Source organism: Taudactylus pleione, unplaced genomic scaffold, assembly GCF_031769625.1.
Source record: "Taudactylus pleione unplaced genomic scaffold, aTauple2 ptg000512l, whole genome shotgun sequence".
Taxonomy (NCBI): Eukaryota; Metazoa; Chordata; class Amphibia; order Anura; family Myobatrachidae; genus Taudactylus; species Taudactylus pleione.
In genome coordinates, this window is record NW_028284914.1 from 3,363,259 (window position 1) to 3,435,347 (window position 72,089).

General features: G+C 47.4%; 1 protein-coding gene across 1 annotated transcript; it reads left to right on the forward strand.

Moving 5' to 3' along the window:
• The first annotated feature begins 24,733 nt into the window (after window positions 1-24,733).
• TRH (thyrotropin releasing hormone) lies at window positions 24,734-60,089 on the forward strand. The gene is made up of 3 exons (XM_088450214.1): window positions 24,734-24,828; window positions 53,265-53,465; window positions 57,195-60,089. The coding sequence occupies exons 2-3, from the start codon at window positions 53,270-53,272 to the stop codon at window positions 57,734-57,736; spliced, it is 738 nt and encodes a 245-aa protein (XP_088306340.1). The 5' UTR covers window positions 24,734-24,828; window positions 53,265-53,269; the 3' UTR covers window positions 57,737-60,089.
• Window positions 60,090-72,089: the final 12,000 nt, after the last annotated feature.

The window sequence follows — 72,089 nt, forward strand, 5'->3', positions numbered from 1 at the left end:
ACTAGGGCACTACTACTGTATGGTGCATAAGATGAACTAGGGCACTATTACTGTATGGCGCATAAGATGAACTAGGACACTGTTACTGTATGGTGCATATGATGAACTAGGGCACTATTACTGTATGGCGCAGAAGATGAACAAGGACACTGTTACTGTATGGCGCATAAGATGAGCTAGGGCACTATTACTGTATGGCGCATAAGATGAACTAGGGCACTGTTACTGTATGGCGCATAAGATGAACTAGGACACTGTTACTGTATGGCGCATAAGATGAACTAGGGCACTATTACTGTATGGCGCTTAAGATGAACTAGGGCACTATTACTGTATGGCGCATAAGATGAACTAGGGCACTGTTACTGTATGGCGCATAAGATGAACTAGGACACTGTTACTGTATGGCGCATAAGATGAACTAGGGCACTGTTACTGTATGGCGCTTAAGATGAACTAGGACACTGTTACTGTATGGCGCATAAGATGAACTAGGGCACTGTTACTGTATGGCGCATAAGATGAACTAGGGCACTATTACTGTATGGCGCATAAGATGAACTAGGGCACTATTACTGTATGGCGCATAAGATGAACTGGGAAACTGTTACTGTATGGTGCATAAGATGAACTAGGGCACTATTACTGTATGGCGCATAAGATGAACTAGGGCACTGTTACTGTATGGCGCATAAGATGAACCAGGGCACTATTACTGTATGGTGCATAAGATGAGCTTGAGCAATGGGCCTGATTCAGAGATGTACAATGAACGTACATCTCCAATTGTTAGGGGTCTGCGCATGTGCAGAAAGGGTCCTGTGATCTCGCTCACAGACCCCACCCCAAGCCGCAGCATGTGACATGCTATGGCGTTTGGGGGATGGAGCGGGTCGCGTCGACCCCATTTTTGGGGAGGGAAGAGGCCAGGACCTGCATCAACAGATGCAGATTCCTGGCATCTTACATGACCAGCACCCAGTCAGGCTGCGGGAAGCTTCAGCGCTCCCAGCCTGACCAAAGGAGCAGCCGGTTGCGATGGTGATCCCAGCCTGTGACGTTGGTCGCAGTGCTGTGATTGCAAACGCAGCAAGGAGGTGTCTGATACTACTGTCAGCCCTTCACTTGGATGGCCTCCTATTGGAGCCTGTGTCCCGGCAAGAGATTGTTACTAAATATGTAATTTTTATCACCCACATTAAAAATGCAGGATATTATAAACCAGCCCATAAATATTTATTTTTCCCCGCAGCTGGCACTCCTGTTATGCCCATTTTCAATACTCTGCAAATGCTATGTACATATTCTGCCCCACAACACCATAAACCCCCCACCCCACGCTGCCTATTTTTTATTATTAATGCAAGGAGGAAAATTAGACATAGATTTGTATTTGACGAATGATTTGAGCAGGCTCTGCAGGGCAGTGGGGTGAGCGGTGCTGCACTCTATACTAAGCAAGCAACGACACAGGGATGGTTACAGTTAAAAGTAAATATCCAGCACTTCTCTCCATTACATCTACTCCCATTGCTGGGCAATTATAGTAATTATTGTGGAATTCTTTGTCTGCTACTAGTTACAGCTCTGCTCTGATGATCCCATTCCTCGCAGCTTCCCCGTCTCAGATTAATATATGTGCATTTTTCTAAGAGAGAACATTGGAAGAACATTGTGTTGAAGAAACAGCTCGAAGCGTAAAGGGTTGAAAGGCACCGTGACCTTCTGATTGGCTGGCTGTACTAATGTCATTATTTCCCGTGCAGACAGCAAGGGCTGCAGACAGTGGGGATTGTAATAGAGTTATTTGCAGGGTGGTGGGAAAGTTCTCCGAGGCTTTTCTGCAAAATACCGTATGATCTGTGGGCCTGATACAGCAAGGAACGCACAGGAGAGAACGCACGCACTTGGCCAATGTTTTCGCACTGCGCATGCGTACGCATCGCAATGCGTGTGCACGAACTAGCCAGTACGATCAGGTTAGGGTACACAGACTAAACACAGTGTGTACGCAGACCCTTCCAAAATTGATTGACAGGAAATTCCGTTTGTGGGTGGTGACGGGGGGTGGTTAGGCGAACGCAGGCGTGCCTGTGTGTTGGGACGCCGTTATAGGGGAGTGCATAATTAAGGCAGTGAGGCATTCACTTTGCAAATAAGACGCATTTTAAGGGAAAAAGTCACATGGAAAGATGCTCGGTGCTACCGAGTCGTGCTACGGCAAGGCGCAACTGAAAGGGCTGTCTAACACTTAAGGAGGCTACATGTATGTGTCTGTAGGGCTGTGGGGGGGGGGGGGTAGTACTGAAAATCAAATTGCACATAAAACATGATCTTCAGACACGACCTTGTTTCTTCTGCTAAAAATTGATTGAAGGTGCGTACACACTCTGAAGATATCGCATCGACGAGTCGGGAACTGAAATAATGGACGAGTGTATAGGTGTGTACCCAGCTCTACGCAATCATGTGTCACCTGCCCGGGCCCAGGGGTTAAAGTGGGCCGGAACGGGGTGGAACTGCGTTTCGTCACTTCTATGTGGAGACGGAACCAATTCCGCCTCCTCCGACCCACATTAGCCCGGCACCGCAGGGAGGCTCCATTTGCCGGGCGCCCGCTGAGATTTAGTTACCAGTGGGTGCCCAGCTCCCTCCCCGCAGTGCCAGCGGCAGCCAGAGGCTGGAGTTCACTCCTGAGCTATGGGCTTCCGGCTCCCACAGTGCACTATGGGAGAGACGTCGGCTTCCACAGTGCACTATGGGAGAGATGTCATGACGTCTCTCCCATAGTTCAGAGGAGCAGCCACGCGGACCAGATGGCAGCGGACGCGGTAGTGGGGCTTAAAGTATTAGTTTTTGGGTTTTTTTTTTATAAAGCGGCTTCACTAGAGGGGGCATTACTACTGGAGGCACTAAGGGGGATTTACTACTGGGGGCATTACTCAGAGGACTTTACTAATGGGGGCACTACTACTGGGGGCATTATTACTCAGGGGGAAGTAGTCAGGGGGCACTACTACTGGGAGCATTACTCAGGTGGCACTACTACTGGGGGTATTACTCAGGTGGGACTACTATTGGGGACATAACTATTGGTGGCATTACTACTAGGGGCACTACTATTGGGGGCACTATTACAGGAGGATTACTAATGGGGGCACTGCATAAGCCACTCCTGGGGGCACTGCATTAGGGGGGCACTGCATAAGGGGCACTACCACTACTGTGGGCTCTGCATAAGGGGCACTACCATTGTGGGCACTGCATAAGGGGCACTTCTAAAGGGGGATTACTAATGGGGGCATTGTATAGGGAACACTACCACTACTGGGGGCGCTGCATTAGGGGCACCACTACAGTGGGCATTGCATAAGGGGCACCACTACAGTGGGTATTATGTGTAAGGGGCACTACTGCTGTGGGCATTGTATAAGGGGAACTACTACTGTGGGTATTGTGTATAAAGGGCACAAATGTGATCATTGTGTAAAAGGGGCACTGCTCTGTGTCATACATGAATAAGGGACACTACTATGTGGTGTAAGGTGAATCAAGATTGTGTGGCGTAATTTGAGTTGGAAATACTATTGTGTGACCACGCCCCTTTCTTTTGAGACCACGCCCTTTTTTCGGCACGCGCCTGCGCCGCTCGCTGGCCCTTTATTGAAAAAGCACCAAAGGGGGGAGGTGGATTCCACTACTTCTCTAGGACCACTTTAAGCACTGCCCGAATCCATATAATGAAGATGTAAAGGGTAAAACATAATGGGGCAGATGTATGAATCTGTGGAAAGTGATAAAGTGCAGAGTGATAAACGACCAACCAATCCGCTCCCACCTGTCATTTTTCAAACACAGCCTGTAACATGACAGTTGTGAGCTGATTGGTTGGTCGTTTATCACTCTGCACTTTATCACTTTCCAGAGCTACATACATCTGCCCCAATATAACTTACAAAGTGCCCATAAAATAAGGCAAAGTCAGTATAAATATTCTTTTTTATTGTTTATTTAAAGTGCGCACAACATGTTTCTTAGTGTAAATCTGACAGTGAGAGTATGTGTGATATGTACAGTATATGGGCACCGGTTGCTATATACAGTATGTGCGTCAGTCACTGTATAGATGTAGGGAAACTGCTCCTTAATCTGCTCTTCTGCTGCTGGTCCAGCCCCAGCATTGTATAGAAAGTGAATCAGTATCAATCTCGCTGGGTAATTCTCTCAGTATCTCCCGTGTTAAGCTTTGCCAATCACTGAATCGGAACTTGAGCCTTTCTCCATTAAGACCAGTTGTCCTCTAATGTGAAGATTGCTGCGTATACAAAGCAATTTGCCTTCGTTCCCTGGGTGGTCTTGGCTCACTGTGCCAATCACATTCACTACACGAACGCGCCAATCTCTTCTTGGACAACAGAATGCACGTGGCATAATAATAAAGTACATGTCTGAGACGCCATTCATACAACATGTCTGCGCTGATTAGGAGAACGGATTCCATTGGCGAGATAAAATAGTGTTGGCTGCCGTGCTGCAAGCTCAGACTCCCCTCTAATGACCCCGCGCCTAGAGCAGTCTTGCCGCTACTTGCGAGACACGGAGGATTATTGACGTCTTCCATTATTAAATGTGACAGCGTATTTATAACCTTCTCAATGGGTTTTGTTAAGTAGGTTTTTCACGACTATGCTCCCAGTCCTGTGTACTTTAAATGATTTTGCAGCTTGCGATCCTCCCCTGTGAAGAGATATAAGTGCGCAGTTTCCATGCTGACACACTAGGCGTACATTTTGTTCTATACCAAGAAGTAGGGACGTAACTACCATAAGTGCAAGGGGAGCAGTTACTATGGGGCCCAGGGCTGAGGGGGCCAGTCTTTCTTGTCAAAAGTTACGTGTTATATACATTTTTCACCATTGGGTGGTACATATGAAATACCGCCGGAAGACCGGCAGCAGTGAAGATCCTGACAGCTAAAAAGGTAAGTATTTACTAACGCTACTCCCCCCCTAACCTTAACCCTCCTTTAGGGGTGCCGAACCCTAACCTCCCCCCCTAATGCCTAACCCCCCCTAAGTGCCTAAACCTACCCCCTGTCCCCGCAGCCTAAACCGAAGTCTCCCGGGGGGGTGCCTAACTCTAACCTCCCCCGGGGGTGCCTAACCCTAACCTCTCCCCCCTAGTGCCTAACCTTAACCAACCCCCCTAGTGCCTAACCTCACCCTAAGTGCCTAAACCTACCCCCTGTCCCCACAGCCTAAACCAAAGTCTCCCGAAGGGGTGCCTAAGCCTAACCTCCCCCCGGGGGTGCCTAACCCTAACCTCCCCCCTAGTGCCTAACCTCACCCTAAGTGCCTAAACCTACCCCCCGTCCCCGCAGCCTAAACCTAAGTCTCCCGGGTGGGTGCCTAACCCTAACCTCCCCCGGGGGTGCCTAACCCGAACCCCCCCTTCCCCTAGCCTAACCCTACCCTACCAGGGGGGTTGCCTAACCCTAAGTCCCCCCCGGGAGCCCCTGACCTAACCCTCCCCCCTACGGCTGTCCGTGCCCAACACCCGCCTTACCTTCATTCGGTATGCCGGGCGTTGGGCTCCCGGCATAGAGATAATGACAGACGTTGGGATTTTGACGCCTGTCATTAGTACCCTGCCGGGATTTGACAGTTGGGAAGCCGGCGGTCGGCATTTCCACCGTCGGCTTCCTGACTGCATCCCGGTACATAGAGGCCCAACCAAACTTTTACTTTTGGGCCTTCAAACACCTAGTTACGTCCCCGCCAACAAGTACATCAACACTGCAACATATTAATGGCACAGGTACCATTAGCTATATGTACACCCTGCCCTTGTATCATCGATGGTTGCTGAATATAACTCCTGACTCAATAAATTGATATACACTGAGGTTGAGGGGACAGTAGAGACCCATTATTATTTGTGGCCAGTGATATTTTGGCTATAGTTATAGGATAACAGTGGAAGAGTCTGTCTGGGTGGTCTGTCCTTCGGGATGTCCAATCTGTGTAGTTTTAAAGGATAACGGGGTGTTTCTCAGGGATTTTGGCCCAAAACAACATAATAACAGTAACATAATTGGGAAAGGGAAAAGTCTTGTTTGAGATACTCGCTAGGAACCTCCAATATGGTCCCGGACCAGAATGCCAAGAACTCTCCCCATCAATCGGAGAAACATTTACCACCCTTGCAATACACATCGTCTCACCCGTCAATCCGTGCGGAGGGTCTGTTAAAACAGGCACAAGTGAGCAAGAATAGAAACATGTTGTCACAGACAAAGAAGAAGCAGCATTTGTAATGGATGCTAGGGACGCCATTGGATGGGCACCATAAAATCAGCCATCGATGGCATGTAGCTAATGCCAGTTAACCATTCAATGCTTTAACCATTGCTGGTATACTATTGCGCACACGCATTGAACAGCAGAGGCGTGGTTATTCGGGGAGCTCTACTACGGACACGGGACCTCATTCAGAGCCGCTCGCAAAATGCGAGCGCTCGCTCTGAATGAGGGTGGCCGCTTCTATGTTCAGAGCCGGCCTCCTGGCCGCTCGCTAGGCTGTGGGTGACCACCCACAGCTTTAGCGAGCGGCCAGGTTGATGGTCGCGATGGTCAAGACCATCGTGACCAACGGGGCTTGCGACGAGACTCTTGTGGTAGGGTCTCGTATACCGCAAGCCCCGGTAAGCTTTCGGCTCTATTAGAGCCAGAATCTCACCACTGACATCACGAGTGATGTCAGTGGGGCCGCCCCCCAAACGGCAGGCGTTCCGTCGGGAACGCCTCCGTTTGGCCAGCCACCCCCCCGCCACGCCTACAAAACGGTGCGAGCTGTCGATCACCATCGACAGCTGCCCCTTTTGTAGTGAGCCCCGGAGCGAGAGAATTTCTCTCTCGCTCCCGGGCTTGTGCACGCGCAGTGCGGCTGCTGCACGTGAGCAGGGCCCCAACATCGACCCGCTTGCGAGCGCATAGGCGCCTGCGAGCGGGTCTGAATGAGACCTCCAGAGTTTCCGCTCCTGGGTGTACGCAGCAGAATGGATGTCGGCAGCCTTCGGAAATAATAATAATAATCCCGGCATTGAATCAGATCGCTAACATTGGTGGTTTCCAAGGCTCGGTTTCCGATGGCTATTCCGAATAGGCGCCCACACGCTCTTACATCTACAAGCTATCTATAGTGACTACACGTCTTCTGAAATCCCTCCACTACCACAACAGGCTCTTGCAGAAAGAATACAATAATTCTGAGAATACCAAGATCTCGGAGGATTCCCCTCCGCTATATAAATATTCAGTGGAATCTCGAAGAGCACTCCAGAAAAATGAGAACACAACGATGCTACGATGGCACAAATTGCAGACTATTGATATTCCGCTCACTCCCCAGCCAGGGGAGAGTCGTGGGCTCATTTACTACCAATAAGAAAGTTAGAAAATACAAAACCGGATTTAGAATATTTATATCTGTCCTGAACATTATTAATGGAATAAAGCACATTGAATTACAGAGCAGATGTGTGCTTTCCTAAATTGACTTGGAAAACTTCTGCCGGCGGGTCCCTCTAGTGTTGCTGCAGTTTATTAAAGCTTAATATTGTCTCAGTATCTCAGGGAGAATTGAGTTTCTACACAGAGCCTTCAGACTATGTCACACTCCTTTGCCTGCTAGAATGGTCAAAATCTATTCTCATTGTGACTGTGTTCTGTATCTTATTTGTATCTGTTAGCTATATAAATATATTTCTACTTAAAGCTTTATTTTAGTGGAGGGGGGTGGATTAAATTATAAAAGGTGGGGAACCCACTGCTGAGACTTCTAGTTCAGCATCAGCAGGGAATGCTCAGGTTCACTGAAACTTTGCCTAGTTACTACAGTGTGCATATGTTGATGTTACTGCAAGTATATACTACAAACTATTATTATTATTATTATCCTTTATTTATATGGCGCCACAAGGGTTCCGCAGCGCCTTACAAAGTACAGAAAGAAATGAGCACACAAGACAACAGTTATTAACAGTACAGACAATACAGGACAAGTACATGATTTATAAACATTGCTGCATAACACCTAAATAAGCAGCAGGGTGTCAGTAAGCAGTTTTAGGTTCCATTGTAAATTAAAGTAAATTTTAAGGCAAGAAGAAGCACGTGAGGAAAGAGGTAGGCCTGATTCAGACACAGTGGCGGACTAGAGCATGAATAGCCCACAGGGGAATGCAGTAACAGAGGCCCACAAAGGGGTGTGGTCAGTCACTGGAGGGGGTGTGGCCAACTATAATGGGAAAAAAAGTATTGATATAATTTATGTCCCTTTTATATACTAAAATCTCTCTCTCTCTCTCTGTAGGCCTGATTCAGAGGCGCTCACAAAAAGCGAGTGCTCGCTCTGAATCAGGGCGGGCGCTTGGTTTTTAAGATGCAGCCTCTTGGCCGCTCGCATAGCTGTGGGTTACCACCCACAGCTTATGCGAGCGGCCATGATGATGGTCGTGATGGTCAAGACCATCTCGACCATCGGGCTTGCGACGAGACTCTTTTGGTAGGGTCTCATGGCCGCAAGCACCAGAGAGCTTTCGGCTCTTACAGAGCCGGAAGCTCTCTCACTGACATCACTAGTGTTGTCAGTGGGGCCGCCCACAAACGGTAGGCGTTCGATTGGGAACGCCTCTGTTTGTGAACCCACCCCCGGCTATAAAAGGGGTCGAGCTGTCGATCAACATCCCCTTTTGCTCGCTGTAGGGCTCGCGCACATGCAATGCGTACGCCGCGCATGTGCACTGGCCCACCATCGATCCGGTTGCGAGCGCACAGCAGGGAGGTAGTGCAGATAGGTACTGGTGAGTATGGAGGGGTCAGGGAGTCAGGGAGGTAGTGCAGATAGGTAGTGGTGAGTATGGAGGGGTCAGGGAGGTAGTGCAGATAGGTAGTGGTGAGTATGGAGAGGTCAGGGAGGTAGTGCAGATAGGTAGTGGTGAGTATGGAGGGGTCAGGGAGGTAGTGCAGATAGGTAGTGGTGAGTATGGAGGGGTCAGGGAGGTAGTGCAGATAGTTAGTGGTGAGTATGGAGGGGTCAGGGAGGTAGTGCAGAGAGGTAGTGGTGAGTATGGAGGGAACAGGGAGGTAGTGCAGATAGGTAGTGGTGAGTAGGGAGAGGTCAGGGAGGTAGTGCAGAGAGATAGTGGTGAGTATGGAGGGGTCAGGGAGGTAGTGCAGATAGGTAGTTGTGAGTATGGAGGGGTCAGGGAGGTAGTGCAGATAGGTAGTGGTGAGTAGGGAGAGGTCAGGGAGGTAGTGCAGAGAGATAGTGGTGAGTATGGAGGGGTCAGGGAGGTAGTGCAGATAGGTAGTTGTGAGTATGGAGGGGTCAGGGAGGTAGTGCAGATAGGTAGAGGTGAGTATGGAGGGGTCAGGGAGGTAGTGCAAATAGGTAGTGGTGAGTATGGAGGGGTCAGGGAGGTAGTGCATATATGTAGTGGTGAGTATGGTGGGGTCAGGGAGGTAGTGCAGATAGGTAGTGGTGAGTATGGAGGGGTCAGGGAGGTAGTGCATATATGTAGTGGTGAGTATGGTGGGGTCAGGGAGGTAGTGCAGATAGGTAGTGATGAGTATGGAGGGGTCAGGGAGGTAGTGCAGATAGGTAGTGGTGAGTATGGAGAGGTCAGGGAGGTAGTGCAGATAGGTAGTGGTGAGTATGGAGGGGTCAGGGAGGTAGTGCAGATAGGTAGTGGTGAGTATGGAGAGGTCAGGGAGGTAGTGCAGATAGGTAGTGGTGAGTATGGAGGGGTCAGGGAGGTAGTGCAGATAGGTAGTGGTGAGTATGGAGGGGTCAGGGAGGTAGTGCAGATAGTTAGTGGTGAGTATGGAGGGGTCAGGGAGGTAGTGCAGAGAGGTAGTGGTGAGTATGGAGGGAACAGGGAGGTAGTGCAGATAGGTAGTGGTGAGTAGGGAGAGGTCAGGGAGGTAGTGCAGAGAGATAGTGGTGAGTATGGTGGGGTTATGGAGGTAGTGCAGATAGTTAGTGTTGAGTATGGAGGGGTCAGGGAGGTAGTGCAAATAGGTAGTGGTGAGTATGGAGGGGTCAGGGAGGTAGTGCAGATAGGTAGTTGTGAGTATGGAGGGGTCAGGGAGGTAGTGCAGATATGTAGTGGTGAGTATGGAGGGGTCAGGGAGGTAGTGCAAATATGTAGTGGTGAGTATGGAGGGGTCAGGGAGGTAGTGCAGATAGGTAGTTGTGAGTATTGAGGGGTCAGGGAGGTAGTGCAGGTAGGTAATGGTGAGTATGGAGGGGTCAGGGAGGTAGTGCAGATAGGTAGTGGTGAGTATGGAGGGGTCAGGGAGGTAGTGCAGATAGGTAGTGGTGAGTATGGAGGGGTCAGGGAGGTAGTGCAGATAGTTAGTGGTGAGTATGGAGGGGTCAGGGAGGTAGTGCAGAGAGGTAGTGGTGAGTATGGAGGGAACAGGGAGGTAGTGCAGATAGGTAGTGGTGAGTAGGGAGAGGTCAGGGAGGTAGTGCAGAGAGATAGTGGTGAGTATGGTGGGGTTATGGAGGTAGTGCAGATAGTTAGTGTTGAGTATGGAGGGGTCAGGGAGGTAGTGGTGAGTATGGAGGGGTCAGGGAGGTAGTGCAGATAGGTAGTTGTGAGTATGGAGGGGTCAGGGAGGTAGTGCAGATATGTAGTGGTGAGTATGGAGGGGTCAGGGAGGTAGTGCAAATATGTAGTGGTGAGTATGGAGGGGTCAGGGAGGTAGTGCAGATAGGTAGTTGTGAGTATTGAGGGGTCAGGGAGGTAGTGCAGGTAGGTAATGGTGAGTATGGAGGGGTCAGGGAGGTAGTGCAGATATGTAGTGGTGAGTATGGAGGGATCAGGGAGGTAGTGCAGATATGTAGTGTTGAGTATGGAGGGGTCAGGGAGGTAGTGCAGATAGGTAGTGGTGAGTATGGAGGGGTTAGGGAGGTAGTGCAGATAGGTATTGGTGAGTATGGAGGGGTCAGGGAGGTAGTGCAGATAGGTAGTGGTGAGTATGGAGGGGTCAGGGAGGTAGTGCAGATAGGTAGTTGTGAGTATGTAGGGGTCAGTGAGGTAGTGCAGATAGGTAGTGGTGAGTATGGAGGGGTCAGGGAGGTAGTGCAGAGAGATAGTGTTTTGGTAAGGAGTAGTCAGGAGGTAGTGCAGATAGGTAGTGGTGAGTATTGAGGGGTCAGAGAGGTAGTGCAGTGAGATAGTGTTTAGCAGAGAGGAGTCAGGAGGTTGTGCAGCTTTAGTGGTGAGTATGGAGGGGTCAGGGAGGCAGTGGTGAGTATGGAGGGGTCAGGGAGGCAGTGGTGAGTATGGAGGGGTCAGGGAGGTAGTGGTGAGTATGGAGGGGTCAGGGAGGTAATGCAGATATGTAGTTGTGAGTATGGAGGGATCAGGGAGGTAATACAGATATGTAGTGGTGAGTATAAAGGTGTCAGGGAGGTAGTGCAGATAGGTAATGGTGAGTATGGAGGGGTCAGTTAGGTAGTGCAGATAGGTAGTTGTGAGTATGGAGGGGTCAGGAAGGTAGTGCAGATAGGTAGTGGTGAGTATGGAGGGGTCAGGGAGGTAGTACAGATAGGTAGTGGTGAGTATGGAGGGGTCAGGGAGGTAGTGCAGATAGGTAGTTGTGAGTATGGAGAGGTCAGGGAAGTAGTGCAGATAGGTAGTGGTGAGTATGGAGGGGTCAGGGAGGTAGTGCAGATAGGTAGTTGTGAGTATGGAGGGGTCAGGGAGATAGTGCAGTGAGATAGTGTTTGGTAGTGAGGGGTCAAGGAATAGTGCACATAGGTAGTGGTGAGTATGGTGAGATCAGGGAGGTAGTTCAGAGAGATAGTGTTTGGTAGAGAGGAGTAAGGAGGTAGTGCAGCTTTAGTGGTGAGTATGGAGGGGTCAGGGAGGTAGTGCAGAGAGATAGTGTTTGGTAAGGAGTAGTCAGGAGGTGGGGCAGATAGGTAGTGGTGAGTATGGAGGGGTCAGGGAGGTAGTGTAGTGAGATAGTGTTTAGCAGAGAGGAGTCAGGAGGTAGTGCCGTTAGGTAGTGGTGAGTATGGAGGGGTCAGGGAGGTAGTGGTGAGTATGGAGGTGTCAGGGAGGTAGTGGTGAGTACGGAGGGGTCAGGGAGGTAGTGCAGATATGTAGTGGTGAGTATGGAGGGGTCAGGGAGGCAGTGCAGATAGGTAGTGGTGAGTATGGAGAGGTCAGGGAGGTAGTGCAGATAGGTAGTGGTGAGTATGGAGGGGTCAGGGAGGTAGTTCAGATAGGTATTGGTGAGTATTGAGGGGTCAGGGAGGTAGTGCAGATAGGTAGTTGTGAGTATGGAGGGGTCAGGGAGGAAGTGCAGATAGGTAGTGGTGAGTATGGAGGGGTCAGGGAGGGGGAGGCAATCGGGAAGCCGACTGCCTAAATACCGGCAGCCGGCTTCCCGACTGTCTTATCCCGGCAAGGGTGAAATGCCGGGTGTCTAGATGTAGACACCCGCATTTCCCCGACGCCGGGAGAGACGATCGTAGTGATGCCGGGCGCTGCGAGCGGACAGCCGCAGGGGGGGGAGGGTTAGGTTTAGGGCTCCCTGGGGGGACTTAGGGTTAGGCACCCCCCCGGGGGGGACTTAGGGTTAGGCACCCCCCCGGGGGGGACTTAGGGTTAGGCACCCCCCGGGGGACTTAGGTTTAGGCAGCGGGGAAGGGGGTGGTTAGGGTTTGGCACTTAGAGGGGGGATTAGGGTTAGGCACTTGGGGGGGAATTTAGGGTTAGGCACCCCTAAGGAGTGTTAGGGTTAGGGGGGTTAGGTTAGGTTAGTGGATACTTACCTATCCACGATCAGGATTTCCAGCACTGTCGGCCTTACGCTGCGTCGCACTCTGCTACTGTCGGGTTACCGCTGACGGGAATCGAACCGCCGGCCGGGTGGCCGGTGGTATTTCATACCAATCCCTCAGGGAGGTAGTGCAGATAGGTAGTTGTGAGTATGGAGGGGTCAGGAGGGTAGTGCACATAGGTAGTGGTGAGTATGGAGGGGTCAGGGAGGTAGTGCAGAGAGATAGTGTTTGGTAGAGAGGTGTCAGGAGGTAGTACAGCTAGGTAGTGGTGAGTATGGAGGGGTCAGAGAGGTAGTGGTGAGTATGGAGGGATCAGGGAGGTAGTGGTGAGTATGGAGGGGTCAGGTAGGTAGTGGTGAGTATGGAGGGGTCAGGGAGGCAGTGGTGAGTATGGAGGGGTCAAGGGGGTAGTGGTGAGTATGGAGGGGTCAGGGAGGTAGTGGTGAGTATGGAGGGGTCATGGAGGTAGTGGTGAGTATGGAGGGATCAGGGAGGTAGTGGTGAGTATGGAGGAGTCAGGGAGGTAGTGGTGAGTATGTAGGGATCAGGGAGGTAGTGGTGAGTATGGAGGGATCAGGGAGGTAGTGGTGAGTATGGAGGGGTCAGGGAGGTAGTGGTGAGTATGGAGGGGTCAGGGAGGAAATGGTGAGTATGGAGGGGTCAGGGAGGTAGTGGTGAGTATGGAGGGGTCAGGGAGGTAGTGGTGAGTATGGAGGGGTCAGGGAGGTAGTGGTGAGCCACCCAGTAATCCTTCCAATGTTGGTCAGTTGTGGGTAAATGAGATCCCTACACATGTACTAACATTATGCCACACTGTAGTGGCCCCATATTATGCCATACTGTAGTACGCACACATTATACCACCTATAGTACCCACACATTATGCTACCTGTAGTGCCCATAGATTAGGCCACACTACTGTGCCCCCCACATTATACCACAGTGCAGCACCCCCTGCATTATACCACACTGCAGTACCCACACATACCATACTGTAGTGCCCCCAGATTATACCACACTGCAGTACCCACACATACCATACTGTAGTGCCCCCACATTATACCACACTGCAGTACCCACACATACCATACTGTAGTGCCCCCACATTATACCACAAAGCAGTACCCACACATACCATACTGTAGTGCCCCCAGATTATACCACACTGTAGTACCCACACATACCGTACTGTAGTGCCCCATTATACCACACTGCAGTACCCACACATACCATACTGTAATGCCTCCACATTATACCACACTGCAGTACCCACACATACCATACTGTAGTGCCCCCACATTACACCACACTGCAGTACCCACACATACCATACTGTAGTGCCCCCACATTATACCACACTGTAGTACCCCTGCATTATATTAAACTGTAGTACCCACATGGGGCCTAATTCATTACGGATCACAACTGCGATTGCAATAGCGATTACGCACGCAGTCTCACTGCGACAGTATGCTAATCCACTGCGATCACTATGCCGTTGCAGCACAACATAAGGACGCCCACCTTACCTTACACACATCCATATTGTTTAGCAAGACTGTGAAACCATCGGTACAATCGAGTACCATCGCAGCCTCACGCACATTTGCACAAGCTCTGACCTTACTCAGAAATTACTAACCTCATTGCACGCTATGAATACTCAAGCTGTGTACGGCAACACATTGGATAATTTATGCACATCCCTGCAACAGCACCCTGGCACACCTGCGTTTCCCCGACCACTTCCTGACAATCACTCTGCGATGGGTGTGCATGGTCACTGTGATCGCAGCGGCCGGTTCCCGCACGCACCACTGCGATACATACGCATGCACAGTATGCAACAATCGACTATTTGCATGCGTATTCGCAGTTGCGATCAATAATGAATTAAGCCCACATACCATACTGTAGTGCCCACACATAATGCCACCTGTAGTGCCCACACATAATGCTGCCTGTAGTGTCCACGGAATCGGTATGTAATACCGCCGGCCGCACGGCCGGCAGTTCGAATCCCGGCAGCGCCAGGCTGACAGAGGAACAGATTCTGGCAGCGGCAGCCCGACAGCGCTGGAAATCCTGATCGTCCCCAGGTAAGTACTAACTAACCTAGCCTACCCCCCTAACCCTAACCCTCCCCTAGGGGAGCCTCCCGGTCCCTGGAGACCCGTCTCCCCCCCACCACGGTTGCAGTATAAACCTCAGCAGTGGGGGGCTGGTGACGCGGGTCGCGCTGAATCGCATCGTCGTGGCCCTGCACCCTGCTTCACATTGCCATTAATATTGGCATTGTGAAGAGGGGACGGGGCCACAGCGATGCGGTCGGGCTGTCACACCCATGCTTCATCCCCAATGACGCATCATTGCCGGGACACGCCCTTTGTTGCCGCGACACGACTTCCCCATTGTGGAAACCCAACAACTTCCTCCCGGAAGGAGGGAGCTAATAGTCGGCAAGTATGCTGCCTGGCAAGCAGCTGCACTGCGGCCTGCTACAAACGAATGGTGATGTAGGCCACAGCCTCCCATGATAGAGGCGTGGCTACAAATCCCCGGGGCCCACCGGGGATTTGTGGCCCAGTCCGAGCCTGTTCAGATATGTACATAAATTTGATAATTACTTAAATCTCCGGTGTTTGCAAATCTGTTTCTGTGACATTGGTCGCACTGCTCTAAAGCCGCAGTACGACTGACATGTTGGCGTTTGGGAGCGTGATATAAAATGGGGGTGTGTCGGCCCCATTTTCTGGGTGTGCCGTAGCCAGTGGCCGTGTCCTTGGATGCAGCTTCACTACCCCCCGGCAGCATGATTTTCCCAGACATACCTAAGGGTTACTCCGATGTCCGAAGGTCACAGGTCGATACAATCCTGTGTCTTCGGATGCAGCATCGAATCACAGCACCTGGCAGTGGGAGTCTTATTACTTAAGTTGGCTGTGCCACTGCGTCCATTTCAGAATGAGACTTTATAAGCAGGCATCACAAAGTATGTTCCCTGGTCACAGTGGTATGCAACATGGAATTAAAGTTTGGTAATTAGTGAGTGAATATCTTCATTTTGATGGCATGTTCTGTTCGGTAGCTAAAGGATTAAAAGTATGTTAAATATCAAATTACATTGCAATACGAGCATAAAAAGTGTGGTGCCACACCTACTAATATGTCTGCTGGAAAAGTACTATCTAATCCAGTAGAGGAAGGTAAGATGTATGAAAGTTAGAATAGTAACAGAAGAATTGCATCTATTGAGTTTTAGTTGAATTTGATTGGTTTAGTACATTCCTTTTACTTAGCCGTATACTTACCATATGTCGATTTTAATCTATTTAGATCAACATTGATGTTATGTTTCTGGAGCTAAATCACACATTTACTAACAGCTGATTTTTAACTTTTTTTTTAAGTATTAGTAATTGTGTGATTTGGCGGCCTATTCATGATGTTAATTATCGGGGTCCAAACGGACCCCGTTAATTAACATTCTGGCTCGCCACGGCTACTGGAGCAATTTATCATTGCTCCGGCGTGGTGACAGCTGATGCGATATCGACTGTCCCCGCTAGCCGCTTCACTGCTCCTTTTCGGATCAGTGAATCTTTTCACTGCAGGTCACGCATGCGCACAAGAGCCCCGGCGTCCAGCGGAAGGAGCCGGACAGGGGCAGAGGGATCCGAGAGGAAGAGGCTTTACTTGGTGTGTTGTATTAGGTAGTGATGGAGTACGGCCGAGTTCCCACCTCAACGTAGCCTGTCAGACATCACAATTCAGCACCAAGGACAGCAGCCTCAGAATCAGCTAAGGGCCTAATTCAGCTTGGATTGCAGTTGCTAACACGCACGCAATCGGCCGATTGTTGCTTTCTGCGCATGCGTATGTATCGCAGTGAGCGTGCACGAAATAGCTATTGCGATCAGGACAGCGATCGCTGAGGCTAAGCAGACACATGGCAGAGTGATTGACAGGAAGTGCTGTTTGTGGGTGATAACAGGGGGGGTGGTCAGCCGAACGCAGGCGTGCCAGTGTTTGCATGCCGTAGCAGGGGCGTGCATAAATTATCGACTGCGATACCATACGCAGTGTGAGGTCTCATAGCATGCGTGGCTGTTAGCAATTTCTGAGTAAGGTCAGGGCTTGTGCAAGTGTGCATATGGATCCAATGGTGCTCGATTGTACCGAAGGTTTCGCTATTCTGCTAAGCCTTACGGATGTGCGTATAATAAAGTGGGCGTCCTTATGTGGTGCCGAGATTGCGTTGCAATCACAGTGGTTTGGCTTGCTATCGCAGTTGAACTGCGTGTGTACGCAGGATTGCGATCCGTAGTGAATCAGGCTCTAAGTCACACAACTCACTCTGTAATAGTGGCCCAGGTAATATTATCACCACATCTGTGTAACAAATAACACGATAATCTTCATTAACTGTTACACTATGCTCTTCTCTTTCTGTCATTCATCAGACCAAGCATCATGATATATCAGCGGTCACTTACATATATCACATATAATACTTCTGTCACATCTCATTAGCATATAACACTGTACTTCCCATTTCCTCACATTACTTGTCATCACATACCTATCCCCTCCCTCCTCAAACTGATCATCATCATCATCATCTTATCATCTCCACCACCACTTGGCCTTCCTACATCAAACTATTCCTCATCATTACCATAACATTCTCAGCTCCCTTCCTCAGATTATCCCTCATCGTCAAGACTGACTTCTCTCCTGAATTCCTAAAACCAGCTCTTCCTTCTCCTCCTCCTCATAACAAACTCTTCAGCACACATTCTCAGACATCACCTCTCATTCTCCTAATCATCATTCCCACCACTAACTTCTCAGATCCCTTTCTCAGACCACTATAATAATATTATTATTGGCTTTGAGTTGTGAGGTACCACAGTGCTCATCATCCATCACATAGTGCTCACTTTCTTTTATCAAACAATTCTCTATCATCATTATTACAAACTCCTTAACTCCCTCGCAAAATACTTATAATGATAACCACAAACTGCTTGCAATAATTCCTCAAACTACTCACCCACCACATTTCTCACCTCCATTCCATAATCAAACATATCCTCCTCCTTCCTAACACACTTCTCATCTCCCTACCTCAAAATATCACTCCTCATCCTCATTACTTACTTCTCATTTTTTTTCCTCAAATTTCTTCTCATCATCACACATATCTTCTTTCCTCAAACGTCTCCTCCTCACTACATGCATCTCACTTCTTTACCTTAATCTTCTCTTCTTTATTACACACCTCACCTTCCTACCTTACACTTCCCTCATCATCACACATTTCTTACCTCCTTTTATTAATCTCATCACACACTTCTCACCTTCTTCCTCAATTTTCTCATCATCACACCATTCTCACCTCTTTACCTGACACTTCCCTCATTATCACACATTTCATTACACATATTTCAGTTTGTTACATTAAACTTCTCATCACAAAATTCTCACCTCTTTACCTCATCACACGTATCATCTCTTCTTTTTTATCTTCTCATCATCACACACTTCTTACCTACTTTCCTCAATTTTCTGATCATCATTATAAATAACTTCTCATCTCCTCAACTCAAACTTCTCCTCCTAAAACTTCTCATCTAATTTCACCAAGCTTCTCCTCATCATCACACACTTCTCACCTACTTTTCTGAAACTTCACATCATTACACACTTCTCATCTCCTCTCCTCAGACTTATCATCACACACTTCTCTTCTCCTTTCCTCAAATGTCTCTGTATCATCACACACTTCTCATCATTACTCCTCTTCTCAGACTTCTTATCATCACACACTTCTCATCTCCTTTCCTTTCCACAAACTTATCTTCATTATCACACACTTCTCATTTCCTCTCCTCAGACTTCTCCTCATCATCACACTTCTCATCTCCTTTCCTCAAACTACTTCTCATCATCACACACTTCTCATCTTATTTCCTCAAACTTCTCTTCATCATCACACACTTCTCACCTCCTTTTCTCAAGCTTCTCCTCATCATAACACACTTCTCACCTCCTTTTCTCAAGCTTCTCCTCATCATAACACACTTCTCACCTCCTTTTCTCAAGCTTCTCCTCATCATCACACACTTCTCACCTCCTTTTCTCAAGCTTCTCCTCATCATAACACACTTCTCACCTCCTTTTCTCAAGCTTCTCCTCATCATCACACACTTCTCACCTCCTTTCTACAAACTTCTCATTATCACACACTTCTCACCACCTTTCCTCAAACTTCTCTTCATCATCACACACTACTCACCTCTCCTCAAACTTCTCCTCATCATCACACACTTCTCACCTCCTTTTCACAAACTTCTCTTCATCATCACACACTTCTCATCTCCTCTTCTCAGACTTCTCAACATCACACACTTCTCATCTCCTTTCCTCAGTCTTTTCCTCATCATCACACACTACTCACCTCTCCTCAAACTTCTCCTCATCATCACACACTTCTCACCTCCTTTTCACAAACTTCTCTTCATCATCACACACTTCTCATCTCCTCTTCTCAGACTTCTCAACATCACACACTTTTCATCTCCTTTCCTCAGTCTTTTCCTCATCATCACACACTTTTCACCTCCTTTCCTCAAACTTCTTCTCATCACACACTTCTCCTTTCCTCAAACTTCTCCTCATCATTACACACTTCTCACCTCCTTTCCTCAAACTTCTTCTCATCACACACTTCTCCTTTCCTCAAACTTCTCCTCATCATTACACACTTCTCACCTCCTTTCCTCAAACTTCTCTTCATCATCACACACTTCTCACCTCCTATCCCCAAACTTCTCATCATCACTACACACTTCTCATCTAATTTCCTCAAACTTCTTTTCTTCATCATACACTTCTTATCTCGTTTCCGCAAACTTCTTCCCATCATCATACACTTCTCATCTCCTTTCCTCAAACTTCTCTTCATCGTCACACACTACTTCTCTCCTCAAACTTCTCCTCATCATCACACACTTCTCCTCTCCTGTAATTGGGAACTGAGGCAAACCTGCACTTGTCAGTGGCTGTGTCACCTGTGGGTGCCTGAGGGCACTGATGATAATGATGTCAGTTTCTAGTATAACTCACCACTTCTGATTGACCTGATTGAATCTGAGAGGTGGTTCCTTCATTAATCATGCCTATATGGCACGATATTGTGGATGTATTTTAGAATTAATTTGATGGTTTTTGCTACTTTCATTCATATAAAAGATGTATTGTGTTGTGTTGTAGAGGCAAATGTTAAAGTGTGTATCTGACGTACTCCTGACATAACAGGGTGGATAGGCTACTGGTGTAGGGCTGGTTGCATCCTGAGGTTCCTCTGACTCGGCAAATGGGCATAAATATGCTATTTTTACAAGCAATCGATGTGAAAGTGTTTTCAAATGCAAATCCCTCTAACTCAGGGCCTGATTCAGAGCCGGACGCTCTGACAGAGCGCTCACTCTGAATCAGGGCCGGCCCTCTGGTTTTTTAGAGCGGCCTCCTGGCCGCTCGCATAGCTGTGGGTGACCACCCACAGCTATAGGTAGCATCCAGGAAGATGGTCATGATGGTCAAGACCATCGCCACCATCGGGCTTGCGATGAGACCCTTGTGGTAGGGTCTCGTGGCCGCAAGCCCCAGAGTGCTTTCGGCTCTAACAGAGCCGAAAGCACTCCCACTGATATCACTTGTGATGTCAGTGGGGCCGGCCCCAGATGGTAGGCGTTCCCATGGGAATGCCTCCGTCTGGGCAGTCACGCCCCCGGCCCACCCAACAAAGGGGGCGTGCTGTCACTCAACATTGACAGCACGCCCCCTTTGGTACGAGACCCGGAGCAACGGATTCCCCGTCGCTATCCAGGTCTCGCGCATGCGCACTGGGCCATCATCGACTCGCTTGCGAGCGCATAGCGCTCGCGAGCGGGTCTGAATCAGGCGTGGGCCAAATAGTGTGCTTGTGGGCCAAATAGTATAAAAAAAAACATGATGTCGGGGGGCACTTTCTAACATATTTGGTGGTCATGCTCGATGATAGTCCAATACTGGAATGTGGTTACCTGTCTCCTATCAGATGTTCTTAAGGTACCACTGAATAAGTCGCCCTGGTCTTTTCTCATTGGCTGCCCAATGCTGATAAGCTCTCTTGATATATGTTGAATGCCTCCTTCTCATCAGGAACTCATGAATACAATTTGGCACCAGGAGAAAATATCTGCTTATTTACACAATGTCTCATGGTTTGGAGTGACTGGTTTATATATAATAACTCTACACCCCATGGAGCTCTTCCCTCTGGCTTTTCGAACCTCCTGCTTTTATGCTAGCAGGACTTCGTTTTGTCATTTTCGTTCTTGGGGACTTTTTTTTACCTTTCTTCCATTAGTTTATAATGTGAACCCAAATTAGGCCTATTCCTGCCCCACCCCTCTTTTCTCCTTCCTCCCCATTCACCATCTTCCTTTCTCTTCTCCTGTTCCCCCTTTTCTCTTACATTTTTATTTCTCGATTTGACGTGTTACTTGTGACGTTCCCGGCTGCGTACCTCAGTATTGGGCGATTTCCTCTTCCCCTATAGCCATTACAGTTTAGCGCTATACTAAAATCATTCATTTACATTTCTATGCATTTTTTTCTGTATTCTATTTTGTATAGTATTGATGTTTTACTTGCTCTCGCACTTGTCTTTGTACCTTCTTTTTCATATATTGTAAAACGTTAAATAAATACTTGCAAATAAAACAAAACAAAAAATATGATGTGACAATAGGATCTGTGGACATTTCAAAGAGACCACACAAAAGTCTCGGAGAGATTCATTTGGTGCCTCGGCCACTAAACGTAAAATGTGTCATTCATTTATTGTACGGCTTTGTTCTACTTAGGGCCGTATTCAATTAGAAGCGAAAAGCTGAGATCCGCAAAAAAGTATCGCCGATTGCGACTTTTCGCCTGTCGGAAACTCATCATCGTATTCAATTCCATCCGCTTTTCACATATGCGGAAAGTCAATGCAATGTAATAGGCAAAAAAGATTTACCTCTGAATAGCAGGAGAAAATAGGTGCAAAATTTTTATTTTGGGGTGCAAAGGTGGGGAAACCACTCAGAACCCTTGGAACAGCCCCCCAAAGGACAACTGCGTAAAAAAAAATCCAAGGAAAAACTTAAGAACACCCCCAAAAAGTACTAATTTGTGGGCGAAAAAGCACAAAGTGGGACAAGTTTGCAAACTAGCGAAATAAGGTTCTGGGGGTGCACTAAGAAGGGGCCAAGTGTTTTCGGGATTGCAGGTGCTTTTATGAGGGTGGAATTTCACTTTTATTAAAACTACACTTTAGAGACATTAAAAGATGCTAGCACCCATTTTCAGGTACCCCAGATGTGCCAGGACTACTTATTTTCTCCCAAAAATACTGCTTTATGCCATTCTTCACCACTTGTGCAAAGACGCTAATTAGAGGGAACTGTGCGAACTTAAATACCCCAAACAGTTTCATTAGGGCTAATCAGGCATTACTACATTGATCCCCAATGTTTCTGCATCTTTTTTTGGGGGGGTCAGGCTGATTTCCCCGGTTCTGACACCACTTTCCGCCTGTTCTGACTTCGGGTGTCACAGTTTTTGCGTCTTTTGGAATTGAATAGGGCGAATAGCGGGTACACGCACGATAAGTTTCCGTGGCTAAAATATGCGATGTAGGTGAAAAGTCCAGCATGCAAAACTTTATCACGGGTGCAAATCTAATTGAATACCGCCCTTAGTGACATAAGTGTGTGTAATCAACAGCAAAAGTACACTGCAGGCACCCAAACAATAAACACTTCTCACCCGTCGCACTCACCTGCTGTAATGCAGAGCTCATCGGCTCCAAACTTGCTTTAATGCCCCTTGAACAACACATAGACAATTACAGTAAGCTCTGCAGATCTTGAAGGGCCTCCTGAGTAATCTACCACTTTACAGTGAAACGCATGCTCCGCGCAATGTCAAATTGTTGACAAATATATGAATATTCATGTTCACGCTTTGAATTATGTGAGCTGGGGTGCCGTTCATTCATGGTTATGAAAGACACACCTAATGTCTAGTGTTAGGTTCATCCCAAGAGATAAACCTTTGCGTAAGCAATCTCTACTTAGCTATTGCATTTTTTGGCGTACAGCAGACTTTGTCAAGCTGTGCAGGAACTATAAGTACAAGCATGCCTTGTTGGATGCATTTTTGTGTCCGGCAGCTCAGGATTGATTTCTTAACTATATCAACCGGCATTCTCTGCAGCCAGAGAGAGACGTGTTATTAATGTTATCACCCTTTAGTCATAAAGTGTCAACATACTACCTAGCACTGTACATTGAGGGGATTGGGATGAAAACAGAAGACATACAATGATATAAAACAGAAGGTAAAGATGGCCTTGCCCAAATAAGCTTACAATCTAATGGGGCACATCCACTAGCAGACTGTGAAACGACTGCACGTGCTGATCTGAATGATCAGTCGTTCAGTGCAGGCACTCTCCCTCATCCCCAAACATGCCCAATCAGTCAATATCGGCAGATTGACCAGCATGTTCGGACGATGATAGATGTCAAAAGCGACCAGCGGGAGCGCGCATTGCTGGTCGTTTTTGACATTATGCTGCCCGATTAACAAGCGATTGAATGATAACGATGTCATTATCGTTCAATCGCTCTGTTTAATTCGGTAGTGGATATCTGCCTTTAGAGGTGTGGAATACAATTGATACATAGCGTTGTGTTGCCTTGGGCTGGGAGACTGCATTATAGTATCATTGTGTTGAGGGTCAAACAGTAATGAAAGGATACAGCTGATTAACAGATTAAGCAGACTGCAAAGATATAAGTGACAAGTATAGACAGCTAGGCAGATAGACAACATGACATTTGGGCAACTCAACACCCTATGCCAAAATCTACGGTCTAAAGGAATTATTTAGTAATACAATTCTTATGGTCTAAGGTTCCCACACACATGGCGATCTGCACACGATCAGCCGATGTGTACGATTTGTGTACGATTTCCCTTGAAACTCTCCCTGGCCGCTCTGCACACGATCTACACACGATTTGGTGTCCAATCTTCAAACGATCTCTCCTGCATCCAGACTTTCACAGTGCATTGCCTCCTAGATTGTCAGATCTGCCCTACTGCACGGCAGATCTGACGATGCGTTGTGCGACCAGCGGGACGTGCATCACATCGTGATCATGACTGGGGACTCACGATTTCCTCACGATATTGGCATATTTTACAAGATCTGTCGTCACGATTCGTTGAAATCGGCCAAATCGTGTAAAATATCGCTATCTGTGTGGGCATAAGGAGAGAGTTTCAAGTAACCCTTAAGGATCATAACCTAACTACAATCTCTAACGTATCTACAAATGTTCTACTCTGCGTTCCATTGGTTAATACTGTACTTGTGCCAAAGGGTGGAAACAATTGTCTTCTTAAAGTGATTATTTGTTTTTTTAATTTGAATCTCAATTTTGCAAAACAGTGAAACAGATATTGTTGTGGCTCCGTGTGCTGCCTATTATTATTACTATTACAGCTTATTTGTATGGCGCTACCACATTACACAGCGATTTCCACAGAATACTGAATCTGGCTATTTCATATCACTGGATAAAATGATTTTCACATCTGGAGCGGAAAAGGTTAATCTTATTTTAAGAGCTTCTCTTCTGACATCAAACCTATATGTTAAAAATAAGAAGACGTACCCCGAATTACATCACAGACATTTCCATAATTGGGCCAGGGGGGGTATAAATAGGGGAGGCTGGAGAAGGGAGCAGTACAGAGAGAGAAGTCACATATTGCTGACAGGCTACCCGACAGAGGAGGTGATCTGACAGAGAGCCAGGCACCAGAGAGGAGCAGGGGCACACAGCTGACTATACACAGGTAACTTCTATCTCTCCTCTTATGTCTCATCCAAACTTTCCTCGGATCTGTAACTATTTCCTCTCCAAGCTCAGAATTGTGATCTGGAAGAGAAGACTGGGGAAGGGGCTTCCAATGCAAAGGACAGGGACTCTGCTAGTAAGATGACAAAGTTACACAGATGCAAAGCAAATGGTGATATGTACCATAAGCTTATTTTGTATTTTGTATCGTAAGGGCAAATGTAAAGCACTTTGAGTCCTTTAGGAGAAAAGCGCTATATAAATAAAAGTATTATTATTATTATTATTATGTAGCACTGAGGATAGCAGAGTGGCACCTGTAGATAATGCAAGCCCCTATAGATCCTAACATGTAGAATACACATATATTATTAATGCAGATGTATAGAGATAGACAGACAGACAGATAGATAGATAGATAGATAGATAGATAGATAGATAGATAGATAGATAGATAGATAGATAGATATGAGATATATAGATAGATATGAGATAGATAGATAGATAGATAGATAGATATGAGATAGATAGATAGATATGAGATAGATAGATAGATAGATAGATAGATAGATATGAGATAGATAGATAGTTATGAGATAGATAGATACATATTAGATAGATAGATAGATAGATAGATAGATAGATAGATAGATAGATAGATAGATAGATAGATAGATAGATATGAGACTTTGGTGCAGTTGGTCAGTTTAACATATATTGCAAAATGTGGAACTAACATTATCTGTTTATATAGTATAAAGAATGTAGCTTGGAGTGTTCATGGTGTATGTGGTGTGCAGCTATTCTGAGATTTTAGATGAGAGATAGAGAGATAGATAGACATAAATATTAGATAGAGAGAGAGAGAGAGAGAGAGAGATATTAGATAGATAGATATTAGAGAGATAGATATGAGATAGAGATAGATAGATAGATAGATAGATAGATAGATAGATAGATAGATAGAAATGATAGATAGATAGATAGATAGATAGATAGATAGATAGATAGATAGATAGATAGATAGATAGATAGATAGATAGATAGATAGATATGATAGATAGATAGATAGATAGATAGATAGATAGATAGAGATATGAGATAGATAGATAGATAGATAGATAGATAGATAGATAGATAGATAGATAGATAGATAGATAGATAGATAGACAGACATAAATATTAGATAGATAGATAGATAGATAGATAGATAGATAGATAGATAGATAGATAGATAGATAGATAGAGAGAGAGAGAGAGAGATATTAGATAGATAGTAGATAGATATTAGAGAGATAGATATCAGATAGAGATAGATAGATAGATAGATAGATAGATAGATAGATAGATAGATAGATAGATAGATAGATAGATAGAGATATGAGATAGATAGACAGACATAAATATTAGATAGATAGATAGATAGATAGATAGATAGATAGATAGATAGATAGATAGATAGATATGAGATAGACATAAATATTAGATAGATAGATAGATAGATAGATAGATAGATAGATAGATAGATAGATAGATAGATATGAGATAGACATAAATATTAGATAGATAGATAGATAGATAGATAGATAGATAGATAGATAGATAGATAGATAGATAGATATGAGAAAGACATAAATATTAGATAGATAGATAGATAGATAGATAGATAGATAGATAGATAGATAGATAGATAGATAGATAGAATTATATTCGATAGACAGACAGATAAATAGATAGATAAATAGATAGGCAAATTATAGATATACATAAATAATAGATATGAGATAGATAGGTAGATAGATAGATAGATAGATAGATAGATAGATATATAGATAGATAATAGACTTAAATATAAAACAGAAATATATAAAACAGGCATAAATATTAGAAAGATAGATAGATAGATAGATAGATAGATAGATAGATAGATAGATAGATAGATAGATAGATAGAATTATATTCGATAGACAGACAGATAAATAGATAGATAAATAGATAGGCAAATTATAGATATACATAAATAATAGATATGAGATAGATAGGTAGGTAGATAGATAGATAGATAGATAGATAGATATATAGATAGATAATAGACTTAAATATAAAACAGAAAAATATAAAACAGGCATAAATATTAGAAAGATAGATAGATAGATAGATAGATAGATAGATAGATAGATAGATAGATAGATAGATAGATAGATAGATAATAGACATATACTAGATATACTCAAGAAAGACAGATATAAATATATATATATAATATATATAATAAAAAGCCTGGGGAATAGAAAGGGACTCTGTAAGCAATTACTGAGCGTATCAGATTTGCATTCGCCTTGATCCGTCAGACAGGGATAGTGTAATGAATGGCTGTGTAATAAACTCATGCATCTAATAGAACGGAATATAACGTCATGTTGGTGTTGTTAGATTACACTGCAGAGGTTCATAAGATGGAAACTGCCCTATTAATACAACAGGATCCAGGTAATTATTATACACTGTATTAGTATCAGTGTAACTAGAGGGCTGAGGGGTGCCTGCTATAGTCCTGGTATTTTATCACTGTGCTTGGATGTAAATCTGTCTGTCCATGGAGTTATCATCAACTGATAAGTTTATGATCACCTTCTGTATGACTCTAGCTCTACACTGTACCCAGCTACATAACAGCCCTAAGCTATAACACATCACACTGAGAGCAGGAGATTCAGGCGACGGCACACTACAGATCCTGGTTCTGTAACTCATTGTAGTAATGTGTGACTCCAGCTGTTGCAGAATGAAATATACTATAACATTTGTATGGAAGAAGAGACAGACTAGCCAATTCCAATGCAGCATCAATGTATTAGTATAATTCTGCACTTGTCCTCTTTAAGGCTTATCTAGACGGCAACGTGCATAGGATATGTATTATTATTTCATATCTGGACCACAGTTCGGTCTTGTTCCCCCTACAGAGTCCCTCTTTCTCTTACCTGTGTCTCTCGCTTGGTTGTGGTACTACCAGTCACAGCATGCCCTGCCCAAGTTTTGAGATGTGTACTTCCCATAATAGCAGAACAGCCGTTAGCTGCAAAATGTAACTGGGGTGGGTGTCACTAGTCAATTGGGGTGAAAACTTTAGGGCAATGAAAAATACAGATTTGAGGGATAAAATAAAAAGGAATAATTCATGGATATGACATGTATTATTTCCAGGAAATCACACCGATATTGCTTGTATCGACGTACTGATAACTGCAGTGCAATAGCTGACATTAGCCCGATCACTCTTCAGATGCCTGTGCACTGTACTCATCCACACTTCATTGTTGTCTATACACACTAGCCAGTGGTTCTCAAACTTGGTCCTCAGGACCCCACGCAGGTCACATTTTCCAGGTCACCCAGCAGGTGCACAGGTGTATTTAATACTCACTGACACATCTTAAAAGATCCACAGATGAAGCTAATTATCTCACTAGTGATTCTGTGAGGAGATCTGGAAAACATGCACTGTTTGGGGTCCTGAGGACCGAGTTTGAGAACCTGTGCACTAGATGATGTGCACACATTGCGATGGTCGTTACGATTTCCCTTCATCCCCAGAACAAACTATATAGTGCGTACACCCGCGTACACCCTACGCAGTCCTCCAAACTACGGAACGATATGTCATGTTGGAGATTGTATACAATTAATCTTTTCTCCTGTATACACTAAATATTGGATCAATATATCTTGAGGTCATCCGGTTGTGCGTATACACTTCACAGTTTCATCAAAATCGTTAAAGATAACTTCTCAGCTGCCGAGCTGCATAGCAGATGAGAATATGCGAGGAACGATGCTGGGGGCGGGGAAAAGTGCTTACACACTAGACGATACGGACGATATGTTGTTCCAATTCGGTTCAAAGCGACAAATAGTATAATCAGGGGCGTAGTAAGACCTATGGGGGCTCCATAGCAAAATTTCCACAGGGTCCCCCTGTGCAAATTATTTTGCAGTTTATCCATTTTGATTTTAAATGATCTAATATTTGCACTATTTGCCTACTTAGTTGACATGCAGGATTAAATTAATGGTGATTATTATTTAGTAAGTATTATAAACAAAAATATATATTTTCTAAAAAAAAAATGATATAGTCTCCCTAATCCTATATATGTATATAATGTGGATACAAAAAGGCTATGATTCAATAATAAATCAGTCAGTGAGGATAGACGGAGCCGGAGGCGCCTGGTGCCCTGCAGTAGGACTCTGGTGGGAAAATCCGGGGCTCAGGAGCAGGGCCGGATTAAGGACTGTGGGGACCCCTGGGCAACAAACGTGTGGGGGCCCCATCGATAAAAGTTGTGTATGTATATATAAATATATATACATATATACATAACTTTTACATACATACACACATGCATATATAATATATACACATATGTGTATATATGTGCGTATATATATTTTTAACATATATATATATATATATGTGTAAAAATATATATTTTATATAAATATATATATATATACATACACACAAACATACATCTGGCTGCCTGACTGATGTGTGTATTTGTCTATATACAATATTTATTTATTATTTATTTATTACCAGTTATTTATATAGCGCACTCACATTCCGGAGCACTTTACAGAGAGAATATTTGACCATTCACATCAGTCCCTGCCCCAGTGGAGCTTACAATCTATGGGTATCATTCAGACCCGCTCGCGAGCGCTGCACTGACATCACTCTGATAGAGCCAAAATCACTCCAGGGCTTGCGGCCACGAGACCCTACCGCAAGGGTCTCGTCGCTAGACCTATGGTCGCGATGGTCTTGACCATCGCGACTATCATCATGGACACTCGCATAAGCTGTGGGTGGTCACCCACAGCTATGCGAGCGGCCAGGAGGCCGCACCATTTTCAGCTAGGCCGGCCCTGATTCAGAGCGAGCGCTCTGGTCAGAGCGTCCAGCTCTGAATCAGGCCCTATGTTCCCTACCACATGCACACACTCACAAATGTACACACTAGGGTTAATTTTGTTGGGAGCCAATTAACCTACCAGTATATTTTTGGAATGTTGGAGGAAACCGGAGCACCCGGAGGAAACCCACGCAAGCACAGGGAGAATATACAAACTCCACACAGTTATGGACCATGGTGGGAATTGCCTTATTGCTGTGAGGCAGTAATGCTAACCATTACACCTTCTGTGTATATATATATATATATATATATATATATGTATATATATATGACACATATTATATATATATAGACACACATACAGTACATATATATACACACACACATAGACATAGACTCAGAAACACAGATACACATACAGTATATACATTAGTGCTGCTTACTTTAGTTGCAGCAGGTCAGCAGCAGAATAAGGGACGGTGCCAAATGCAGGGGACGTGGCTTAATCGCAGGCCACGGCTCGGTTAATATAAAAAAAAAAATCCTGCTGATGGTGCCCGGGACAGAGTGGGGGAGGGGGGCCCTATGTTTGGGGGCCCCGGGACGACCGCTCCTGTCGCCCTCCCTATAATCTGGCCCTGCTCAGGAGATGGCAGTGTATAACTCTGTGCAGGGAGAGGGTGGCCTGGGCCCCGTAGCTGCCCCATTCTCTGCACCTACAGTAGCCACGTCCTTGCCTGTGAGTGGCAGCTGGTCTGCCAAAGATTGGAAGAGTATGTACGGTGACACAATACTTTCAGTAGATAGTTTCAGCAGATGCAAATCTGAGATCTGCTGCAAATATATTGGGTGTTGAATCCAGTGGCGGCTCCAGAGGTGCGGTTGCAGCGCAATCCAAATTTCATATAGGGGAACCACACCAACTGCCAGTGACTCCTGGCCGGCGATGTCTGGCAGTTGGAAGGATAGTTGGTGGGGCTCCCCTATTTGAATTTTGGACTGCGCTACAGCTCCACCTCTGGAGCCTCCACTGGTTGAATCTATGTCCAGGGCTCCGGTAGGATTGTGTCAATAGTCTGGTCTGGAGCTGGATCACCAGGGGATTTGGACAAGTGTGCACCCATCTTTTTTTTCCTTTTCTTTTTTTTTTAATGAAAATGTATTGAATTTTCAATAAAGCGTAATATAAATATACTTGGACATAACATAGTATAAACAAAGTATTTAAGTGACAAATAAATGGTGAATGGATTATAGTGAAGATTAGTCAAAATATATCACAAAACATATTATGACATGGGAATAATTGACTGAAAGGTACAAAAATAGGTATAATAGACCAAAGACCCACATGTTTACCCATTCACAAGTGTGTGCACATCTTAAGTCACGCTTTATGCTTTGTTTCTAAATTAAAAACTGCAGATAAAATGGAGGGAGGTGTCTGAAGGGGTAAGGGTGACAGGTCATAACTTGTTATATAGTCCTTACCTGAAGATGTTATTCAGATTCTGTTTCTGAAGATGTTGCTGTTCAGGACCTTATTAGAAGTTGTAATCCAAAGTCCTTATCAGTAGTCGCTATCCAAAGTCGCTTAAATAAAGCAGGGACTACTCAGAGAATATCAATGTAGGACACAATGTCACCACAAAATGGCTGCCAGTAGCTGGGCATCCTTTATATAGGGCTGTGACCTGCACTGTGACATCACAATGCATACAGGCAGCACCTAGAGATGGCTGTAGCCACAAAATGGCTGCCAGTAGCTGGGGATCCTTTATATAGGGCTGTGACCTGCACTGTGACATCACAATGCATACAGGCAGCACCTAGAGATGGCTGTAGCCACAAAATGGCTGCCAGTAGCTGAGGATCCTTTATATAGGGCTGTGGCCTGCACTGTGATATCACAATGCATACAATGCATACAGGCAGCAGCTAGAGATGGCATAATATAATATACTATATAGAATATTACACACAGCAGAGTGCCAAACTCATAATGTACCTCATAAAACTGCCGCAACTTCATAATGCGCCACACAGCTGTGCCACAAGTGATCACAGGCCATGATTTCATCTCTGTATAGCATGTGCAAGTGATCACAGGCCACGCTTTCATTTCTGTATAGCATGTGCAAGTGATCACAGGCCACGCTCTCATCTCTGTATAGCATGTGCAAGTGATCACAGGCCACGCTTACATCTCTATTTCTCTGCCAAGAAGGGAAAAGAAATCGTCAAACGAGTTTGAATGGTGCTGTATGAATGATATGTAAATATATTGTCAACTGAGAATGCCGACAAGGAAAGCATTATGTGTGCCAGCCAGGGCCGGTGCAAGATTTCCGGGCATCCAAGGCAACATTTCACCAACCGCCCTTGCTCCCTACAATTCATAATATGCCATGCATCAGTCTCCTCAGTTAAATAACATGCCGCACAGCAGTGTCCCAAATTCATAATATACTATAAAGAATATTACACACAGCAGAGCGCCAAACTCATAATGTACCTCATAAAACTGCCGCAAATTCATAATGCGCCACACAGCTGTGCCACAAATTCATTATTTCTACTTCAGGGTCCATAGGGTATCCACAGGATACCTTGGGGTATAGGTGTGACGTCAGTCGCAGGGCACCAAAGAGTTAAGCTTTCAGCCTCCCAGGATGCACTAGGTCCCCCTCCTATACCCCGCCCCCGGGCCAAGGCACCTCAGTTTAGTTTGGTGCCCGGCCGGCGTCGGGTGCACCTGTCGGAGTGGGGTCTAGAAGAGCCCCTGAAGCTTTCTTCAGTGCAGCTGTGGCTGCACATCTGGATGTACAGCATGGACAGTCAGTCCTGACGTCCATGCTGTCTTCCCTACACCCCCGCCGGTACCAGAACGCCGGTACCGATCCGGGGATGCTGGTGAGCATCTGGGGTCACAGCTAGCGGTGACCCCAGATGTTCCGGACCATGGCCGGATCCAAGGGGGACAAAGGTAAGCAGCGGGGTCCCGCGGTGGGTCCCCGCTGGTCACATGGTCCTGAGTCCCCAGGCAGGGGGCTCCCTGGGGACTGGCTGCAGCGTGGAGCCAGGTACTGAACCTGCGCTTTCCACTACCCCCTGGGACAGCGGACCGCAGCAGAGCGGTAGCGCTGCGGCGTCCCAGGGGTTAAATGCATGCCAGGGGAGCGCGCCTTCCCTGTCTCACAGCCGGCACCTCCCCCGCTGCACACAGCCCTCTCTGCACTGTGCTGACTGGTCCTGTGTCAGCGCTCCTCCCCCAGGCCAGCTTCTCTCTGCTCCTCGGCGGCCATCTTCTCTGCAACGCATGGTGAACGCTGCTGGAAGTCTGGAAGGAAGCATCGTGGTCTGGGTCCCCCCGCATACCTCTCCTCCGCTGTGGCTCAGGTCTGTGTATGCAGCGCTGTGTCCTACCAGGCCCTGTGTCTGTGTAGTTGAGTGATCAGCGCTGTTAGTGCAGGAATTGTTATTTCTCTGCATTGTATGTGACTGTGCTAGCGCTGCCTGTAACTTTTCTTCTCTAAACTGTCAGCTTTATTACTGTCCCTGTTCTTTCTGCTAAAACCCTTGCGGTGCGGTGCTGCAGGGTGGTCTCTCGCCTATTTAATACTTAATTGGTGAGAGAGGTCACATACGTGGTGCCATCATGTCTGAAAGTGATTTTCCCCTCTGGCTACAGTGTACCACGTGCAAAGTACCGTTAGCGGAGGGGGAGGGTAGCGCGGAGGGCCTTTGCCGGCAGTGTTTGTCCATGGCGCGGCCTATTACGGTTACAGCACCGGTACAGGAGCCGCCCTGGGCTTGTTTCGCTCAGGCGTTAACAGCTTTAGTGGGCCAGTTAGCTCCGCAGCTCGCGTTTACTCCGATGGGTTTGTCCCAGCAGTCTGTGGTGTCGTCACCCATGCAGGGGTTCCCACGACAATTGGTGGTACCCCACAGTCTCCCTATTTCCCCGCTCCCGGGTTCTCAGGAGCCAGCGTGGGTTAACTCCCTGACGAGTTCTGTACAGCACTTGTCGGATGTGTTGCAAGGGGAGTCTGTGATGCGGCCTCATAAAAGGCCGGTGGCGTCTCTGTCCGCTCCTTATGAGGATGACGAAGGGACGTCTGATGATGGGGAGATTCTGGATCCTTACGATCAGGAACCTCTCCATACTAAGGACGCTGATGCTAAGTCCAAAGTATATATTCCTGGACTTATTCGGGCGGTCCGCACAGCCTTGGTGATTGAGGACGAAGTTCCCCCAGCGGCTAAATCTAAGTATGCCTTTTTCAAAGATGTGAAGGGCGATGCCACAGTCTTTCCTCTTTCGGGTCAGTTGGTGGACCATTTAGAGGAGGCGTGGAAACAACCTGGCAAAAGATACCAGCCGCAGAGACGCCTGGCGGTGGCTTATCCGTTCGCGGATAATTATTTTGCTAAGTGGGAATCCCCTCCACAGGTGGATTCTCACGTGACCCGTCTTGTCCGTAGTGCCACATTGCCGATGCCATCCATGTCCTCCCTTAAGGATGCTATGGACCGCAAGGTAGAAATCTGCCTGAAGTCCGCTTATTCCCTTGCAGGGGGGGCAGCACGGCCGGCTATGGCCATTTGCTGGGTTGCCAGAGCGATGGAGCGCTAGGCGGATTCATTAGAGGCTTCTTTTGAATCCGACTGTCCGGCCGAACAGGCGGAGTTGATTGGCAATCTCCGTGATTCGGCCACCTACATCAACGAGGCGGCTCTAGACATTAGTACTCGGGTGTCTATAATTTCTTCAGCAGCGGTAGCTGCTCGTCGCACCTTGTGGCTGCGATCCTGGAAGGCGGACGCAGATTCCAAGAAAGGTCTGGAAGCGTTACCGTTTACCGGAGAAGTTCTCTTCGGTCCGGATCTGGATAAGATTGTGGCCACGCTGGCGGCAGCCAAATCTGCTTGTCTCCCGTCGGCCGCTGCTCCTTCTGGTTCTGGACCATCGTCCTTTCGGTCATCTAGGGCCCAGGGCAGGCCCAAACCACAGTCGTTTCCTCGACAGGCTGGCCCTAAGAAATCGGTCAAGCCCCGGAAACAGGCATGGAGTACCAGACGTCCGGCCCCCAAGCCAGATGACAAGCCTGCGGCCTGACGGTCCGGGTCTCCCCTTGGGGGATCCCAGGGTGGGAGGCCGCCTGCTGCAGTTCTCCCGGTGTTGGTCGTTCACTACGACAGACACTTGGGTTCTGGAGGTGGTCTCCCACGGGTACGCCCTCTCCTTCCGGCACAGACCCCCGGCTCGATTCTTCACCACGGGTCTACCATCAGACCGGAACAAGGCTACGGAGCTGCGGAAGGTATTGCACACTATGCTCCAGGCTGGAGTTATAGTGCCTGTTCCATTCTCCCAGAGGGGCCAGGGTTTCTATTCAAATCTATTTTTGGTACAGAAACCCAATGGGTCATATCGTCCGATTCTCAACCTCAAAGCACTCAACAAGTCTTTGCAGGTCCCGAAGTTTCGGATGGAGACCCTACGGTCCATCATTCTGGCGCTGGAACCTGGGGACTACATGGTGTCATTGGACATACAGGACGCTTACCTGCATGTCCCTATTCTTTTGCGCCATCAAGAGTTCCTTCGGTTTGCAATCCGCAGCGACCACTTCCAGTTTCGGGCGTTACCTTTTGGCCTGGCGACAGCACCACGTGTTTTCACCAAGGTGATGGCGGTCATGGCGGCTTCTCTGCGGCTACAAGGAGTCCGCATGTTGCCGTACTTGGACGACCTGTTATTGGTGGCAGGATCTCCAGAGCTCCTGTTACACCACTTGGACCTGACCATTGCACTGCTGCAACGGCATGGCTGGCTAATCAACTGGCAGAAGTCCACTCTAATCCCGTCTCGGAGGATTCTGCATCTTGGAGCCTTATTGGACTCGGGACAGCAAAGGATCTTCGTGACGGAGGACAAGATCTCTGCTTTACAGTCAAGGGTGCGCAGTTGTCTGCACAGCCGCCGGGTGTCCTTACACTCGGCGATGAGGTTACTGGGCTCCATGGTGTCGGTGTTCGACATGGGGGAATACGCCCAGTTTCACTCCAGACCTCTGCAGCACCTGATCCTGTCCAAGTGGAATGGGCTGCCTCAGTCTCTGAAGTCCCAGACGATTGTGCTCACCCAGGAGGTTCGCCTGTCCCTTGCGTGGTGGTTACAGACGACCCACCTCAACAAGGGACGTCCGTTCTGGTTTCCAAATTGGGTCCTGTTGACAACGGACGCCAGTCTTCGGGGCTGGGGAGCAGTTTCGGGTCCACACTTGTTCCAGGGCAGGTGGTCGCCGACAGAAGCGGAGCTTCCAATAAATATCTTGGAACTCCGTGCGGTCTTCAATGCTCTCCAGCAGGCACAGCGGTTTCTCCAGGGTCGCCTGGTGCAGGTCCAGTCGGACAACGCTACCACCGTGGCCTACATAAACAGGCAAGGAGGAACTCGCAGTCGGGCGGCTCTCGTAGAGGTCTCTCGGATCCTGGTTTGGGCGGAGCGCAATCTTCCGGCCATATCAGCGGTCTTCATCTCGGGAGTGCTAAATTGGGAGGCGGACTTTCTAAGTCGCCAGGACGTTCATCCGGGGGAATGGTCCCTGCACCCGGACGTTTTTCAACTACTGGTGGACAGGTGGGGTCTTCCAGAAATCGACCTCATGGCGTCCCGGCACAACAACAAGTTGCCGGTGTATGGGTCTTGCACAAGAGACGAAGGGGCGTCTCTGATGGATGCTCTGTCCGTCCGGTGGACGTTCCGGTTCGCATACCTGTTCCCTCCGGTCTCCCTTCTTCCACGAGTAATCCGGAAATTCAAACAGGAAGGAGGGATGCTCCTGTTGATAGCTCCCGCGTGGCCCAGAAGGCACTGGTTCTCAGACCTTCAGGGTCTGTCCGTGGACAGTCCTCTGCGGTTGCCGCTACGACCGGACCTTCTGTCTCAGGGTCCTTGCCTTCACCCGGACCTGACTCGGCTGTCTTTGACGGCGTGGCTGTTGAGACGGCCATGCTGAGGTCCCGGGGGTTTTCCAGCTCTGTGGTGCGTACCATGTTACGAGCTCGGAAACCGTCTTCCGCGAGGATATACCATCGCGTGTGGCATACGTTCTTCCAGTGGTGTCGACCGAGAGGTTATGCACCGCGGGAGTTTCGTCTGTCTCGGATTCTCGCCTTCCCTCAAGCGGGACTAGATCATGGGCTTCGCCTTGCTTCTTTGAAGGTACAGGTTTCGGCCCTATCTGTCTGGTTTCACCGTAGGATTGCTACAATCCCGGATGTGCGCACCTTTATGCAGGGTGTTCTCCGCATTCAGCCGCCCTTTGTTCCACCTGTGGCGCCTTGGGATTTGGCTGTGGTCCTGAGGGCTCTCCAAGGACCGCCGTTTGAACCACTGGGCTCAGTGGATCTTAAATGGCTAACAGCTAAGACTGTTTTCCTTCTGGCCATTGCTTCGGCCAGACGTGTTTCTGAGTTAGGGGCTCTTTCTTGTAGACCCCCTTTCTTGGTTTTTCATGGGAACAGGGCAGTGCTCCGCACTCGGCCCGAGTTTCTTCCCAAAGTTGTTTCCCAGTTTCATGTTAACGAGGAAATAGTTGTTCCGGCCTTTAACTCACTGGGTCTTTCCGTGGGTGAGGCCTCTTTGGATGTTGTGCGGGCCTTAAGGACTTATGTTGACCGCACTTCTTCGTTTAGGAAGTCGGACGCTTTGTTTGTCCTCTATGGCTTCCGTAAAAAGGGTTGGCCTGCTTCAAAGCAAACTTTGGCAGCCTGGATCCGTATGGCTATTTCTGAAGCTTATCTTCATGAAGACCTCCTTCTCTGAAGGCTCATTCCACTAGGTCTGTGGGTCCTTCGTGGGCAGCTCGACGTGGTGCCTCGGCAGTTCAGATCTGCAAGGCTGCTACGTGGTCCTCTGTCCATACCTTCGTGAGGTATTACAGGTTTGACACCTTCGCCTCTCAGGATGCTTCCTTCGGGCGGCGGATTCTCCTTTCTGCACAGGAGCGTCCCCACCCTTAAAGGATACTGCTTTGGGACATCCCCAAGGTATCCTGTGGATACCCTATGGACCCTGAAGTAGAAAATATGAGATATGGTTAGAACTTACCCTTGTTATCTCTATTTCTACGAAGTCCATAGGGTTCCACAGGACTCCCGCCCTGTCGCACCTGTGCTGCAGATGGGCTTTGCTCTGGTCACCGGTTTTCCGTCTCCCTCTGGTGAGAATGTGATTCTTGTATGTGTCCAGATCTTTGTTCTCTCTCTTCCTTCTCCTCCTCCGGCCTATGGCTTGGTAACTAACCTGAGGTGCCTTGGCCCGGGGGCGGGGTATAGGAGGGGGACCTAGTGCATCCTGGGAGGCTGAAAGCTTAACTCTTTGGTGCCCTGCGACTGACGTCACACCTATACCCCAAGGTATCCTGTGGAACCCTATGGACTTCGTAGAAATAGAGATAACAAGGGTAAGTTCTTACCATATCTCATATTATGCCACTCAGCCATGAATTAAGCCATTCATTTATTTTTTAGTGGACTCAGCGGCGCCCTCCAGTGGCCGGCGCCATTAGGCGCCTGCCTAAGGTTGCCTAATGGTAGCACCGGCCCTGGTGCCAGCACTACAACCGTAACCATGGTGATTATCCATCACGTTTACAATCCAGCTGCCGGCGTCCGTGAAATGCTTTCAGTATCAGTCGCATTTCATATTTGTCCATCTCCCGGTGTCAGCATTCCTGGGTTCAAATGTCGCCAAGACGCATGTATCCTGTATGTATTACCATTATCGTATATCCTTATTCCATGTACTGAAAGCGCCAGGACTTTGTTTGTTTCCAGTTCCATGGTTCAGTAGTGCCCCCTCTTTGGATGGCAGCATTCCCCGAGGGATGCAGGATAAATTATTTTATGCTGGTACTCTGGAAAAAAAACGAAAGACAAAATGCGGTTTCAGCAATCTTGCCTCTCAATAGGAGGGACGCTGCGGAAAGGGGGCGTGGCTTCATGAAAAATGGGCAGGTTCAATTGAAAACGGGGCGGAGCCTCGTGGCTTCCCCCGTTTTCGTCACTTTGGGGGCAGGCCCAGCACTCTCCGAGATGCTGGGCAGCCCCCACAGAAGAGAACAGATGCCGTGCGCATGCGCACGGCATCTGTTCTCCTCCTGCACAAACGCTGCTCTGCTATGCAGGGCAGCGGTTTGTGCTTTCCCCAACTTCCCCCCCACCGCGGGACACTGCGGCCCGCGGGCGGGACAGCGGGACAGTCCCAAAAAAATGGGACTGTCCCGCTGGAAGCGGGACAGTTGGGAGGTATGCAATAGTGAAAATAAATATAAAATAAATTTTTTTAAAAAGCCCCCTCCCTCCCTTTAATTAATGGACCCTGCTACTTAGTATAGGTCCTGGTCAGCATCTAGAAATGTCCGTCCCCATGGGCCCCTTCTGGTACTCCTACCTATGCATTGTGCCACTGTATAGTTAATAAAGATTAATATTGACTTTGTATAGTTAATAATCAATAATAGTGCCCCCTTAGAGATATTAATATTAGTGCCCCCCTAATATCTGCACCATCCCTAATTACTGGTTACAGTATGTGCGGTGGTTTCACAACTGTCAAAAATCCTGCTTCATGACACATTTCTCCCCAGTACAAGCACAGATACTCAGGACTTCATTCAGAGTCGGTCGTTGCGGCCACACGGTCGTATAGAAAAAGGGGCCAGATATGCAAATGATGCACACGCATGTTGCGTCCCTAAGGTCGGATCGTTAGCTGGCCGACCAAGGGGTGTATGCGGTCGGTTCGCTAAAAATACGCCCACATCTCGTACGCATAACAAGTCATCTCCGGCTACATAAGGATTAATCGAGAGCATCATAAACCATCGGAACTGATCGTAGAGCTAAAGGTTGACCATACCCTCTCTTAAGCTCTACGATCATGTCAGTGTAAAACCTCCCCTGTCACGTGTGCCATGACACTACTTTGTTAATTATGCACTCCCTTAAAACGCCGTTCACATAAGTAGCCGCTAGTTTGCGCACGCGCATTGCGAACTGTACGCATGTGCAGTTAAGCGAACATCGCCTGCATACGACCGTGCGGCCGCTTCGACCGACTCTGAATGAAGTCCTCAGAGTAGCATACAGAACAAGAGATGTGTTAGAGCATATCTTAAGGTGCCCACACACATAGCGATGTGCTCACGATCCGACCTGAGGCACGATTTCCCGAGAACTCTCCCCAGGCAGCTCCCCGGCAGTCGTGGTCACGATTTGGAGTAAAAAATGTCCAATCTGACTTAATATCTATCTTGAATCAAGTGCACTGTGTCCCAGATTGGCAAATCTGCCCTACAGCACGGCAGATCTGAAGATGCGATGTGCGACCTGCGGGGACACGCATCGCATCGTGATCGTGAGTGGGGACTCACGATTTACTCACGATTTGGGCATATGTTACACGATTTGTCGAAATCGGCCACATCGTGTAAAATATCGCTATGTTTGTGGGCAGCTTAAGTGTCTTTGGCAATACCCACATTTTATTAATAAACTTGCCAATTATAACCTGTGTTTCAAGGAGGACTGATGATCAATATCCCCACTGCAGCTGATCTCTCATCGCACCTGTTTACTAGCGCAAGCACCCCATAAGGCTAGGCGTTATGGTCAGAGACCGCTACATCACCGCCGGGGGGCCGGAACAGCAGCAGAATGCTTCGCTTTGGGTTGCAATCGGAAATGGAGGGATCGCAGCAGGTATCGGAGATATCCGGATAGCAAAATTGCATCTGCGAATCCTGACGGAACGCAGTTTGCTTATATATGCAGATGCAGCCACAGCCTTATCCGTGCATAGACACGCCCACTGCTGCCTTCTCTTCTGCGAGCACACATGGCGGACCATCGCACACATCGGGGACATCGCCCACCATCGACAACTTGCGGCTAGTTTGACCTGTCTCTAATTCTGGGAGTGTCTGCACACACAGGGGGTCATTCAGACCCACTCGCAAGCAGCAGTACGCTCGCAAGTGGGTCGCTCCGTCGCTCCCACTCGCAAGCGGCAGTACGCTCGCAAGAGGGAGCTCCGTCGTGCGCATGCGCGAGACCCGGCGAGCGACAGGGAATCCGTCGCTCGGGGTCTCGCACCAAAGGGGGCGTGCTGTCGATGGTGACTGACAGCACGCCCCCTTTGGTGGGCGTGCCGGGGGCGTGCCTGCCAGACGGAGGCGTTCCCATGGGAACGCCTACCGTCTGAAGCCGGCCCAACTGACATCACTAGTGATGTCAGTGGGAGTGATTTTGGCTCTGATAGAGCCAAAATCACTCCAGGGCTTGTGGCTGGGAAACCCTACCGCAGGGTTTCCGTCGCAAGTCCGATGGTCGCGATGGTCAAGATGGGTGGTGACCCACAGCTATACGAGCGTTCAGGAGGACGCTCCATTTTAATGGAGGAGGGCCCTGATTCAGAGTGAGCGCTCTGGTCAGAGCGTCCGGCTCTGAATCAGGGCCACAGAGAGCTCTTGTGCTGCAGGGTGATTGCACTGGCTAAATTATGGGCGCCCGTTTTTAAGATCTACCCCGTCACCTCCCCCAAACCCTTGCTAGCTGTCAATCATTTCTGGGTGTTTACTGGCTTGCAAGTGTCATCGCAATGCAATCATAGCGCAATCACACACATGCGCAACTCTGCATGCGCGTAGGATAAAAATTGCTTGGTTGCGCTGATGTTTGCAATTGTAATCCAAGCTGAAATCAGGCCCTGTGCCCGGAATCCTTTATCTGTCTATCTACAGTGACCCAGCATTCTGCTTACAGCAGGCACTGGAGTCACGCGGAGAGCAACTACCAACTATTAGACATGGAAGGTGCAGCATAGGGGGAACATTACACTGATAGGCGCCATAGAAAAGAGTGGAGAGGGGGCCCAGCAATGCAATCTATCTTCCCGCAGGCCAGGGGCATATCTATAATGGCTGCACCCATTTATTAAATACCTCTTCGGAGTCCCTCGCCGGCGGTACCATTGCTCTACAAATCGCCTATAAAAGGCCGCCGCTGCCATTTTCCCGGCAGTTTTGCGCAGACGCAGTGAGAATATCACCGGGAAAATGTCTGCCGTGCCATTTTCCAGGTGACCTGCGCATTTGCAGTAGACTCCGGCAGAGCACTAGTGTTTACTCTAGTGCCCAGAGTCTGGTGCACTCAGGCCCTGATTCAGAGCCGGACGCTCTGACAGAGCGCTCACTCTGAATCAGGGCCGTCCCTCTGAAAATAAGAGCAGCCTCCGTCGTGTGCATACGCACTTGCCCAATATCGACCCGCTTGCGAGCGCTCAGCGCTCGCGAGCGGGTCTGAATCAGGCCCTCAGTACGCTGCAAGCAGCCGGGCAGAGAGGAGGGGGCCCAGGACAGAGACTGCACACGGGCCCTTTCCTCTGTTAATATGCACATGTGCATGCATAACAAAGCCGTTAGGATAGTTAACAGGGACCTATCGCCGTTGCATGGGGTTACAAGTGAATCGGAATGTAATGCTGCTGGATCTATTCCCGGCGGACCAAATACCCACGCCAGAAGCACGAACAGTGAAGATCCCGACTAGGGCAGGGAAGTACCCTAACCCTCCCCTCTCCCCCCACTAACCCTCCCTTAGTGGTGGCTAACTCTAACCTCCCTCCAGTGGTGCCTAACCCTAACTCCCCCTTCCCGCACCCTAAACCTAAGGGGGCAACCCTAACCTACCCCCCATCAAGGGCGTTTCTAGAGAGGGGGGGCCCGTGTGCAGTCTCCGACACGTGCCCCCTGCTCTCCGCCCGGCGGCCGGCAGTGCACTGAGCTGTGCGTGGCCAGCGCCGGAGATATAGACTCTGGGCACTAGAGTGTGCCCAGTGTCTATAGTGTATGCACAGGTCACCGGGAAAATCGCCGCAGCGGCCATTTTCCCTGTACTGCACATGCGCAAACGACGAGAAAATGGGCGCCGCGGCCATTTTCCAGTCATTTTACAGCGCCGGACGCCAGCGCCGACGTGGGACTCCGGAGAGGTAAGTAATACTATGGGTGCAGGGTGTACCCATTATAGATATGCCCCTGCCCCTAGTGGTGCCTAGCCCTAACACCCCCCATGCCCTAGCCTAACCCTAACCGGGAGTGCCTAAACCTTTTTCCCCCGTGGATATCAGATAGAAGGCCCCGGCTTACCTTAGTTCGGGAATCCGGGCATCTAGATTTCGCCGTGGGGCTAAAGATAGGCATAGGGATTTATGCGCCTATCTTTAGTTCCTGGTCGAACTTCCAGCGTCCAGATTCCAACGAGCGGCGGTATGTTAACCGCATCCCACTCTTCTCCCAGCCTTGTAGTCGCTGAACGCGTGCCATTGCGGCTGTTCTGTCTCTGGTGAATGTGTACGTTCTTTTTGGCAAAAACTGAAACTGCCGTTCAGGTAAAAGAAAAATGGGACTACCTTGGGAAAGCATTAACATATGAAAACCCTACGTGAGAGAACATCTGAAAGTTCTTGTAATCCATAAAGTAGGAGGCCCTGGAATAGTAAGGGGTAGATTTAGTAAAACTTCTGAAAATTAAAAGTTGTGATGTTCCCCATAGCAACCAATCAGATTAGAGCTATCGTTTCTCTATTGCATCCTATGATAGACAGAATCTGATTGCTTCTATAGGGGGGTGTGGTATAGAAGATCGACAGTGTCTAGATAGACACTCAAAAGATTGACAACAGATGGAAGACAGACAATAGGTCGACATGTGCAAATGGTCGACTCATACAGTCGGCAATGCAAATGGTCGACATGTGCAAAATGACGATATGGACAAATGGTCGACATGCATTTTTTTTTTAATTTAAGTCTAATCTTCACCCTAACCCTCCTTCTAGTGCCTAAGCCTAATCCTCCCCCTGGTGTCTAACCCTCACCCTCCACAAAGTGCCTAAACCTAACCCTCCCCCTAATGTTTAACCGTACCCTTCTGCAGATTAACCCTAATCTTCTGTCAAGTGCCCATCCCTGACCCCAAATATATTGAAAAAAAACACATGTAGATCATTTTTGTGTCGATCATTTATATATCAACCATTTGTCCATGTCGACCTTTTGCACTGTCGACAATTTGTCAGTCGAACTTTTGTCCCTGTTGACCATCTGGTATCAACCTATTGAGTGTCTATAGGACACAGGTTTGCCGACAATCTGGCTGCCTCTTCCGGGAGGAGGCAGCCACCTCGGCACAGCAGTGGGGGAGAAAGGGGCGTGACTCTATTTTGAGGGCGTGATGGGGGCATGGCCACGTGAATGTGGCGCTACCTCTGCTACACAATGCGAAGATTACCGGCATTGTGTCGCTAGGGGCGGGGCCAGGATGACACAATTCAGCATGAATCACGTCATCAGTTCCCCCGAACCAGCCACTTTGACCAGGTAAGAGCGAATGCCGGCGGGCGGAGGAGTGGACGCAGGCGGTGGGGGGTGCAGGTGGGCTACGCCGGCCGGGAGACTTGCCCTCTCTTCTGGGGGGTCGGGAACTACACCAAATTTTCGGGAGGCTCTTCGGGAGGGTAGGCAAGTATGACTAGACACCGTCGATCTTTAATCCGGGTACTGCTATGGGGCAACACCCACTTTTCATTTTTTGAAGTTTTAGTAAATCTACCCCTAAGAGTACTATAGTGACAGATTTCTGTAAGCAGAACGCACTCACAAACCCTCATTAGTTGTATTGGGTTTTCGGAGATTGTCCAATTAGGAGAACATTTCAGTTTCTAAGTAAAATCAATCCGTTCTGATGGCGTCTGCGGCGCGTGTGATAAGCGATGAAGCAGCTCGTCTATCTCTATTGATCAGAGGGATGGTAAACAAAAAATCTATAGTAGCTCTTCCCTGGCTAAGATCTTTCCATCACCCCTCGCGCACTATTTCCTGTGCCGCAGCGAGATGGCAAACATCTTTTATTGCGTCACCTGTTAATCTGTGAGTGTGAAGACTCGGCGTTAGCACCTGATGCGCACAAGTGAGACTGCGGCCTTTCTGTTTTCATGAGTAAAAGTTTCTTGGCATATTTTATATTTCTTTGGATGCGTTTCTTTGCTGCTCGTCAGTGGTCATTTTCTCCTATGGACAGGAATATCTGTGGTATGCAATCGGGAAGCCGGCGGACGTAAGCCCGGACAGCCGGCTTCCCGACTGCTTTATCCCGGCGAGGGTTAAATGACAGACTCCTGTCATTTTACCGACGCCGGGATACCGGCACCCCGATCGAAGTGATGCCGCGCGCAGCTGCAGACAGCCGCGGGGGGGGGGGTTAGGTTTAGGGCACCCGGGGGGATTTAGGGTTAGGCACCCCCCGGGAGGTTAGGGTTAGGCTAAGGAGAGTGAGGGTTAGGGTTAGGCACCCCCGGGGGGGACTTAGGGTTAGGCACCCCCCCAGGGGAATTAGGTTTAGGCGGCGAGGAAGGGGTGGTTAGGTTTAGGCACTTAGAGGGGTGATTAGGATTAGGCACTGGGGGGAAGGTTAGGGTTAGGCACCACTAAGAGAGGGTTAGGTTAGGTGATACTTACCTGGATTTTCAGCCGTGTCGGCCTGCCGCTGTCGGGATTTGAACCGCTGGACTTGTGTCCGGCAGTAATTCGTATGTATTCCATATCTGCTATTTGCTCTACTGTTTGCTCTAAATTGAGGAGTCTGAGAATATGATAATCCTACACTCAATAGGAAATATTAAGCATGCATAGCTACAGTGAACAGCAGATTGTCACTTCACCAAGCCCAGGTAGAATACTCAGATTAAGTCATACTTGCCTACCCTCCCGATTTGGTCGGGAGCCTACCGAAAATCGGGTCCAGCTCCCGACCTCCCCGGGAAGGCAGGCAATCCACCCGGCTGCCGCCCACCCCTCCTATCCCCCCCCCGCAATTACCTCTGAATCCCCCGCAGCGGGGGCTCGGTGACGCGATTCACACTGAATCGCGTCATTTTGGCTCTGCCCCCTGCTTCACAATGCCTGTAATATCGGCATTGTGTAGCAGGGGCGGGGCCAAAATGATGTGATTGCATGGCTCCGCCCCCACCCCGCCCACAAATACTCACAGCACAGCCGGTCCCGCCTCCTTGAGCTGGCCACGCCCCCCTGTCATGCCCATCTGGCCGCTCCCTCCCGGGAGGGGCAGCCAGAAAGTCGGCAAGCCTGGATTAAGCTATTGATGCTTTTATTTTCAAACTGCATAGCTTAGATGGAGCTGTCATGAGAAAGAGATGGACGCAATGTGGATATTTTCGCAGAACGAGCGATTGTTTGCTATTGCGCATGCATGAACGCTGCATTGCACATGGGCAGCGATTGCAGTACAATTATGTTCGTACAGAGGAACCATTCGCAAAGTGAGTGACAGGTAGTCAGCATTTGGGGGTGGTAACGGGGGGGGGTTTAGAAGATCACAGGCGTGTCTGACCGTTTAAACGCCGTTTCATGGGTGTGCATAAACTAGCCCTTGCCTTCTCCTGAGCAGAATGAGAGCTCTCTGCGTGTCAGGAGAGCTGCAGTGTTTGTGGCTGGTCAGACCTACCTTACATGTTGCATGACTGCCCAATGTGCGTTGATGGTACCAATGTTTACGCCGTTGCACGTCGTTGCGCGGATGAGAATGCAGCAGTGGGCGTCCGGGATGGGTACGGGATGCCGGCGTTCAAAATCCCGACGCTGGCATCCCCCTCTCTCTACCCTAACCCTCCCCCCTAGTGCCTAAACCTTACCTCCCCCTCCCCGCAACCGCCATCTTTCATGGACAAACATCATCATTCCTGGACAAAAGTCCATGAAAGATGATATTTGTCCATGAAAGATGATGTTTTGCCTCTTTCTGAGACCTGACTTTTGGCGGGAAAAATCTGAATTTGGCGGGAAAATCCGAACTAATCCGAGGCCTGCACATCCCTACTTTTAATAGACTTTGAGACAGGAAGCCTCTTGAGCCTAGGAAAAAATATTCCTTCATGATCAGAGCTTAATTATAATTTTTTTTTAATAAAACTTATATTTAACATTATTGCTCATTTATATGACCACCGAATCCCAAAATTGAAATGTTCATGCATGAACCATGGAGGTAAACTACCCAGTGTTACCCTGACATTATTCTACTACAGCTCTGTTACAAAGTAAAGCATGACCTCCCCACTCCATTACAAGCTGAAGCTCCTCCCACATATTCAGGAATGCGTCTTATGGTGCATACACACGGTCAGATTTTTCTTCAGATCTGAAAGATAGCGATTTAAAAAATCGTTCAATCGTTCATATCTGAAGGAAAATCTGACATATCTGACATGTTTGAACGGTGAACGATGCGCGTTCCCGATGGTCAGATAATGGTATCTGACATCTGATGTGTTTGCAGTCAGGTTTGGACGATTTCAGTCATTTAAATGCAGTCAAAAATCGTTCGTAATTCAAATCGTTCAAATCGTTGGTCAAATCGTTCAATTGTTTAAATCGTTCAATCGTTCATCTGACACATCTGACCGTGTGTATGCTCCTTAAATAGGATCTCATGCAGATCTTGAAGCTGAGACTGTGTTGCTATGATATCACTATTTCTACTGTTGACCCCCATGATCTACATCGGTGCTTTCAGTGCTCCCTATATGAGAAGAGTGCAGAGAGCACAGATTGACACCAGGCGGGCCGGCAGTACCGTTACAGAGCCCCGCCCAGCAGAGGAATTAGCATACTCTGTGGGTTGATTAGAATACTATCTGACATCTGACTGATTAGCATATTTTTCGCTTTGCTGGTTGAACTCTCTCCTGACCAAATGCTGTACAGTACAACTGTGCTGACGAACATTAATGTCAATGAAACAATTTTGCAGGTGACTAGTTGACAATACAGACTGACAATAGGGAAATATGGTGACCAAAACAGAAGTCATAGGAACGACACCGTACAATACCAAAAATCTGTATTCTGTTGGAGTGCTGCAAACACCTAGCACATTATTGTATGACCAATGATACATCAGCTCTGCACAGAAGCACTCGGTGTCCGGATGATAGATCAATAATAAAAAGGTCAACAGTCAATAGGTTGACATGGACATTAGGTCAACCGTGACTTAATAATTATGTGTTGACCATTTGAATGTCGACTTTTCAACCCTGTCAACCAGTGGCGTAACTAGGATCTTTGGAGCCCAGGGCAAGTTGAAGAACGGCGCCCCCCCCCAACACACACACACATACAAACACCTAGAAAAATGTATTTGCGCGCCTAAGGCGTGCGGGAAAAAAAAGTGCATGGTCACATCCTGAAGGAGCGTGGCTACGGAAAATGGGGTGTGTCAACATGACACGCCACCCATTTCTCGTCACTCTGGGAACATTCCTTTCCATTCTATATGCACCTTACCTATACGGTAGTTTCTCACAACATTGAACCTCTGAAGAAATGTATCCTCCCTGGGAAAACGGCGTCTTCCGTCGGTATTCACTATTTGTGTAGGTCACATCGTCCGGAAGATGCCTGTTTGTGTAGGAATATTAAGAAGGTCATCATCATACAACAGCGGTTCAACCAGACTCCTTCCCCTGTGTAACTTTCTTCCCCCTGCTTCTCTCAGCCACACAATCTTCCCTTGCATTGGCTCTCAGCACACCATCACCTCCCCCCCTGCGTCGTCTCTCAGCCATACCATCACCTCCCCCCTGCGTTGTCTCTCAGCACACCATCACCTCCCCCCTGTGTCATCTCTCAGCCATACCATCACCTCCCCCTTGCATCGTCTCTCAGCACACCATCACCTCCCCCCTGCGTCATCTCTCAGCCACATCAATGCCTCCCCTGCATCTTCTCTCAGCACACCATTGCCTCCCTCCCAGCGTCGTCTCTCAGCACACCATTGCCTCCCTCCCTGCGTCATCTTTTAGCCACACCATCACCTCCCCTCCTGCGTCGTCTCACAGCCACATCATTGCACCCCCCCTGCGTCATCTTTTGGCACACCATTGCCTCCCCTCCTGTGTCGTCTTTTAGCACACCATTGCCTCCCCCCCTGCGTTGTCTCTCAGCACACCATTGCCTCCCCCCATGCATCGTCTCTCAACACACCATTGCCTACTCCCCTGCATCGGCTCTCAGCCACACCATCGCCTCCCCCCCGCGTCATCTCTCAGCACACCATTGCCTCCCCCCTGCGTCGTATCTAAGCCACACCATTGCCTCCCCTCCTGCGTCATCTTTTAGCACACCATCTTCTTCCCCCTATGTCATCTCTCCAGCCACACCATCACCTCCCCCCTGCGTCGTCTCTCAGCAACACCATTGCCTCCCCCCTGTGTCATCTCTCAGCACACCATTACCTCCCCCCTGCGTCGTCTCTCAGCACACCATTACCTCCCCCCCTGCGTCGTCTCTCAGCACTTCATCACAGATACACACACACATACACTGCCAAAGATGCACACACACTGACACACACACACTGACACAGATACACACACACACACTGACACATATACACACACCTCTTTCATACAAATCCCCCCCAGGCATGCAGGCCTATGTGCTGTAATATACAGTATAGGGAATTATTGGTCTATGAAAGACACGTGCATGTCAAGAAAAGTAAAAGTGTCGCCTGGCGGTACCGCTCACAGGGCCTGATTCACTACGGATCGCTATTCTGCTTATACGCACGCAACGCAGTTGCTAATATCAGCGGTGATATGTAAATGTTTGCATTCACATTGTGAACGCAGCGTAACATTAGGTAGCCCACGTCCCCTTACTCACATACTTTGTCAACATAGCGAAACAATCGGTAACATCGGATCCATGCGCACAGGTAAGGCAGGTCAGACCTCATTCAGGAATTGCTTACTTCAGCGCACGCTATGAGACCTCAGGCTACGTATGGTATCACAGTGAATAATTTATGCACGCCCCTGCAACGCCGTTGAAACACACTGGGACACCTGCATTCGCCCGACCACCCCCCGTCACCACCCACAAACGGCACTTCCTGACAATCACTCTGCCATGGGTCTGTGTATCCTCTGCGATCGTTTTCCCGATCGCAGTGGCTAGTTTGCGCATGCACACTGCGATGCATACGCATGCGCAGTACGCAACAATCGTCCGAATGCGTGCGTATAAGCAACTGCGTTCCCTGCTGACACAGTGACATTTGGACGATCCCCTAAATCAGTTATGTCTCTTTCTTCACCTAAGAGTGCATGGGCTGTATTCAATTAGCGACGAAAAGCCGGCTTTTGCAAAAAAAATTCGCCGGTGACCTCATTTCGCCGGCGGAAACTTATCCCCGTATTCAATTGTTGCGACTTTTCACTGGTGCGAAAACACAATGTAATGTACCCAGTAACCCAGCGGAAAAGTTTCGCCTATGAATAGGTGGCGGAAAAAAGTTGCGGTTTTGGGGTGCAAAGGTGGGGAAACCACCCTGAACTCTTAGGACAGGTCCCTAAAGGTAAACTGCGTAAATAATTTTTTAAAATAAACAATTAAAAAACGCCCCAAAATAATTACTTTGAAAAAGGGGGCAAAAAAACAAAAATAAAAACAAAGTTGGGGTACAAAGTTACAAACTAGCAAAAATGACTTGGGGGGATCTGCAAGTATGGGGGAGGTTTTTCTTTATTATAGGTGTTGGCTGAAGGTGCGTTTTTAACGCTTTTTAAGATCTCACTTTAGTCATTTTTAACCATGCTAGCACCCATTTTCATGTACCCCAAATTTACAGGGGCTACTTATTTTGTCCAAAAAAAACTGCTAAATGCTATTCTTCACCACTTGTGCAAAGACACAAAATAGCACCAATTGAGAGAATTTAAGCACCCATATACCTCCAGCAGGGCTATTCGGGGGTATCCATAGTGATCCCTCATGTCAGTGCATCTTTTGGGGGGTGTCAGGCTGATTTCCCCATATCTGCCAGCACTTTTCGCCTGTTTAAGTTTCCCCGGGATGCGTTTTTGTGTACTTTGGAATTGAATACGGGGATAAGCGGGGGCGCGCGCGATACTTTTTCGCATGCAAAACCAGCGGTCGGCGAAAAGTCCGGCATGCAAAAAGTACGGGACTTTTCGCTTCTAATTGAATACGGCCCTATGTATTAAACAATATGCGCATTGTGTCGTGGAGCCAGGAGCAATTACTTTTACCCAATGTCTCCCGAGTTTTGAGTCCTAAATTAAATACTATTGCGTCAATTCCGTGTCTTTGGTAAATATTTTTAGAATTATTTATCAAAGCTGGTACGTAGGAAGAATGGTTTTGTTGTTTACAGCAACCAATCAGGTTATAACAGTCATGGACAACTTTTTTTGTAAAAGTTTTGAAAATCCGCTGCTTAGTAAATATTCCCCTTAGTCCTTTTTCAGGCATTGAATATGTTAGAAGATATACTGTATGTACACTGGCTAAATGCTGCGTCAGGTTGTACAGCACCCTGTCCCATCAGAAGCACCCCCTAAAAGGACCTGAGAAAAGTATTCTGTATATCATCTGTCTTTAACCCAAAGAAAATAACCAGATACTGGACCCTCAGCATTTATGACAATTACACCCCCCCCCCCCCCCCCCTTCGCCACCAGGGTTAATGCTTAACCACGTTTGTGTGAAACCTGATTTTACAGGCGTTGTAATTTGGGATTTTGGGGAGTTCTCCTTACAGATAAAATTACAGAGTGTGCAGCGTCTACTGGAGACAGGTTTAAGGGTTGTATGTAATTGTGTTGATATGTAATAATTAAATGCAAATCCTGTTATTTTCTTTAAACACAACAGGCAGTGAGATCACAGCAGCTATACAAAATATAGACAGCGCTATTAAAACATATATATGTATATTCTAATAAAATCAAAGGCCATCTTCTGCTTTTTTCATAAATCCGGATCACATGTATATGCGTAATGGGACGTAGTTATCAGACCGGCGGCCGCAATGCCCCCGGTCTCAATCCTGACGGTGGAAACCCGACAAGGGACTTAAACTAGGCGTCGAAATACAGACGCCTATCTTAATCCCGACGCCAGAATCCAGGGTTATGGCTGCATGAATGAAGGTAAGATGGGGTGCCCTTGGGAGGGGGGTTAGGTTTAGGAAGTGAAGGGGGGAGGGTTGGGTTTAGGCAGGAAGGGGGGAGGAGGGTTAGGGTGCGGGGTAGGGAGGGTTAGGGTGCGGGGTGGGGAGAGTTACGGGGAATCGGTATGATTTACCTCTGGGCCCATGCCCGGTGGTTGGAATCCTGACAGCGGCATCCGGGCAGAGGAGGAAATCACGATGGTCAAAGGTAAGTATATACTAACCTATTTCTACCCCCTAACCCTCCCTTAGGTGTGCCTAACCCTAACCATCCCCCCCAGTGCCTAACCCTAAGTCCCCCTCTAAGTGCCTAAACCTAACCCCCCCTTCCCTGCTGCCTAAACCTAAGTCCCCAGGGGGGGTGCCTAACCCAGGCTCCCCCCCGGGGGTGCCTAACGCTAACCCCCCCTTGCCCTAGCCTAAACCTAACCTCCCGGGGGGGTGCCTAACCCTAAGTCCCCCTCGAGAACCCTAAACCTAACCCTCCCCCCCCACGCAGCTATCCGCTCTTGGCGCCCGGTGTCCCTTCGATCGGGATGCTGGGCGTCGGGCTCCCGGCGTATGTCTAATGACAGGCGTCGGCATATCGACGCCTGTCTTTAGACCCTTGCCGGGATATGACAGTCGGGAAGCCGGCTGTCGGGATTAGGTCCGCCAGCTTCCCGACTGCATACCGGGTTAGGGTTAGGAATGGATACAAGAAGGGAGGGTTAGGATTAGGAGGAGAAGGGGGGAGGGTAAGTATACTCACCCGACCCCTGTCGGCATATCAACCATCGGGATGCCGCTGTCCATATCCTGACAGCCGGCATTACATACAGATTCCTGCGTAATATATCATTCCCATATGACACTTTGTAAATCCATAGCATTATTAAGCATATACATGTGATCCGGATTTATAAAAAGCAGAAGATACTGTATATATGATTATTCCAATAAAATCAGAGGCTATGTTTTAATACCAATTGTGTTATACTAAGTGGTTACACCGGCCGGTGTTTTGCAATTTATCTTTTTTTTATTGTTTTTATAAGGTGAACAGTATTAAATATTTCTTGTCATTTAGCGCTGTCTATATTTTGTATACTTGTTTGTTTTTTGTATAGGGTTGAGCATATACCAATCCATGATAGCAGCTGATGGTGAGAATACAATTCCAGTCATAAATACTGCTTTCTTTATAAGGGGTAATAATTGGTTAAGTGAACAGAGTGCTAGATCTTTCTACTTCTACGGATCATGGCAGTGTCCGCGGATTACAAGCTGCTTTGTGGCGATAATTATGTGCAGCGCCATGTGGTTACCTGCTGTGACACCTGACTGTACAGCGTTATGGATGAATAGTGGCACTAACTACGTTCCTTCTGCATTGCAGGGGCGATGTTTTCCGCTGGATGGCTGCTACTAATAGGAACAGCTTTGTCATATATGGTGAGGGCACAGGACCAGCCTTTGCCCGAAGAAGAGGTGACGCTGCCGGATGAGACCTTGGACCTCAGCAGCGTACTGAAGAGAGCGCAGGGGGCGCTGATTCGCAGCATCCTCCATAGAATTGAAGAGGAGCAGAGTGGTAGAGGTGCGTGGAAGCCGCTACACGCTAGTTAATGCGCACTTCTTGTTAGCGTTTACAGACCCTTCCATCAGGTACACAATGCTCTGCTCCTGGACTCCCCACTTCATTTATGATTGTAGTCACCTTTGATGAACTAGATAACCGATGAGAATTTGTGTTTAAACAGAGGTGACTGCGACGGTGCCACTCACAGAGCCCCGCGCACTATACGGCGGCACTGGTTGCACATCCCGAGTTATGGCCCTGACTGCAATCATAAAAGAAGTGGGAAGTCCAGGAGTAGAGCCAAGGGGCGTTTCTAGAGAGGAGGGGGCCCGTGTGTAGTCTCCAACACGGGCCCCCTCCTCTCTGCCCGGCGGACGGCAGCGCAGTGAGCTGTGCGCGACCAGCGCCAGAGTTGTAGACTCCGGGCACTAGAGTGTGCCCAGAGTCTGTGGTGTCTGCACAGGTCACCTGGAAAATGGCAGCAGCGGGCATTTTTTCTGTACTGCGCATGCGCAAACGACGGAAAAATGGCCGCCGCGGCCATTTTCCAGTCTTTTACAGCACCGGACGCCTGCGCCGATGTGGGGCTCCGGAGAGGTAAGTAATATTATGGGTGCAGGGTATGCGGTGTGGGGCCCCCCTGGACCCAGGGGCCCGTGTTCCCCGCACACCCTGCAACCATTATAGATACTCCCCTGAGCAGAGTATTTTGTACGTGGCGGTAGGGGTCATATTGAAGGGTTTGCGTTTAGCCACCTTCTACACACAGTGGGGGAACTTTATAACACACGGTTATCGGTGAGGAAACACCACGTAATTGAGTAAAGATGCGAGTAACCAGATTTATAAGGTTATATAAACAAACAGCAGTTTATTATAAAAGAACATAACGGGTAGAATTACAGTCTATTGGTGCATCAATACTCAACTTATATGTGGTCAAATATGTCCTTCATATGGATAACGGATGGTCACACTGGCAGACATGTAAGCACAGGTGCATGTTGTATTACTGCCTTACACGGATCCCCCATCCTTCCTTCTGATGAATTCTCTTCCTACCACTTCCCTCTTCACCATAGGGCACCACTCTTCATATACTCAGGGACGCCGAGAGGGGGGTGGGGTTACTGATTACCCAGGCAGTGGCGCCGAGAGGGGGGGGGAGCGGTTACTAATTACCCGGGCTTGCTGGAGGGGCCCGGCACCGCTCCTCCTCCCTCATGTCACAGCAGCGTGTGGTGGGCTGCACTGGGAGACTGCTCGCGGCTGCAAAAGCAGCAGCCGGAGCAGTCTACTATGCCTATGGCTGTGCGCTGGGCTGAGGGGCACACAGCGTCCCCCGCCCCATGCAAATATATATTTTTTCTATCGGGGTGTGGCCACGCCTACCGTGACTAGGCCATGCCCCCTGTCACCTGGGCCCGGCGCAGCTGTAGGCAGCCCTGTACCCAGGACCGGGTTGGTGGAGGGGTCCGGTGCGGGGCCCAGGTCCGGCGCTGCCCCACCTCCCTCTTAAATCACAGCAGCCCAGCCCCCCTCCCCAGTGCCGTTGCAAAAATCTTTAAAAAATATATATATACTAAGGGGGTTAGGCTACGCCCCCTTCACATATGGCCCGGCCGGCCTCTCTACGCCCCTGCGTATATTCTCCTTGACTCTCTCCTGACTAAACTACTGTGTCCATCTCACACTGACCATTCATGGTGTGTGGATTGCTTACACCAGGTACTTCTACTACCAACTGTTACTTATGAGCTTACTGCACCTAGGTCTCTTCACGTCCTGTTTGACCTAACACTTAGCCCATTCTCTAAAAATATACATGAACAAATACTGCACGGTACATTTGCTGCTTGGGAAAGGTAGAAATTAAAGTATTAACCCTATGGTTACAGGGCAGCTATTTTGTGGTGTGAACCAATGTTCATAAAATAGTCAGTCACTTCATAGGGCTCTATTTATTATCATTATTTTTACTAAAATAAAGTGAAAAAGGGTGTTTTGTGTTTTCACACCCTTTTCACATTATTTTAGTTTCACCTAAAGTTACTAAAGGGCAATTGGAGTAGAATTCGTAAAATTCTTCTCCAACCCCTAATTATCACTTATTTTTAGTTATCAGATCGCATTTCCCATAACTGTAATGGGAAATGCGATCTGCCTGGTAGCTACTAAAAATAAATAGTGAAAAAAATACCGGGGGAAGCCCTGTGGTATCCATGGTCTCCCCCAGTTACCAGTCTCCTGCTCCGCTCTAACAGGCAGAGCAGAGCCCGGAGCCATTTTCCAGTCTTTTACAGCACCGGACGCCTGCGCCGATGTGGGGCTCCGGAGAGGTAAGTAATATTATGGGTGCAGGGTATGCGGTGTGGGGCCCCCCTGGACCCAGGGGCCTGTGTGGTCTAAACAGACCACATGCTGATACACTGCAAAAAAAAAAATTGTAAAAAAAATAATAACTTACCTCTGTCCAGGGACCGGAGATCGGTGCTCCGGTGATCTCCTCCCTCTGGTCAGCTGGTCTCCCATCCTGCACTGGGACCCGGTCATCAGGTGACCGGGTCCCAGTGCAGGATGGGAGATCAGCTGACTGGAGCCATGGAGGACATCACCGGAGCCTGATCACCGGAGGTAAGTGCAATTAAGTGAGGGGGGGTCGTGTGGTGGAGTTGCGGGGAGGGTTGTCACGATTGTGGGGGCGGGACTTAGCTACCGTGATAAGTGTGCAGAGGGGATTCGCAGGGACAGAGCTTTATCGCAAGCTCTGTCCCTGCAAGAGATTTTTAGTAAATCTCTGTGATATTGGCTGAATACACAATGCGAATTCAGTCGGTAATATCACACTACAATCTGCATTCAAAATGCGGATTGTAGTAAATAGAGCCCATAGTGAGTTGATTGACTGAATATTGGAACATGGCACAAAATGGTTCCGCTATGAGCCTCAGAATGGAGATTCTTCATGAATGTTAAGTTCAGACCTAAAAACCATACATTCCAAACACATTCCTGATTATCTTTTGAAAAGACCAATTCAGTCCTAGACAGTATTAATGCTGACCCCAGTTTCAACCTCACCACAGCTGGACACTATCCCTGTCTGTCTGTCAGTCTGTCTCACTAACCTACAGTATGGAGATATTTTGAGAGGAAAAAAGAAAAAAGATGTCCATCCAACTAAACTTTTTGCATTTGGTATCATTCCTCCAAAATGTTCTGCTTGCACCAACATAATTAGTAATTACTGCCCCATTGTATTCCATATGTATTACAGTCCCATCATTCTTAAACTGGGCTAAAAATCCCCACCCCTAGGAGATTCATAGGACCCACAGGGTACTAGGAGGAGTGGCCAAGGAAGGGTTGTATGACTAAATCCCATTGGGATACTCGGGCTCTCTTTACATGCTGTACCACATGGGGAGTGGTTATGCCATCTTGGGGATGGGGCCGTTGCTCCATGGTAGCCTGGGCCACAATAAAGAACAGGTGTTTTGCACTGGCCCCTCTCTGCCACTCACGGTGCCCCTGACCTTATGTACCAAAACTTTCAATATCCCATCTTCTCTTATATGCCGTAATAAAAAATAATGACCCCTCCCCCAATCAAAACATAAACTATTACCTATATAAAAAGGATAGAAGAGATACAATAAATGCAGACAGTGATTTTAGAACAATATTATATTTACACAATTCTGGAGTTGAGCTTTATACATTCATCTGGTGTTATCTTTATTTTAGACACAGACTCCCCCATGATGGATTGGATCTCCAAGAGACAGCATCCAGGTAAAAGAATAATTGAGGATGTGGAGAAGAGACAGCACCCAGGCAAAAGAGAAGACAGCGATTTGTACCTGGAGCTGCCAAAGAGGCAGCACCCAGGAAGGAGATCCCCCCTAGGGGATCAGTTTATGGATAACTCTAACCCTCCCTTGGGTCTCCTGACTGATGTCTCCAAAAGGCAGCACCCAGGCAAGAGGAACATGGGCTATACCAAGCGTCAGCATCCAGGAAAGAGATTGTGGGATGATGATGAAGACACTGAGATGGAAGACCTCCAAGACTTAGAGAAACGCCAGCACCCTGGTAAGAGGTATCTAGAACCAGAGAACTTTGATTATGTCCCCCCATGTGAAGGGCAAGACCCTTTCAACTGCAGCAAGGGAAGTCTTCTGCTGGAGCTCCTAGACAATGTGAACAGGGGGCGGCTGGAAGAGAAGCGACAACACCCTGGGAGGAGGTCAGCTTGGGAAGCGGAGGTCCCTTCAACCCAGAAGTAAGTGCTCCTACATTCCTGAGACCAGTTAAAGCATCACCTCAACTGACCCCTCTACGTCTGGAGACCAACACGATTCTACCTGCAACCATGAGTCCAACAGTGCGACCCCCATTACCTTCTAACAAATACCCTCGGCATTGTGTCTACAGGGTACCAGCACATGTAACATCTCCGCACCCATTGCTGGTGTAAGACGGTAACATTCCTCAGTCTCTACCAACAACTAACTAGCCCGGTCAGGGACAGTATGTTGGTATTAATATTGTTTTATTTGATGATGAATATATTTATTTTACTCTTGTATTAATGTTTTAATCGTTTAATACAGATTGAGGTCCATTCTACATTCCCTCCGTCTTGTGTGTCAATCTCAGAGTAGAAAAGATACAGTAATTGGTCCCCAATACATATTACGTTTTAAATTCACATCTACCAGATTCACGGCATCGTGTCCTGACTGAATCTTTCTACCCGTCGTTTATTTTATTGCAGACATTTCTCTCACTGGTCTATCCATGATGGGTTTATTATATACAAAGTATGGAAGGTCTAGTACCCCAATGAGCACTTGCTTATATGTAAGGAAGACCTTCTCAGTAAGGGGGCATGGGTGGCGTTTAATTCTCTCTCCTGTCATGTCTGACAGCAGTCAGAGACAATTCAGGGAAGATGAGGGAAGGCTGCAGACACGTCGCAATGCAAGACAGCTTCCTTTTCCAATAAAATATAGACGGGGTCACTGTCACCCTTTATCCTGCTTCCACCTTAGCTAGAGAGTTTCCTCAACAAAATATCTGCTCCAAAGCATAACTTCTAAATCATTGCTAGAAAATGTCCAAATCATAGCAAGACTGATGCTATATAATAATTTCATCACTTGAATTAGCACTATTATCATTATTTCTAATTATCTGTTATTTATATAGTGCCTATTACGTATCATTTAAACAAAATATTTAATCATTCACATCAGACCCTGCCCCGGTGGAGTACACAATCTGATTTCCCTACAAGACAGGAACATATTATACACACACATAGTACGGTTAATTTTACCAGAAGTCAATAGACCTACCAGTATGTCTTTGGAGCTTGGGAGGCAACAGGAGCACCCAGTAAAAACAAAACAAAACAAAAAAATAGTGCAAACAAGTGTAGAACATACAAACTCCACACTGAGAACATACAAACTCTATGCCTTTTGATTATAGTTTCAGGATAACCGAGTCACATAGGAAACAGGACTATAGATGTTTAATATATATATACACAATGTGAACATTTATATTTTGCACATCTACAGAATTCTGCTTGTGCAATGTATAAGAATTTAAGAGTCACATTGTGTCTGGTGACCCAGCAGCGTCAATCTCTGGATTATAGCATTAGTTATGGGAGTTACAGTATCCAGCCCCCACACATGTAGTACGTAAACGTTAAGGTGCATACACACGTAATGATTTTTTGAACGATTTAACTATAACGACGTAGTTATCGTTCAATCGTTCATTAAATCGTTCAGTTTCTGAGTTATAGTGATGAACGATAATCGTTCATGCGCGTTCCCGTTTGTAATTTGTAGTTCATCGTCCATTTCTGACTGACCAACTTAACGATTTTCATTAAGGGAAGGAATATTTTTCGTTCATCGTTGAAAAAAATCGTTCATTACACTTCAAAAAATCGTTCACTTTTTCAAAGGAAAAACTGAACGAAAATCGTCCACTAACAAAATCGTTACGTGTGTATGCAGCTTTACATAGACCATATGCTAATTGTACATTTTCATTCGTCTTAGCCGTAGTAAATCAGGCAGAGGCCTTCCCAAAGCCTTCAGGCCAATAACAAGACGTTTTAACTGTGTGTAGGAAGGGTGTGGGAGTATGATTTTGGCAACTACGTTACAACAATCGGTTTACAGTTTGTGTCATTTATAGCAGGTTGGGGCAACCTATAGTTCCTCAAAATGTTATTGAGACAATTAAATATAGATAGCTGTCTAACCACATATTGTGTATCTAATTAAGCAGTGATTGGGGGGCTCACATGCCTCCATTGTCACCCGCAATTATAATGTATAACCTATAAGCATACACCTCCTACCCTCCAACATGACCCCTTCCATTAGCTACACAATGCTCTGCTCCTGGATTTCCCACCTAATGTATGATTACAGTCACCTGTGCTAAACTAAATAACTGATGAGACAGGTGTTTCACCACAGGTGGCTGCAATAATACATTAGGTGGGGAGTCCAGGAGCAGAGCATTTTGTACCTGGTGCAACGGGTCATGTTGGAGGGTCGGACTATTAGACCTATAGTACAGAGAGGTTCCCAAACGCAGTCCACAAGGCTCTCCAACAGGTCAGGTTTTAGAGAAATCCATGGTTGAGCACAGGTGGTTAAATCAAATAGACTGAGGTACTACTCGTAATTAAGTCACCTGTGCTCAACCATGGATATCTCTAAAACCTGGACTGTTGGGGAGCCTTGAGGACTGCGTTTGGGAACCTCTGCATATAGTACAATAGTTCTACATTTTACGCTGTTTGTTACATTAAGAACAATATAAACAAAGGCGGTATATAAACTGAATAGATATCACATCATTACACATCTAATGACATATACACATGTACTAAGAAATGTTTAAGACACCATTACACTAATTATAAGTAAATAACAAAAGGCACAATTACATTTTAATGTATTAATTACTGATTGTTGCGGGTCTGGTCTCTCACCACAAAATAAACAATCTAAGCAACAAAATTCCATTTACAATTACTGCACAAAAACATAATGTAATTCATGCATAACGATGTATTAATGTGCCCGAGATTATGAATGAGTATCAGACTTTATGATGCTATACGGTTATGGTATTTACTGCCTGTGGAATATGTTGGCATAATATAAATGTATAATAAGGGGGGTTATGCCCATGTATTACTGGTATTATTTATTGGTTAGTTAGTATATGCCCTTCTATATCATCTACTAAATACCTACTTATCGTGTTCTTCAGGGATATATTTACCAGGCCGGCTCATTTTGTTTTGTCATCTCTGCACAGACATACTAAGATAGCGTACAGAACCTGCGCTGCCTGATTTATACTGCTTTTATACCTAAATTCCGGGTCTGACCCAGAGGTTGGAACATGGTTCCAAACCGGATCAGACCTGGAATGTATCTGGCGCCGACCCAGGATATTCCCTAGTCGGCGACGTTCACACCGGAGCCGGGTCTGCAGTGACCCGGCTTTTCCGGTGCTGAAGTGGCCGCTTGGAGTTGATGTCATCTGAAAGTGCCACTGAAGCCGGCCAATCGCAGGCATGCGGCACGATCCAGGTCACCGTGACCCGGATCGCGCCATTTACACTGCAGGGTTTAACGGATTATTCCCGTGTAAAACCCTGCAAGTTACCTGGGTTGGATTGCCGGTCACTCCACCCGGGAAACCAACCGAATCCCCTTTTACACCAAGGAGCTGCCCGGTTTTACCGGGTTTTAGCTCTGGTGTAAAAGGGGTATGATATAAAGGCCAGGGAGATAAGCTGAGGCGTGTAATACAAGTTGCAGTAGGGCGCGTACTAACCAATAGATGAAGTATTCTGTTAGTGGAAAAGCCCTTCAGCAATTTTTGACCACAAAACCTGAAACTTAGATATAGGAGTTATACCTTCGGGAGTTGTACAAAAATCATTCTAAATGATCATTAATAATGGCTATTAGTTGGAATGACGCCATGGTTTTGTGGTTACACACAGCTGGCAGAGGGCCTTATTCAGGGATATACGCTAGGCCGTCGGTATTTCAATGCCTATCTTAAGTCCATAGTCGGGCTTCTGCTGTTGGGATATAGACCGGCGGCATTTAGCCCACCTGTCTATAAACTACATCCCGTTTGAGACAGGTCAGACTTGCCGCCCATGTTGCGTGGCTGCCTGATCTGCGTCGATGTTACCGATGTTTACGCTGGTGCGTGATGTTGGATGGATATGAGAGGGCAGCAGTGGGCGTCCCTATGCTCGGGAAAGCTTTGGAAACATTTGCATATTTTTGGAGCTGCCTTCCGTGCGAAATACAGATGCAATTGGATTAGCGACCATCTCTGAATTAGGCCCGGGGACATCGTGTCTATGTCAAACGGCCCAGCTGGTTGTGTAGAATCTAATATATTCACACTAACACAATCCCTTCACACCCTGGATGCAATTTTATGGTTGTGTATCTTGCCTTCTGTTATGTGCATAGAAAAATGCTCCCCCCCCCAAAAAAAAAGAATAATAAAAAAAATTAGAATCACTTCTCTCTTGGGTGTAAAAATTAAAAGAATGTGAAAAATTATTTTTCTAGACAAAATAATTTTTTTTTTGTGTGTGTTGTCGGTAAAAATATGTGTATTCTGTACATAAATATTTTAATATTGATATTGAAAGCCTGTACATATAAAAGCATGGTCCTTTTACTGCCTGTATATGATACAATAAAGGTTGCATCTAAAGACCTAAGCCTCCGCACGGTACTTCTTCCTGCAGGCATGTCGGAGGTATTTCAGAAGAGAACTTAAAGTGCCTCCACGTGATCAGTTGACTTATCCTGTGAACTCAACCTCACTGTAATCTGATTGGCCAAATGTTTTTTTGTTTTTTTTAATTGAGTAATTTTTATTGGAATTTCAAAATACCAACAGAAAAAAAAATAAAATACAATACTAATACAGTAACATGGCAAATATATGGACATAAAATATTGTGGTGCACATTTGTAGCAATATACAGGTTGAGTCTCCCATATCCGAAATGCTCGGAACCACGAGCATTTCGGATTTTGGATTATTCCGGTTTTCGGAATACCTGGGGGGGGGCCCGGCGGGTGTCACGGGAGGCCCCGGCGTGTGCTGCGGGTGGGTCCAGAATGTGTTGCGGTGGACCGGCGGGTGATACAGGGGTCCGGCGGGGGTGTGGCGGTGGTCCGGCGGGTGCTACAGGGATCCGGCGGGTGTCGTGAGGGGTCCGGCGACTGAGGCGGAAGGGTCCGGCAGGTAAGGCGGAAGGGTCCGGCGGGTGCTGCGGCTGTCACGAGGGGTCCGGCGGGTGCTGCGGCTGTAACGAGGGGTCCGGCGGCTGCCGCTGGGGGTCCGGCGGGTGATGTGGGGGTGTGGCCTGGTGTGTGGACCACGCCCACACCGCTAGTCATTGGCCGCTGATACTAGTGACGTCACGACGTCAGGTGACATCGTGACGTCACATATACACCGAAATATTCCGGTTTTTGGAATATTTCGGTTTTTGGAATAACGGATATGGGAGACTCAACCTGTATATACAACCATACAATAATACACTAGTAGAAAGAGTCCTATCTGTGCAAACATACTCCACATATATATAAAACAAGTATACTTTAGTTCAGTCCTGAACACAGAAATACACTAACGAGTATATAGCGATTAGGACATCTATTACACAATAGTACCAAACATGTCCCACAATAAACAATTACATATTATATTGTCAAATAAAAGGAAAAAAAAATTAAATAATGAAAGGGAGAAGAGAAGCTTCTCCCAATCCTGCACAGATACCATACGTAGACATTAAACAAAAGTTGATCAGTGTGATAAATATACTGAAATAAAAAAAATAAAAAAACAGCTAAATCCAAGATATCACCACAATAAACATTTATATATCAGGGAGAGTATATCTGGAATTCTGCCATCTACTCCAAATACGGTCGGATTTGAACTCGAGTTAGATAAAGGTATTTATCATGCCAAACTGTGGAACGTACCAAGGAAAGCCATGCACAATAGTCCGGTCCCAGAGACACCAATCAGGTCCGGGTAACGCTAACCTTAGCCAAAGTACACATATTTGAGAACGGTATCCTCCAAGACCCCCAGACAACATACCACCGGCGTAAGAAGAGAAGCAGGTATCCCAGTACTGGATATAACATTCAAAAAGATTTGAAGTATGGGGCAATCCCATAGTAAGTGCCAAAAAGCACCAACAGCCGTTTGACATTTTGGGCAAGCATTAGAAGTACAGCCACCAAACTTAACCAACCTAATCGGGGTTAAGTAAACTCTATGTAAGATATATAACTGAATTTGACGAAATATTTATGGAGGCAGAGCTGCGAGGACCACTCAGAGCTATATCCCAGCCACTATCATCTAAGGATCCAACATCCGCCTCCCATTTCTTTTTAAGATAAAGGGGCCTATTCATCAACACTAAAATAACGTTTTTAAGGACATTTTCCTTAATTAACGTTACTTTAGTATTCATGAAGCCACTTAGCACCGGAGATATCACTGATATCTCCTTGCTAAGTCCCCCTGCGTTAATTTCCACACTCCCCATACATTAGTACATTAGTATGGGGATATGGAAATTATGGCATTCATCAAATTCCGAAAATTATGTATTTTCGGAATTTGATGTAGTTACTATTCGCCACTGTGAGGTGGCGAATAGCAGGTAACACTTACCTGCTTACAGCTGTGCAGGTCCCCCGACGTCACCCTCCGGCGCTCTGGTGCGTCCTCCGGCTCCGTCTGCTATGCGGTCATGTGTTCTACCAGCAGAACACAATAGGGTTTAGAAAAAAAAATATACATATATATTTTTTTTCCTAAACAGTACTGTGCTCTGCTGGTAGAACACATGACCGCATAGCAGACGGAGCCGGAGGCTGTTCATGCGCGAGCAGGTAAGTGCTGAACGGGGGGGAGGTGAGCGGGGGGGGAGGGGGGGCAGGTGAGCAGAGGGGGGACACAAACTTACCGCATCTGTAGGCAGTGCTACGCATGCGCTGGTTTTACAGATGTAACAGCGCATGCGCAGCACTGCCTACAGATGCGATAAGTTAGTGTATAGAGGGATAACTAGATATTTCTCGAAAAGCTGTCATCGCAAAAATGACAGCATTCGGAATAGTTATAGGGAGGAGGAATGATGAATTTCTCCGGTAATTAGGTAGAACTCCATGCCAGTCCTAAACCTTATTACCGCCAGAGAAAGTTTAGTTATGATGAATAGGCCCCAAAGTAATTTGGATTCATGATAATAAGACAGAAGGTATGAATAAATAAAAGACAAAGCTCTGCAGGGGCCTAGTGAGATAAGTGCTGCCTTCATAGGAAAAGACTGAATGGCAGGAGGACCATTAATAAACTGAATACTTAAGGCATGACCAAAATTGCAGAAATCTATAAAAAATATGAGCTAGGGAAAGAAAACTTCTCCTGCAATTGAGAGAAGGATTTAAGTATAGAACTGTCGGCCAAATGTTTCTTAACAGAGTTTAAATAAATAATACATTAAATAAAAACTATTCCAGAGGTTCCCAAATTCCGTCGTTGCAGTCCAGGTTTTAAGGTTATTCATGCTTGAGCACAGGTGACTTAGGGGTCTATGTACAGTACTAAGCCTTGGTGATAGATAAAGTGGACAGAGATAAAGTACCAACCAATCAGCTCCTAACAGTCCTTTTTCAAACACAGCCTGTAACGTGACAGTTAGGAGCTGATTGGTTGGTACTTTATCTCTCTCCAAGGCTTAGTACATTGGTCAATGATTTAACCATCTGGACTGAAACATGGACTGTGATGACAGAGTTCAGGAAACTCTGCCCTATATTAGGGAAGCCGACGGACGGAATCCCGACCACCGGCTTCCCGACTGTCTAATCCCGGCAAGTGTCTAATGACAGGCGTCTTAATTCCGACGCCTGTCACTAGACCCACGCCGGGAGCCCGACACCCGGCTTACCGATCGAAGGTAAGCCGGGTGTGGACAGCCACGGGGGGGGGAGGGATAGGTTTAGGGCTCCCGGGGGGGGGGGGGAACTTAGGGTTAGGCACCCCCCGAGAGGTTATGGTTAGGCTAGGGGAAGGGGGGGTTAGGGTTAGGCACCACAGGGGGAGGTTAGGGTTAGGCACCCCCCGGGGGACTTAGGCTTAGGCAACGGGGTAGGGGTGGTTAGGTTTAGGCACTTATAGGGGGAATTAGGGTTAGGCACTTGGGGGGGAGGTTAGGGATAGGCACCCCTAAGGGAGGGTTAGGGTTAGGGGGGGGATTAGGTTAGCATACTTACCTTAATAGACGATCAAGATTTCCACCTCTGTCGGACTGTCACTGTCGGAATTTGAACCGCCGGCCATACCGATCCTGATCCTATGAGCCTGGTTTTACAGATGGCATCACGGCACTGGGGCAGAATTTGAGTAGGGGTCTGGCAAGTCGGCTGTAGCCTAGCTAGAAGAGCGGGGGGAACTATTTTGAGCTTGTACAGTCAGGTGCTTGCACAGAAGAGGTCTCCGCTCTGTTGTTTCGAAAGCATAGTGGGGGCTTCAGAGGGGAGTGGGAGGCTCACAGCCCCCCATAGTGTATGGATGGCATCACTATTGGGAGAAACAAAATATGGAAATGAATCAAAATAATGTACATTTTATTATCAAGGTCTAAATTGGGGGGTTTATGATCATGACATAATAATCGTTAAACTGACAATATTTATATTTTTTTACAGTGACCATTATTCCTATGATGCAAGGTGAGACCCTCGTCTCAGGTGACCCGGACCTAATGGCCACAGAGACAAGGTTATCCCCTCACCTTTCGGACACTACCCTGACATTTAAATTGCTCATCTCAGGGCTCCAGGCGTCCACTCTCTGCAATAATTGATGAGGGGAAAGAACATAAGTGATTGATGTAACCTTGTGCTATCAATAATTGCAGAGTGCCAGTAACTGGAGGGGCTGGAGGAGAAGGGACGGGACCACCGATGTCACCTTAGGGGAGATATATATATAGCACATGGGAATAACTATGACCTTGTAACTGACAAAGTGACTTTCCCCACTTACTGTAGGTAGGTAACTAGCCCACTGTAGACACCAGTTAACTCCTTCTTGACCCCAGGCTGGAAAATTCTTGATTCACCAGACTCCTGGGCTTCTGTGACTGTGATGAATCAGTCATGTAGCGGAGATCTGGGACACCTGGGACCATCACTCATGAATATCTTCCTCACCCTACCTCTAATTAGATGCCCAATCAATTAATGTAAAAGACTCGGGCAATTAGCAGCTCGAGAGGAAATCTTCAAACGCTGCCAGTTAAATCTCTGTTTCCAGATTTATGCGAGCAGGTACTTCTAATCTACAGGCTGATCAAAGCCAGAGGGTCTGCCCGCCCCTCCCTGCCCGCTCTGCCCCCTGGTGCTTTCATTAACTCTCCATCTCCACTCCTAATGAGGGGAGCAGCGGAACATCTGAGAGACGCTTGTTGGAGGATAGTAAGCGAGAGAACTGTGACTGCAATGCAAGATTTTCCAGGTCACCGTAGTGACTGCGGCTATATTCTAATCTAATCCTGGGTAGCCTAGATACGGACACTCACAATGCCCATTTTATACCCTCTTTAATATAGCCTAAAACCAATGTTAACAGCAATATTTAGAGACATTGGGTGTGATTTACTAAGGCACATAACTTCTCATGAGAAAGTAAAAGATTAGGCACACTTTACATCTTAATGGCTACATAAATGAACATTTCCATAGCGGGAGCTGCACATTGGGCAGATGGCATCAGTTAACTTAGTACTGTACCCCCTGGGTGCTCAGGAAAACACATGGAAGAGCTGAGATAGAAACTCAGCTACGCAACATGGGGCTGATTCTCAGTCGCACGCAACAGTGCCCGTAGCAGCGTCTACTGGCAGTTTGCCCGTCTGCGAGTTTATGCCAACGCTGCGACAAACTCCTTCCCTTGTGTACATCTGTGCGGCCAAATGTGCATGGACTGAGACGCCCACTTGTCTGTGCACGCTGTAATACTGATTGGTGCGGACTTATACGCCATCATTGGTCACATCATCAAAACTAGCATCAGCCCTATGGCAGGTGTAGGCTCTCCGTCTGACCACACCCTCCTATGCCTATAGCTGTTCATCTGGGAATGTAGTCGATTGCCCTGACACGCCACGACACTCCATAACACGCCCACTGACTGGCCCATTTTTGTGTACACTAGTAGTCACCACCCAGGAACGCCCATTACATAAGACATTTCCGATATCGTCTGAATCGATCGCAACAGCACCTGTGTGCGCACTGTGTAACGCATGCGCCTTTGGGAATTTCCGAACTTTATTGCGCACACACGCAATTGCAAATAATCGGTCAACTACGTGCAAATCGTCATTGCATACGGATTGTGTGTGACTCAGATTCAGGAACAATGTGTCACCATGTTTCAGGCTCATCAATGTAGGGTTGGCCATCAACCAGCGATGGGTAGTGGCCAATAGTCAATGGTTTCACCATCGATGGGGGAGGTACGATGACACACATCTGATGGCAGAGGTGTGCGTGTGGGTGTGCGTGGTGGCCAACCATCGGTAATTCCCTACTGCTGGTTAGGGACATAGACCATCGATGGTGTGCGCCTATATGGATAACCCCTAGGGTAGGGACTTTCTGCTTAGCATGTAAGGTGCTCGAAGGAGGAGTGAGTCATGTCAAAGGGAGATTTAAAGCTACAGTCATTACCCTCAAATTAAATCTGAAAGTCTGCAGTTAAATCACATCTTGTTTGTTTCATTTCAAAGCCATTGTGGTGGTGAATAGAGGCCAAAATATGAACATTTTGTCAATGTCCCAATATTTATGCACCTGACTGTACTTACAGTATTTCAAAGGAGATGCGTATTTATATATATCCACAAGGGAGGAGGTTTAAAAGGCTGAATAACCTTATTCACTTTCTTATTGAGGCTTTTGATGACTTAAATGCCAGCTAGAAAACATATGTTTTACGCTGATAACACCTTATTTATAATTGATTAATAAGAGTGATTCAGTCTTTGATATCACAAAATCAGATCATACTGTTACGTACGAATAGCAAGTTACACGCAGAGAACAAACGATAGAAAGTTATAAAACATTTGGGGGCCTGATTCAGAGATGGAGGCAATACTGAGGTTTATGCGTTTGAGCGATTATCGGTGATCTGTGCTTGCGTCTGAGTCGCACTGCGCATGCACTGAGTTGCATTACCATTGTCGCTTGCAGTGGGGATTCATTTGCAAATTGATTGACAGGCAGGGAGTGTTCGTGTGCGGCAACGGGGAGGTGGCGACTCAAATGCAGGCGCACTGCGACCGTTTTCGAGGTGTGTTGCAGCCTGCGACTGCGATCCTGTACACAGTACATATGGCTCTGGCGTCTCAGTTCCGACGGCAATTCTCCGCGACCGTGGGGTTACTCAGAACTGCAATAATCGGTCAGAACTGCGATGATCGGTCAGAACTGCGATGATCGGCAGATCTGCGACCGATGCTGAATCTTTGTAAGCAGTTGCCTGGATTTGCGAAGCCGCTGGTGGGAGTCTCAATACAAATCCTGGCGGGCCGCGGTCACAACATTTACATATTTTCGCACATTCGCTGCACGCAAATTCGCAGCATTAGCGTCCATTCCTGAATCTGGCGAGTTGCTTGGCATTAAAGATTTCTCAGGGGTGTAATCCTTGTCACATTGTGGAGCTTCAATAATATCTCACTGGTTTTGACCTGATGCGCCATCTGCTGTCAGGGATTGGAACTGCAATATTATTATCATTATTTATTTATATAGCGCCACAAGTGTTCCGCAGCCCCTTACACAGTACATAAACAAATAGGTGACTTACAGTACAATACAATACACTACAGGACCAGGACATGGATAATATATATTGCTACATTAGCGACCATAACACCCACATAAGCAGCAGAGCAAAGCAGCCAAGTGTTAGGTGCCCTAGTGGGGAGTAAGAAGTTGATGAAAGTAAAGTAGGGAGAAGCACAAGAGGGTAGAGGGCCCTGCTCGTTAGAGCTTGCATTCTTACGACAGATAGTTGGACACACAATAGCAGGAAGTGTATGCACAATGGACATCATATACAGCACACACTGACTGCGCACTTTAGGACGCCGTGGTTTTACACTGGTGCACGTAGATGACCCACCCAGCGCACTTCACAGAAGAGGCCCCCAAACACAATAGCATTGCCTTAAATAGTACTATAGTTCTGATATCAAGTTACAAGCAACAACTTCCTCATCCTCTTTATTATATTATTAAAAAAATGAACCATTTCTGCCCTCAAAACACGCCTGGTGCACAGTGCAGCAGTAATGACATTTAGCACCCATCCTTTGTCTCCTCCTGGGCTGGCTGCGCCTGGCATTCTTCTGCAAGTGAGAGCAATCACCCCTCCCCCCCCCCCCCTGGGACAACAGGCAGGTTGACAAACTGCAATCTGTTAATTAGGAAAATTTAGAAATATATATAACGCCAAATAGTAGTGTCCTGATATCATTTGTAATAAGCCCCACAGTAGTGCCCCTGGGGTAGTGCTAACAATTCACAGTATCTCCGTAATAGTGCTTTGTTAATTTTATGCCCCACACAGTAATGCCTCCTGTTTATAGAATGCCCACAGTAATGCCTCCTGTGTATAGTATGCCCACAGTAATGCCTCCTGTTTATAGTATGCCCACAGTAATGCCTCCTGTGTATAGTATGCCCACAGTAATGCCTCCTATGTATAGTATGCCCACTGTAATGCCTCCTGTGTATAGTATGCCCACAGTAATGCCTCCTGTGTATAGTATGCCCACAGTAATGCCTCCTGTTTATAGTATGCCCACAGTAATGCCTCCTGTGTATAGTATGCCCACAGTAAAGCCTCCTGTGTATAGTATGCCCACAGTAATGCCTCCCCTGTGTATAGTATGCCCACAGTAATGCCTCCTGTGTATAGTATGCCCACAGTAATGCCTCCGCTGTGTATAGTATGCCCACAGTAATGCCTCCTGTTTATAGTATGCCCACAGTAATGCCTCCTGTGTATAGTATGCCCACAGTAATGTCTCCTGTGTATAGTATGCCCACAGTAATGCCTCCCCTGTGTATAGTATGCCCACAGTAATGCCTCCTGTGTATAGTATGCCCACAGTAATGCCTCCCCTGGGTATAGTATGCCCACAGTAATGCCTCCCCTGTGTATAGTATGCCCACAGTAATGTCTCCTGTTTATAGTATGCCCACAGTAATGCCTCCTGTGTATAGTATGCCCACAGTAATGTCTCCTGTGTATAGTATGCCCACAGTAATACCTCCCCTGTGTATAGTATGCCCACAGTAATGCCTCCTGTGTATAGTATGCCCACAGTAATGCCTCCCCTGTGTATAGTATGCCCACAGTAATGCCTCCCCTGTGTATAGTATGTCCACAGTAATGCCTCCCCTGTGTATAGTATGCCCACAGTAATGCCTCCCCTGTGTATAGTATGCCCACAGTAATGCCTCCTGTGTATAGTATGCCCACAGTAATGCCTCCTGTTTATAGTATGCCCACAGTAATGCCTCCTGTGTATAGTATGCCCACAGTAATGTCTCCTGTGTATAGTATGCCCACAGTAATGCCTCCCCTGTGTATAATATGCCCACAGTAATGCCTCCTGTGTATAGTATGCCCACAGTAATGCCTCCCCTGTGTATAGTATGCCCACAGTAATGCCTCCCCTGTGTATAGTATGCCCACAGTAATGTCTCCTGTGTATAGTATGCCCACAGTAATGCCTCCTGTGTATAGTATGCCCACAGTAATGTCTCCTGTGTATAGTATGCCCACAGTAATGCCTCCCCTGTGTATAGTATGCCCACAGTAATGCCTCCTGTGTTTAGTATGCCCACAGTAATGCCTCCCCTGTGTATAGTATGCCCACAGTAATGTCTCCTGTGTATAGTATGCCCACAGTAATGCCTCCTGTGTATAGTATGCCCACAGTAATGTCTCCTGTGTATAGTATGCCCACAGTAATGCCTCCCCTGTGTATAGTATGCCCACAGTAATGCCTCCTGTGTATAGTATGCCCACAGTAATGCCTCCCCTGTGTATAGTATGCCCACAGTAATGCCTCCCCTGTGTATAGTATGCCCACAGTAATGCCTCCTGTGTATAGTATGCCCACAGTAATGTCTCCTGTGTATAGTATGCCCACAGTAATGCCTCCTGTGTATAGTATGCCCACAGGAATGCCTCCCCTGTGTATAGTATGCCCACAGTAATGCCTCCCCTGTGTATAGTATGCCCACAGTAATGCCTCCCCTGTGTATAGTATGCCCACAGTAATGCCTCCCCTGTGTATAATATGCCCACAGTAATGCCTCCCCTGTGTATAGTATGCCCAAAGTAATGTCTCCTGTGTATAGTATGCCCACAGTAATGCCTCCCCTGTGTATAGTATGCCCACAGTAATGCCTCCTGTGTATA

Coding starts and splice junctions, on each gene's coding strand:
- TRH (XM_088450214.1), top strand. CDS start 53,270: ATGTTTTCCGCTGGATGGCTGCTACTAATAGGAACAGCTTTGTCATAT. Junction 53,466..57,194: donor AGAGGAGCAGAGTGGTAGAG/GTGCGTGGAAGC, acceptor TCTTTATTTTAG/ACACAGACTCCCCCATGATG.